Genomic DNA, 63,191 nt, shown 5'->3' on the forward strand with positions numbered 1-63,191 from the left:
AATTTCCTTAGGCAACATTGTTTGCCCTTCCTATATGCACCCTTGTGCATAATATGAGATCATTTGAACAAACTATGCATCTTCATATATGATAACTCGGTTCCGAGAACACTTGGCTTAAAAGCCATTGATCTTCATACATGATAACTTGGTTCCGAGAACAGTTTTTAAGACATTTACTGTAGTCAATGTTTATTATTTTTCGTGTAACCTAGGTCAGATATAATCCCACATTGCGAAAGTTTTTTTTGTTTTTTTGAATTTCTTTCAAAATGTTGTCAAAACGGCGGGTATGACTACGAGTCTTCGGTCACCGGGAAGGTGACGACGACGAACTCCTCGCTCGCGACCACCTCCTCGATGCCCTGCTCTTCTACGTGCTGAGGTCCTTGCTGGCAGCCTTGCCAGATAAAAATCCAGAGCTTCTTTATTCAGTATTGGCGCCCCCGCCCCCGCCCCCGATCGCCACCTAAAGCTAAAATGATCCACACACGCGGGATCTGACGACCCTCCTCACCGCCGATGACCAAGAGGTCACTGGCGGAGGGGAACCGCCGAAAGACGGCGCCAAAAGAGTCGGTTCTCTTAGCCAAAGAGATCTGCACTTTATTTTCAGCCGGTTACGACCTACTTAGATGGTCATGGACGTCGCACACATGTACTCTATTTTGATTGGTTCAGAGGCATGTCACGCGGATCATGGATCGAGCACCGTCCGATCCACCCGGATCCAACGGCAGCGCTCCCTCCTCACCTTCTCACCCCACCTAGCCCAACAACCCACTGGCCACAGCCCGCACTCCTCCCTCGTCCCCCGCGAACCCTAGCGCTCCCCGATCCCTCCCACCTCCCCTCCCCTCGCCGCCACCCACCCCTCCCCTTGCTCTCCTCCCTCCCTCCCTCCCCTCCGGCAAGATCCAGCGCGCTCCAAGATCCCCATGCTCTGCTCCTTCCTCCCTCCCCTCCGGCAAGATCCAGCGCGCGGCCTCCCTCTCCTCGATCCAGATCGAGGCAGATGCTCCCCATATCCGTCTTGATCCACCTCCCCCTCGACTCTAGCCGCCTCCCTCGGTGCCACCCTCCCCGCCACCGCCGCCGCATCCGCCAAGCCCAAGCCCGCGCCCAAGGTGCCGATCCGACGTCCCTTCTCCTCCCCCGGCACCGATCTTTAAATTACTTGCTTGTCTAATCCACTTTTTTGGGTTGGATTTGCACCGGAAGGCGAGGTCCACGGACGACATCGATGACGACGACGATGAGGAGGAGGAGGACGACCAGGACATGCGCGACCCCACCCTCGAGCCCGACGAGCTAGACGAGGAGATCGTCGAGTCCGACCTCGAGCTCGACAACGACGGCGTCGTCCACCCCGACCACGACAACGCGCCATAGAAGGTCCTTCCCCTACTCACCCCTATCTCTGTTACCTTGTTTCCATCGCTGCTCCGCTCTGCTCTGCTAGTGTAGATCCGCAGCCAAACTCCCATCGTAGCAAGCGGCCCCGTCGTGGGATCACAGTGGGCTGACCGGATGCAGGAAATGTGCCAATTTCTGTTGGACCTTATACAACACATGATGCTCTTTTCTTTTTTCCTTTATTAGTTCCTCAAGCTTAACTGCCATGTTACTGTTCTAGGAGTAGTCTTAGTTGATGCTCAAAATTTAGTTGATGCTCAAAATTCTTCACAGTACTATATGCGCGCGCATGCGCCTCTCACTTTGACCGGCGCGCCAAGGCATGGCGCCGCTGCATGGCATGGCAGCATGGCTGTTTTTGTTTCTTTGCATTTGTAGTACCACGACCACAACAATGGCCCTTTTATTACGTTGGCCAGTACCCAGTAGGTAGTAGAATATGAGCCTGTTGGTTGCATATATATATAAAGCAGCTTGCGCCCGTCAAGATTTGCACTTGTTTTTTACACTCCTATAACCTATTGCATGAGGGGTAGTTTTATATGCAAGTGGGAACTGCACCGCATGCTAGTTATCAATAAAATGTTGAGATGCATGCGCATCAAGATCGTGTGGCTGATGGCGAGATCCACCACACATATGTATGATGTATTATCGTTTGTTGCCTGACATGACAATGACAATGACGCTGGATTGGAATGGATGCAGGTGGGTGGCCGAGGAGGACCACATCGTCGACTTCCCCACCGTGCGCCTCAAGGGAGGCATGCCCATCAGGGTCACCGCCAAAGACTAGCTGTCTGTCAATCGGACCACCGTCCTTGATCAACTCCCCGCGGCAGTCAAGCCAGCCATGCATATACATGATGCTGCTGCTACAAGTATGGTATCTTCCATAGCAAGGTTGAAAGGATCCTTAAAACAACCTAGCTAGGCAACATCTGATCTGAGAGTACATAGTTATGGGCATGCATGTATAAGTGCTGCAGGGAAGGGTTAATTAGCCATGGAGTAGTTGCCAGTAACCTCTTTCTGTTTATGGAGTGTAAACAAAATAAGAGCCCACATACACTTGCATCTTTTCTGAACATTCAGCCCGTCCTGTTTAGTCGAACGAAGAAAAAATGCAAGGACACCAAAAGGTGTGTAGATACACAGATAAAAAATATGTTGTTCCATACTAGTTGGAACACTTTTCGCTTAAATGATGTGCATGACAGATTTGTCCAGCCGCTGCACTTTACTGAACAGTTGTTTCCTAGACATGTTGGGTTTTTCAAACCTTCTCTTGGGAGTAATTATACTTGTTAACTACTGTCCTTTTGCAAGAAAAAGAAAAGCTGCTGTCCTGAATGAATGTAAAAATACTATAACAAGCCCTTCTTTGTTGCATTTAGGGGCATTGCAAGGCACTGCAATTACCTCGGAGATCTACTCTTGGCGCTGATTAACTACAGAACCAGAAGGCCATGCTGTATTGTTATTGTAGACCGTGATGATCATGCAGAACTAAATGGCAAGTTCTTCTGTACATTGTTCTTTGATATCCAGTTTTGAATTGAAGTTGCATCGATCTCTAGCTTTGACGCCGCGTTGTGATCTAATCTGGTGCGTGCAGGCGCTCCAGGCCAAGGACCTAAACGAGATGTTCCCGGTGGTGGACGCAGAGGCGGCGCCCATGGAGGACGCCCTCCACCACTGCTCCGACGCCATCCAGGTCTTCTTACCTTCAGTTTCTTCTTCTTCCCTTACCCTCCATTCCTTTGACTGAGATGTGATGTGGTTTCCTGCCATGAATGAGCAGTTGTCGCTGGATGGATGTAGGACGACCGACCATGGATGAGCAGCAGCAGCACCCCCATGGTGAGCCCCTCGACCCAATTGTTCCCCTCTGCTTTCTATGATGCTAGAGTTTGGCCTCGGTTCCATGGCTGATTGCTTGTTGTACGCTACGTCGAGGACCGAGTGTTTGAGCTGATTTGTGTTGTTGGTGGTCATCTAGCTACTGATTTTCTGCTGCAAGATAGAATGCCTACTGTTCTGTGCTGTAGAAGACTACTAAATTATCTAGTTTGCATCCCTTTGATGTCATGTATGCTACTGATTTGTTGCCGGTAATTAGAATGATGTAGGTTCAGTACTAACATGGCATAATCCATTGGAATAAATTAGATGGGAATATATCTAGTTTGTTAGTATAAATCTGATTAGTATGTTTGCTGCCGTTTTGTATAAATTAGATGGGAATAAATTAGATGGGCATAATCTATAACAAGCCCTAATTGAACGAATCAATCTGATTAGTATGTTTGCTGCCATTTTGTTAGTCTGCAGAAGCATATCTAGTTTGTTAGTCAGCCACTTTTTTGCTAGAACCATAAATCCTGATGCATGCTGATTATGGTCTGGTCTGTTAAATCTGTTCTGCTGTTGCTTAAAATTTGACTGGATTCTGAATGTGTATCTGCTGGTGTGTATCTGTTGTTGCCTGGATTCTGAATGAACATGTCAGTATACTATACCCAAAAAACATGCTTACAGTTCTTTCATTCTATGATCAATTAGTTAGAGTTGCACATGTCAGTATACTATATACCAAAAAAGAATCCTAGCTAGTGAGAACATTTGTCACTCCATGAACACATACTGGTTAGTGTTAGTCATACTATTTATCTACATGGCATTTGATGTCAATTCTTGCTTATAAGTTATTGGATCACTCCATGAACACATTCTTATTCTTATATTTTCATTCTTATACTTTGCACAGGTGAAGTGTGAATCCAAGGCCGAAGCTGTGAGTCATATCAACAAAGAGGAGCATATTATGTGTTGTAATTGTACGCATATCTGGGTTGTAGTACACTGAATTGTAATAGACTAATGTAGTCTTGTTTTGGACGAATTTCATTTGCTCTCTAGTCTGTTCAAAACAATGATTGTGTATGTGATTTGAATACCCGTGAAATGGAAACCTGACAAGAGGGTCCAAGTTATAATGGTTGTTTGACAAATTTCGAAATTTCTAACATGTGGGACATATTTTGAGATAAGAATGACATGTGGGGCTGGCTTACTAGTGGTACCCCAATGTATAATGGCTGAAACTAGAAAAATCAATGGACTAAAAAGGCTACGGCCCAAAAATAAAATGGCTTAAATGTTGGGCCTGGCCCATGTAGTTGACCAAAATTAATCAAGAAAAAATATATAAAAAGGCCAAATTGTTGGACTAGGCCCATGTAGAAAACCGAATTAGACCGGGCTGAATCTTGTGCCACATCAGCTTGCCACGCTGGATGCCTACGTGGCCTGGGGAGGTTGCTAGTGACCAAAACGCCACAGTAGACGTATTTTGGTCATAAACGTCTTCGACCATTCCAGAAGAAAGGTCCCTATAGTCAGTTTATGACCGCCAGCTTTTGACCTTCTGTTTTTGGTCACAAAAAAGTCGCAAATGAAAAACCATGACCTTTCAGTGACCAATAGTGGTGGTCACAAGTTGACATATTTCTTGTAGTGGAAGTTGTTGGTGTAGATTGCGGTGATGATGATGGCCCCGGCGGCGTTACGGAGCCACCGGAAGCGAGGGGGAGAGAGCCCCCACTACTGGAATTAGCTAATTTGCCGTCTGCCAAGTCTTTGCCATCCGCTAGCTGACGGCAAAGAAGGTCTTTGTTGTCCGCTTGCAAAAAAAGGACGGCAATGAACTGGCTGATGGCGAAGAACAGTCTTTGCCATCTGCCTACTCTTTGCCGTCAGCTAGCGGACGACAAAGAATCTTTGCCTTCAGCTAGCAGACGGCAAAGAGGGTGGTGGTCCCCACTAACGAGTTGATTAATCCAAACTTAACGGCCCCCCTCTTTGCCATCAGCTAACGGATGGCAAAGAGGAAAAAAAGCTGACGGCAAAGGTTTGGCAGACGGCAAAGACCTAACCTACCTAACGGCGAGACCCACCCCGCCCTATATCCATCTCTCTTTCTCTCCTCTCTCCTCCCCGAGCCACCACACCGCCGCCCCCGCCGCTGCCCCCACCCCCTGCCGCCGCCCCCGCCACCCGCCGCTGCCCCCACCCCGTGCCGCCGCCCCCGCCACTGATACATCTCCAACGTATCTATAATTTTTGATTGTTCCATGCTATTATATTATCAACTTTGGATGTTTATGGGCTTTATTATGCACTTTTATATCATTTTTTGAGACTAACCTATTAACCCAGAGCCTAGTGCCAGTTTCGGGTTTTTGCCTATTTTAGGGTTTCAAAGAAAAGGAAAATCAAACGAAGTCCAAATGACCTGAAACTTCACGGAACCTATTTTTGGATCAGAAGAAGCCGAGAAGACTTGGAGTCTACGTAAGGGAAGCTTCGAGGAGGCCACGAGGTAGGGGGGCGCGCCCACCCCCCTAGGGCACGCCCTCCACCCTCGTGGGCCCCTCGTGCCCCCCTGACGTTCTTCTTCTGCCTATATATCTCCATATACCCTAAAAACGTCCGGGAGCACAATAGATCAGGAGTTCCACCGCTAGAAGCCTCAGTAGCCACCGAAAGCCAATCTAGACCCATTCCGGCACCCTGTCGGAGGGGGAATCCTTCTCCGGTGGCCATCTTCATCATCCCGGTGCTCTCCATGACGAGGAGGGAGTAGTTCTCCCCCGGGGCTGAGGGTATGTACCAGTAGCTATGTGTTTGATCTCTCTCTCTCTCTCATGTTCTTGAGGTGATACGATCTTGATGTATCGCGAGCTTTGCTATTATATTTGGATCCTATGATTGTCTCCCCCCTCTACTCTCTTGTAATGGATTGAGTTTCCCCTTTGAGGTTATCTTATCGGATTGAGTCTTTGAAGATTTGAGAACACTTGATGTATGTCTTGCCGTGCGTATCTGTGGTGACAATGGGATACCACGTGATTCACTTGATGTATGTTTTGGTGACCAACTTGCGGGTTCCGCCCATGAACCTATGCATAGGGATTGGCACACGTTTTCGTCGTGATTCTCCGGTAGAAACTTTGGGGCACTCTTTGAGGTTCTATGTGTTGGTTGAATAGATGAATCTGAGATTGTGTGATGCATATCGTATAATCATACCCACGGATACTTGAGGTGACATTGGAGTATCTAGGTGACATTAGGGTTTTGGTTGATTTGTGTCTTAAGGTGTTATTCTAGTACGAACTCTAGGGCTGTTTGTGACACTTATAGGAATAGCCCAACGGATTGATTGGAAAGAATAACTTTGAGGTGGTTTCGTACCCTACCATAATCTCTTTGTTCGTTCTCCGCTATTAGTGACTTTGGAGTGACTCTTTGTTGCATGTTGAGGGATAGTTATGTGATCCAATTATGTTATTATTGTTGAGGGAACTTACACTAGCGAAAGTATGAACCCTAGGCCTTGTTTCCTATCATTGCAATACCGTTTGTGCTCACTTTTATCATTAGTTACCTTGCTGTTTTATATTTTCATATTACAAAAACTATTATCTACTATCTATATACCACTTGTATCACCATCTCTTCGCTGAACTAGTGCACCTATACAATTTACCATTGTATTGGGTGTGTTGGGGACACAAGAGACTCTTTGTTATTTGGTTGCAGGGTTGTTTGAGAGAGACCATCTTCATCCAATGCCTCCTACGGATTGATAAACCTTAGGTCATCCACTTGAGGGAAATTTTCTACTGTCCTACAAACCTCTGCACTTGGAGGCCCAACAACGTCCACAAGAAGAAGGTTGTGTAGTAGACATCAGCCACCCGCCGCCACCCCTACCAGCCGCCCCCACCACCTACCGCCGCCCCGCCACCCACCAGCCGTCCCTGCCACCCGCCATCACCCCACCACCCTCCGCCCCCGCCGCCCGCCGCCGCCCCCACCCCATGCCGTCGCCCCACCACCCCACCGCCCCGCCGCCCCACCACCCTGGCGTCACCACCGCCCCCGCCACCCGCCACCGCGGTCCGGTGAGTTATGTTTTTTCTTTCTTTTTGCTATTTAATTGTTAGTGTTAGGTTTAGTGCTAGATATATATGTTTTAGTGTTAGATTTAGTGCATGGGTTTTAAATAATTAGTCATATAATTAAAAGAAGTAGAAAAAAGATGAAAAAAGAAGAAGAAGAAGAAGAAGAAGAAGAAGAAGAAGAAGAAGAAGAAGAAGAAGAAGAAGAAGAAGAAGAAGAAGAAGAAGAAGAAGAAGAAGAAGAAGAAGAAGAAGAAGAAGAAGAAGAAGAAGAAGAAGAAGAAGAAGAAGAAGAAGAAGAAGAAGAAGAGAAAATAAGAATATGTTGAAGGGGAAGAAGAATAAGAAGAAGAAGAAGAAGAGGGGAGAAGAAGAAGAGAGAAGAAGAAGAAGAAGAAGAAGAAGAAGAAGAAGAAGAAGAAGAAGAAGAAGAAGAAGAAGAAGAAGAAGAAGAAGAAGAAGAAGAAGAAGAAGAAGAAGAAGAAGAAGAAGAAGAAGAATAAGAATATGTTGAAGGGGAAGAAGAATAAGAAGAAGAAGAACAAGAGGGGAGAAGAAGAAGAAGAAGAAGAAGAAAGTGTAGGAGAAGAAGAGCAGGGGAGAAGAAGAAGAAGAAAGTGTAGGTGTAGGAGAAGAAGAGGAGGAGAAGAAGAAGAAGAAGAAGAAGAAGAAGAAGAAGAAGAAGAAGAAGAAGAAGAAGAAGAAGAAGAAGAAGAAGAAGAAGAAGAAGAAGAAGAAGAAGAGGAAGAGGAAGAAGAAGAAGAGGAAGAAGAATAAGAAGAAGAAGAAGAGGAAGAAGAATAAGAAGAAGAAGAAGAAGAATATGTAGAAGGTGCTCTTTGGCCTTCCAGAGGCCAGCGGGGTCACATATTTGTGAATTATGAGTTAGATCGTATATTTTTCGATTTTGTTATGCAAAACATCATACATATTTGTGTTTATCAACTGGATTCAAATGTGCAGTTGTTTCGTCGCTGCGAGGGTGTGGTGTTTGACGACCTCCCCGTGCGTTCGACGAGCTCCGCCTCTGCGTTCGTTGGTGAGCACAAATGACATCTCCTCCCCCTTCATTTGCTCTGTTCCGGTCTTCATGCCGATGAAACTTGCTAGCTATAGGTGTCAATCATCAGTATGCGTAACCACTATGCGTCTCCCGTTCGAAAGGGTTACATCTATAAATATGCATGCATTTGCATATTTATAACCGTGGTTCTTTCGAATTGTCTAACACTATCCATGGGACAGCCCGAGTATGTGTAGATTGGGTTCGTTTTCCCATATGCTTTGCTCCGGATCCGACGCATAAATTTCGTCAGTGTCTACCCTGTTGTTCTCCGGGTACACACCCTCTCTGTTTATTGTAGAGACGTGTATCAGGAGAACAGTGGGGAGGTGCTGCCGAAATTTTGCGCCGGATCCGGAGCATAGCATGGGAAAAGGAATCCAATCTACACATACTCTGGTGGGATTAGGACCTATCATTACCTATTAGAGTGTAGGTTGCATGGACGTAATAAAATTGACAAACTAGATCAATTGATGAATATATACATGGTGAATTATATATATATATATATATATATATATATATATATATATATTTGTTGTGTGCCCAGTAGCTCTGAAAGTCAAGATGAGTGATCGTGCGTGGATGTACACCGGTCACACTGGTCAGGACAAATGGAGCACTGAATGGTTCAAAAAAACCAAGGCGTTTGTCCAAGCCGCATTTGCAAATGGCCAGAGGAAAACCTGGTGCCCCTGTTCCCGGTGCGACAATTGGGAAAAGAGGACAGAGGCTGAAATGGGCAAACACCTGCAGAAGAGTGGTTTTACGCCCAATTATACGGTATGGACATTTCATGGTGAGTCTTCCCAACGTGACCAAGCTGAGGTGGTTCGTCCTCGCACCGACGAGCATGGTATCGGGATGGAAAACATGGTGCAAGACTTAGATGATGCTCGGGGTTCGGACGAGGAGATGGAGGAATCTGCAAAGGCCTTCAATGAAATGTTGGAGTCTTCAAAACGTCCGCTCCATGAGCACACTGAGCTTTGTCAATTGGATGCCATCTCACAAGTAATGGCTCTGAAGGCTCAGTTCAACTTGGGCAGAGAATGCTACGACGCAATTATGACAGTATTTGGACGCTTTCTACCCAAAGGCCATGTAATGCCTGCAAACCTGTACCAGTCGGACAAAATCCTCCATGCACTTAAGATGCCATATGAGAAGATACATGCATGTGAGAAAGGATGTGCCTTATTTAGGTTTGAATATGTGGACTTGAACTATTGTCCCATTTGCAAGTCTTCCAGGTATGTTGTGGTAGACAACGGTATGGGTGAGAAGACGCAGACCAAAATCCCCGTTAGTGTTCTTTGGTATATGCCAATTGTACCAAGACTTCAACGTCTTTTCATGGTTGAAGAGACGGCCAGACAGATGACATGGCACAAAACGGTCAAAAGAACCGAACTAGATGCAGATGGGAATCTGATGATGGTACACACATCGGATGGTGTTGCATGGAAGAAGTTTGATGAATTACATGATGACAAAGCGGCAGATCCGAGGCATCCTCGAGTCAGCATAAGCACAGATGGGTTCAGTGTGTTTGGTCTGACGGCAACCCAATACAGTTGTTGCACCGTATTTGTCTTTCCACTCAATCTCCCCCTCGGACAGATTATGCAAAGAAAGAACATTTTCCTGACGTTGATAATTCCAGGGCCCAACTATCCGGGGGAAAATATGAATGTGTACATGCAGCCACCTAAGGACGAATTGCAAGAAGCCTGGGATAATGGGTTCAAGACATACGACGCCTATAGAAAACGGAACTTCATATTCATTGGCTGGTGTGTGCATGGAAGGTTCCCGTGCCCCACATGCAAGGGAGCTCTTGAGTTTCATTGGCTTCAGGCCGGTCGCAGGTTTTCTTGATTCGACATGCATAGACAGTTCCTGGATCCTCGCCATAAGTTCAGGAAGACAAGAAGAACTTCATCAGAGGTAGAGTTGTCAAAACTACACCTCGTGACAGGCCAAGACCCTGGATCAGTTAAACGCTCTCGAGCCAGATCCAGAGCGTCCAGGGTACTTCAAGGGGTATAATTCTAAACATGCCTGGACTCACAAGACATGCTTATGGGATCTGCCTTACTTCAAAGACCTCCTTTGCCCACACAACATCAACGTGATGCACACTGAGAAGAATATCGCAGAGGCACTTTTTGGTACATTTTTCGGCATAGATGGGTAGTCAAAGGATAATACTAAGGCTAGAGTCAATCTGGAGGCGCTATGTGATAGGCCGTTACAAAACATGAAAGAACCGAAAGGAAAGAAGAACTGGACGAAGCCAAAGGCATGGTTCAATCTTGGAAGGCCAGCTATGAGGAAAATTATCTTGTGGGTGCAACAGCAGTTGATGTTCCCCGATGGGTATGCAGCGAATCTAAAGAGGGGAGCAGATCTTGATAAATTGAAGATATTTGATCTCGAGAGTCATGATTGGCACATATGGATTGAGCGGGTAATGTCGGTGATGTTGCGTGGCTTCATCTCTAAGGATGAATGGCTAGTACTGGCAGAACTCAGCTATTTCTTCCGTGTTCTTTGTGCGACAGAACTATCGCCTGGCGTGCTAGAAGAAACGGAAGAGTTGGCGCCAGAGTTGATCTGCAAGTTAGAGAAGATCTTTCCACCGGGCTTCTTTAATCCAATGCAGCATTTGATTTTGCATCTCCCAACCGAGGCAAGATTGGGGGGCCCGTGCAAAATCGTTGGTGCTACCTAACTGAGAGGATGCAGAAGACGCTTCGATAAAAATGTAAAAATAAACATAGAATTGAAGCATCGATGGATGAGGGATTCATCACTGAGGAGGCGGCAAACTCCGTGACAGCACACTATGAAGCCAAAAATCGTATTTGCATAATCCGAAGCCTTGGTACAATGCTGACGAACCTCAAAAGGGTGGATCCAACCTCGGCCTATTCAAAGGGAATCTCGCACCAGCCAGTGGTTCGAAACCAGTATCTTTGGATAAAGAAGAATGGCGGACCATTACGTTGTATATCTTCAACAACCTGACAGAAGTGTGGACATACATCAAGTAACTTCTCGGTACATTGTTTCGCAACTTCTATTTCCTTTGAACTGCTCTTATTCCTGGATATTTCATACAGTCGATACGTCGCCATATTCTCGTATGGAGCGGTAATCCAAAAGGATTCCATCGAAGAGTATGAGCTTCTCGCAAAGCAAGGAGGCGGCTATCCCGGTTTCATCTCTTGGTTCAAACAAACGGTAATTTCTATTAGACCATTTCATTTCATTCGCTAATTTCTGCCTAATGCAACAATCCTTTCGTATTAAACTTGTAGGCTAATTCAGATTCTATGGACGCCGAATTGAGACAAGTCGCTAATGGTTTTGACTATAAGGTCCGTTCATTTGACAAATACGACATCAACGGGTATCACTTTCGTACCTATGGAAAAGAGCTATCTATGGCCGACCGAAAGTCTACAAATTGTTGTGTATCTGCTATCGGCAAAGGAGGTACCGAGTATTGTGGGAGAGTTGAAGCAATTTATGAACTTCTATTCTATGGTGACAACCCACCGAATGTCGTACTCTTCAAATGTTATTGGTTTCAGCCGAAGGAGACTAGAACGACTCATGAACATATAGGGCTAGTTGAAATCAAACAAATCACCCATTTAGATGTTCCTGATGTCTATATTACGGCTCAACAGGCGACCCAAGTATTCTATCTATCGTGGGCCTGCCAAACTAATCCAAATCTGAAAGGTTGGGATGTCGTTTATGAAGTGCCGCCACGTGCTAGACTATCTCCCCCAAAGGAAGAGGACTATGAACCTCACATTAACCCAGACACATATGAAGGAGAATTCTTCCAAGAGACACGTCTTTCCAAAAAAACGTTTCAAGAACCGATATACTTCACCCCAAAACATTGAAGTAGACAGCGACCGTGAATTCGGCATCACCCCAGAGGAGGAACAAGAAGCCGGAACAAGAAGAGGTTACTGTTGTAGATGACCTATCAATGCTTGACCGATTACGTCAAGGTGGTCTTCCACATTTTGATGCCGCTGAACCCTATGAGCACGTCATTGATGATAGTGATGATGATGATTATGCATTTATTGATGATAGTGATCGAGATTATTAGTAGCCCGCTCCTACACCTCCATGATCACGGTAAGTTTCTCTAGTATTTTGCTTAACAAATTCATAAAGACCTAGACTTAGCTTTATTTCCTGCAAAATGACTTAATAAGCTTACTGACCTCCAAAACCATCCATTTTACCGAAGTTAGCTTACTTATGACAAAAATGACATAATTAGCTTAGTTAGCTCATAAACGATCCATTTTACCCAAGTTAGCTCTAAAATGACCCATTTTACCTAGGTTAGCTCCAAAATGACCCATCTTAACTAGGTTAGCTCTAAAATGATGCATCTTACCTAGGTTAGCTCATAAACGATCCATTTCAACTAAGTTAGCTCATAAATGATCCATTTCACCTTAGTTAGCTCATAAACGATCCATTTCACCTTAGTTAGCTCATAAACGATCCATTTCACCTTAGTTAGCTCATAAACGATCCATTTCACCTTAGTTAGCTCATAAACGATCCATTTCACCTTAGTTAGCTCATAAACGATCCATTTCACCTAAGTTAGCTCATAAATGATCCATTTCACCTAAGTTAGCTCATAAACGATCCATTTCACCTAGGTTAGCTCTAAAATGATCCATTTCACCTTAGTTAGCTTATAAACGTTCCATTTCACCTTAGTTAGCTCATAAATGATCCATTTCACCTTATTTAGCTCATAAACGATCCATTTCACCTTAGTTAGCTCATAAACGATCCATTTCACCTTAGTTAGATCATAAATGATCCATTTCATCTAAGTTAGCTCTAAAATGGTCCACTTCACCTTAGTTAGCTCATAAACGATCCATTTCACCTAGCTTAGCTCTAAAATGATCCATTTCACCGTAGTTAGCTCATAAACGATCCATTTCACCTTACTTAGCTCATAAACGATCCATTTCACCTAAGTTAGCTCATAAATGATCCATTTCACCTAAGTTAGCTCATAAATGACATATACTTCTTCTTCTAGTCACCTTTTTCTAACTTTCTTATTTGCCATTTTGCAGATCTCATTCACTTCACGGAAGCCAGCTTGCTATGGAGTGCTTGTTTTTTCTTTCATTCTCTTCTAGTATTCTTAGCTTGCCATGATGGAACAATGTGTATGTGCAACTTGCTATGTATGAATGGATGGAACTATATATGTATGTACGATGAAACTTATGTGCTGGATATGTCATATGTTTGCTGTGAAATAGCCCTGTGAAATATATCTATATATGTCATATATATTTTGCTGTGAAAGTTGTTGGATTTAAAAAACTGAAAAAAGAGCCAATGCAGGCTCTTTGCCGTCAGCCACCGACGGCAATGGGCTCTTTGCCATCCGCAACAGACGGCAAAGAAGCCACGTGGCAGCCAACTGTGCTTCCTGGGAGCTGACCCATTTGGTCAGTTTGCCTACAGTGGCGGACGGCAAAGCCTTTGGCTACAGCAGCGGACGGCAAAGACTTGCTGGTAAGTGACGTCCAACTGACGTCATCAGGCGGACGGCAAAGGCCTAATGATATTTGCCGTCAGCCGCGGACCACAAACACTGCCGTTAGCCACCCAACGAACTAACGGCGAATTTATTGCCGTCGGGTTTCTTTGCCGTTCCCGCGGATGGCAAAGGCCCCTTTGCCGTCCGCTTCCGAAAGCAGACGGCAAAGAAGCTCTTTAACGATCCTTTCTTTGCCGGTGCATTTTGCCGTCCACAACAGATGGCAAAGGCCTTTGCCGTCCGTGCCTTTGCCATCTGCCTCGGCGGACGTTAAATTAGCTGATTCCTGTAGTGCCCCCTCCTTCTTGTTCTTCCTTGACCTTCTCCCTAGATGGGAGAAGGGTTTCCCCTCTGGTCCATGGTCTCCATGGCGTGGGAGGGGCGATAGACCCTCCGAGATTGTATTTGTCTCTCTATCTCTCTCTGTTTCTGCGTTCCCTAATTCTGCCCTTTTCACCGTTTCTTATATTCCTGGAGATCCATAACTCCGATTGGACTGAATTTTGGACACAGTCTCTATCCGGATATTAGCTTTCTTGCGGCGAACGAAGGGAACCAACCACCATACGGGGTGGACACGAGGGCCCAGGGTGCACCTGACCCCCTGGGGTGCGCCCCCTGCCTCGTGGCCACCTCGGGCACCGTCTCGCGCTGATTCTTCTTCCCAAAAATCACATATATTGCAAAAAAATCTCCGTCAATTTTTATCCCGTTTGGACTTCGTTTGATATGGATTTTCTGCGAAACAAAAAACATGCAACAAACAAAAACTGGCACTGGGCACTGGATCAATATGTTAGTCCCAAAGATAGTATAAAAAGTTGCCAAAAGTATATGAAAGTTGTATAATATTGGCATGGAACAATAAAAAATTGTAGATACGACGGAGACATATCAGCATCCCCAAGCCTAATTCCTGCTCGTCCTCGAGTAGGTAAGTGATAAAAAAGATTATTTTTGATGTGGAATTCTACCTAGCATAATCTTGATCATATAATCTAATCATGGCATGAATATTAAGACACGAGTGATTCAAAGCAATAGTCTATCATTTGACATTAAGATAATAATACTTCAATCATACTAATAAAGCAATCATGTCTTTTCAAAATAACATGGCCAAAGAAAGTTATCCCTAGAAAATCATATATTCTGGCTATGCTCCATCTTCACCACACAAAATATTCAAATCATGCACAACCCCGATGACAAGCCAAGCAATTGTTTCATACTTTTGACGTTCCCAAACCTTTTCAACTTTCACGCAATACATGAGCGTGAGCCATGGACATAGCACTATAGGTGGAATAGAATATGATGGTGAAGGTTGTGTGGAGAAGACAAAAAGGAGAAAGTCTCGCATCGACACAGCTAATCAATGGGCTATGGAGATGCCCATCAATTGATGTCAATGTGAGCAGTAGGGATTGTCATGCAACGGATGCACTAAGAGCTATAAGTGTATGAAAGCTCAAACTGGAAATTAAATGAGTGTGCATCCAACTTGCTTACTCATGAAGACCTCGGGCATTTGAGGAAGCCCATCATCGAAATATACAAGCCAAGTTCTATAATGAAAAATTCCCACTAGTATATGAAAATGATAACTCAAGAGACCCTCTATATGAAGAACATGGTGCTACTCTGAAGCACAAGTGTGGTAAAAGGATAGTAACATTGCCCCTTCTCTCTTTTTCTCTCATTTTTTTGTTTTTTTCTCTTTCTTTTGGTGGGCTTCTTTGGCCTCTCTTTTTTATTTGGGCTTCTTTGGCCTCTTTTTTTTTGATAACTTCACATGGGAAAATTCTCTAATAATGATGATCATCACACTTTTATTTACTTACAACTCAATATTACAACTCGATACTAGAACAAAAATATGACTCTATATGAATGCCTCCGGCGATGTACCGGGATGTGCAATGATCTAGCGTAGCAATGATATCAAAAAACGGACAAGCCATGAAAACATCATGTTAGCTGTCTTACGATCATGCAAAGCAATATGACGATAAATGCTCAAGTCATGTATATGATGATGACGGAAGTTGCATGGCAATATATCTCGGAATGGCTATGAAAATGCCATAATAGGTAGGTATGGTGGCTGTTTTGAGGAAGATATAAGGAGGCTTATGTGTGATAGAGTGTATCATATCATGGGGTTGGGATGCACCGGCGAAGTTTGCACCAACTCTCGAGGTGAGAAAGGGCAATGCACGGTCCCGAAGAGGCTAGTAATGATGGAAGGGTGAGAGTGCGTATAATCCATGGACTCAACATTAGTCATAAAGAACTCACATACTTATTGCAAAAATCTATTAGTCATCGAAACAAAGTACTACGCGCATGCTCCTAGGGGGATAGATTGGTAGGAAAAGACCATCGCTCGTCCCCGGCCGCCACTCATAAGGAAGACAATCAATAAATAAATCATGCTCCGACTTCATCACATAATGGTTCACCATGCGTGCATATGCTACGGGAATCATAAACTTCAACACAAGTATTTCTACAATCCAAAACTACCCACTAGCATGACTCTAATATCACCATCTTTATATCGCAAAACTATTGCAAGGAATCAAACATACCATATTCAGTGATCTACAAGTTTTATGTAGGATTTTATGACTAACCAAGTGAATGACCAATTCCTGTCATCTCTCTAAATAGATATAACTGATGCAAGAGAGTTTAATTCTTTCTACAAAAGATATGCCCACGCTCTAATAAATATAAGTGAAGCAAAAGAGCATTCTACAAATGGCAGTTTTCTATGTGAAGAGAAACGTGCAATCCAAACTTCAATAGATATAAGTGAAGCACATGAAGCATTCTATAAAGCCATACTCAAAAGATATAAGTGAAGTGCAATGAGCATTCTATAAATCAACCATGGACTATCTCATACCAGCATGGTGCATAAAAGAAAAATGAAAACTAAATGCAAAAGACGCTCCAAGATTTGCACATATCGCATGAACGAAACGAATCCGAAAACATACCGATACTTGTTGAAGAAAGATGGGATGCCTTCCCGGGCATCCCCAAGCTTAGACGCTCGACTCTCCTTGAATATTTACTTGGGGTGCCTTGGGCATCCCCAAGCTTGAGCTCTTGCCTCTCCTCCTTCTCACATCGAGACCTCCTCGATCTTTGAACACTTCATCCACACAAAACTCAACAGAAAACTCGGTAAGATCCGTTAGTGTAATAAATCAAATCACTACTCTAAGTACTGTTGCAAACCAATTTATATTTTGTTTTTGCATTGTAGCTACTATAATATAACTTTTCCATGGCTTAATCCACTGATAGAAATCGACAGTTTCATCAAAACAAGCAAATTATGCATCAAAAACAGAATCTGCCTTAAATAGGACAGTCTGTAATAATTTGAACATTCACCATACCTCTGGTACTCCAAAAATTCTAAAATAATTAGGAAAAAAATTTGTATAGAAAGACATTGCAAAAAGTTTCAGAACCGTTTGACGTTCCAGTAAAAAAATGTAAAATCGCGCACTACAGCCAAAGTTTCTGTCCTGCACCGCACAAACCAACAAGCAATGTAAACATCCTAAAGGCAAATCTTGGCACATTATTTTTATAATACAATGGAATTTTACAAGGGAATAATTATTTTTGTTGAAAAGTTTCTGTAATCAAGATTCACAAAGTTTCCGTGAGCATGATCAAAGTTCAAGGAGCTCCCCCACTTCAACAATGCTTGTCTCTCTCACTTTCACTTTCCTTTTTTAAAAAGTCTTAGGTTCCCCTCTTTATTTTATTTTTAAACTATATAAAAGCACTCAACAGAAATAAATGACTCTCTAAAACTTTCGGGTTGTCTCCCTGGCAGCGCTTTCTTTAAAGACATTAAGCTAGGCATATAGTGCTCAAGTAATGGATCCACCCGGATCCCAAGGTATATCAAAGCCAAATATTCTCCGCAAAACGTTTGGGGCATCATCAGGATATTTTTGTGCAAATAAGATTAACCTAGCTAGGCACATGAGCGTACAAACCAACTTAGTGTAGACTTACAATGTGACACATATAGTAAGTAATCCAAACCATTCAAGAAAAAAAACTACTTATGATAGACTATGAGAATCACGTTGTTCCATCTAAGACCAATAATAGGTTTCAAAAGAAAAATCTAAGGCCAATAAAACCGAATAAAATATAATAAATTTGAGGGGAAATAAAACTGAATAAATAATAAATGCCATTTCAAACTGGGTAGGGAAAGAGGAAGACACTACCCGAGTACGGCGTTTTGGTGCCTGGGCTCATCTGCACTCGGTTAGGAAAAAATCGTAAATAATACTAGAAAAATTCAAAAAATACCAAAAAAGTTTTGGCCGGTAGAAAATTCGATGCATGAGGCATGCTCCAAATTTCAAATCATTTGGACATCTAAGAAGCTCTCAGAAAAAAAAGACAAATCAAGCCAAAACGGTACATGAATAGTAAACTTCTTTACAGACCCGCAATTTGTCTTTTTTGGTCGAGAGATGCTCAGATATTCAAATGATATGAAAATGGAGCGGACCTCACGTATCATATTGTCTACCGCACAAAAAAAAGATTTTTTTTGTATTTTTCTATTATTATTATTTTTGCTTTTTTCCGTCAACGTGGGTGCAGATGAGCTCGGGTGCAGAAATGGATTTTCGAAACTACCCTTCTATCCCATCCTGCTCTTCCGGCATCGGAAGTAGAGGCCCACATAGATAACCCATTGTGAGGATAGGCAAATCATTTGATTTTGTGGGCTATTGCTAAAAAAATGTGGGCACGCGTGATGGAGATCCATCTCCTACATGTATATATGTGGCCCTCTGCCCGCTGCTACTTGTCCCATCTTGTATGCTTCTGATCGCAACACGATCTATCCAGCTCGACGACGATCTGATGAGGCAACCTTCTGGTAAATTTTTATTCTACATAAAAACAAGCGGTGAGGGGAACACCACACGTCCACACATGCATTGGATCAGCATGCATTCTGGTAAATTATTATTCTAACAAAATCAGCATTTGCACATGCATAATGCATTGGATTGGTGGAGGTTACGGCTCATGTATCTGCTCCGTTCCTCGTGCATTTACTCCATCATTGAACACTAGATTTCTGCAGCCTGACATCGGATTATGGAAATACTACGTATCTAAAAATGACCAGCACTACTGAAAAAAACTACATGCCGTTGCAGAGACCCAAGTAAAAGGAACTCGGCAACCGTGCCGTATGTCGAGAGCTAAGCACTAATAACACGACAATTACGTGCCACCTGGCAAGTCCGTCCGTGGTTGACGGCACCCGTCTCTGCCGAGCAGCCTGACAAGTCTCTTGCTATAGCTCAGGTATTTCCCCTGGTAGTAAAGAATTTCATAAGTTCCATTTGGACGCAGTCACATGAGGGACAGATGAGTTTTACCAATTACACGAGGAAATTAAGGTCATTATGCGTGAGCCTTTTAATTATTTGTGGCTCTTTGAACTAAAATGTTAGAAATTGATTCACCTTGTGCTACATTGATTTTCCTGGCAGGCCAGCGAAAAGATTGGTTCGGACAGCTCAAAGGTAACAGGCCACATGCATAGCTTGACTGACAATCCCGGTGGCCCCAACATGTTCAAATATATTGTCCGCCTCTCTCCGTTAGTTCGGATTTTTGGATGAGTTGGCTGGAACATGAATTCAATACAATATGCATTAATTTTATTTATTTTCTTGCCGAGTTCAGTACACCAACCCAATGAACTGCTCGTTGGTAGTCTCTTTACTAGAGTTCTTTTTTCTGGCACTAAACAAAAACTTAGTAGATTTGAGTGATTTACCACCAATTTACTCTTTGAGGATTGTCCAATGTTTCATATTAAGTTCTCGTAGTGTTTGCTTTTTTATGGATTGATGATATCTAATCTTGTGATCCTCCATGTGCTACGTTTAAGTTTCACAATTTAGCATTGCAGCCCTTATTGTTTTGAGATGCTAGGTTGCAGTTTTGTTTCCACCACAAAGTTTTTTCTTGATTCTATGAGCCTGTTGTGGTGGAAAGGGTCTTCGTTTCGTGTGCACATTCAGTTGATGTCTTCGCTCAAGTTTTAGGTAAGTGTAAAATACGTAGTTCTACATTTAGAGCTGAATAGGATACCTGATTCAGATTTAGATGAGCGACAATATTCATCGCAGAAGGAATGGACTGTAATAGCATATCATGTGCGTCCTTAGGCCTGATTGAAGGATAGTGCTCCTCCTTTTTTCGAAATAAAATTTATTATCGTGTGTCACTCCAAATATTGTCCGCAAAACATGTGGGGAATCACTAGGATATTTTTGTGCAAATAAGATTAACCTAGCTAGCCACATGAACGTACAAACCAATTTACTGTAGACTTACCACGTGACAGATATAGTAAGCAATCCAAACCATTCAAGAACCAGAACTACTTAAAGTAGACTTTATGAGAATCACGCTGTTCCATCTAAGACCAATAAAATAAAGAGAAAAGTATACTTTTCATCCCTCAATTTTTGGCGGAGTCTAGATTTGGTCCCTCAACTCCAAAATCGGACAACTTGCACCCTTAACTTCTCAAACCGGACAAGATTCATCCGTGGTCACTGTTTTGACCGGTTTTGCTGCTGTCCCACCCTGGTTTTGATCGTTCCGACTCAAATTTGCCTACCTTTTCCAAGTCTACGTACTGTTTTCAAATTCGATTACTTTTTTTAAATACGTGAACCTTTTTAAAATGTGTGTACTTTTTTTAAATCGGTGTAATTTTTTCCAAGTTCATGTACTTTTTCAAATATGCATATTTTTTAAAGTTCATTTATTTTTTAAGTTCATCTAATTTTTTTAAATTGATGCACCTTTCATATTCGAGTACATTTTTTCTGAAAGAGTTCATGAATTTGAAAATTTAATGCGAACTTGAAAAAATTACGCGGATATGCACTTCTTTTGCGCAAAAATATGTGGATTTCAAAAATTATTTCAACTTGAAACAAGTACGTGAATTTCATACAAAGTTCATGGATTATAAAAGCAACACGGATTTGAAAAAAAATGCAGACTGCGGAAAGCATGTGGATTTGAAGTAAGTATGCGAATTTCAGAAACAATTCATGGCTTTGAAAAAATACTTGGATTTGATAAAATTACACAAACTTGGGAAAATACGGGGATTTGGAAAAAGTACGTAAATGTTAAAAAATCATGGATTTGAAAAAGTACGCGAATTTCAGAATAGTTCGCTGATTTGAAAAAAGGTATGTTTATTTTTTTTTTAAATACGCGACCTTGAAAAAACTACGCGGAGTTGAAAAGTGTATGTGAATTTCAAAAAGTTCACGGATATAAAAAAATTACAGGAATATGAATGAGCACCGGTCAAAACCGGGGTGAGTCAACACCAAAAACCGGTCAAAACCGAGTCCAGGGACGAACCTTGTCCGGTTTCGGTAGTTAGGGGTGCAAGTTGTCCGGTTTTGAAGTTGAGGGACCAAATCTAGACTTCACCAAGAGTTGAGGGACGAAAAGTATACTTTTCTCTAAAATAAAATAAAATTTGAGGGGAAATAAAACAGAATAAATAATAAATGCCACTACAAACTGGGAAAGGGAAAAATAGAGGCCCATACAGATAACCCGTTGTGAGGATAGGCAGATTATTTGATTGTATGGGCACACGTGATAGAGATCCATCTCCTACATGTATATATGTGGCTCTCTGCCCGCTGCTACTTGTCGCATCTTGTATGCTTCTGATCGCAAAACGATCTATCCAGCTCGACGATGATCTGATGAGGCGCCCTTCTGGTAAATTATTATTCTACAAAAAAGCAAGCGGTGAGGGAAACACCACACGTCCACACATGGATTGGATCAGCATGCATTCTAGTAAATTGTTATTCTAACAAAATCAGCATATGCTCATGCATAATGTATTGGATTGGTGGAGATTACGGCTCAAGTATCCGCTCCGTCTCTCGTGCATTTACTCCACTGTTGAACACGAGATTTCTGTAGCCTGACATTGGATTATGGAAATACTGTCTAAAAATGACCACCACTACTGGAAAAACTGTCTACACTGAAAGCCAAAGCACGGACTCTCAACAACGACGGTCTAAGCCAAGAAGGGCACGGCAAAGGCACGCCGTTGCAGAGACCCAAGTAAAAGGAACTTGGCAACCGTGCCGTATGTCGAGAGCTAAGCACTAAGAACTCGACAATTAGGTGCCACCAGGCAAGTCCGTCCGTGGTTGGCGGCACCCGTGACGCCGGAATTACTTTTGCCGAGAACTGTCCATCTATGTCTCTACATACTGTTTCAAAAATTCATTTTCTTCATGCAGAAAAAGTTTGCAGAGCGGCCTAACAAGTCTCTTAGTATAGCTCATCCATTTCCCCAGGTAGTAAAGAATTTCATAAATTCCATTTCTATGCAGTCACATGAGGGACAGAAGAGTTTTACCAATTACACGAGGATATTAAGGTGATTATGCCTGAGCCTTTTAATTATTTGTGGCTCTTTGCATTTCACCTAGTGCTATATTGATTTTAGTGGTAGGCCATGGAAAACATGGGTTTGGACAGCCCATAGGTAAGAGGCCACTGCATAGCTTGACGACATCTCCGATGGCCTCAACATGCATTTATATTAATGATTTTCTTACCGACATTCAGTACACGAACCCAATGAACTGCTCGTCGGTAGTCTCTTTTCTAGAATTCCTCTTTCTGGCATTAAACAAAAACTTGGTAGATTCGAGTGATTTGCCACCAATTTAATCTTTGAGGGTAGTCCAATGTTTAAAATTAAGTTCCCGTAGTGTTTGCTTTTTTATGGATTGATGATGTCTAATCTTGTGATGCTCCACATGTGCTACGTTTAAGTTTCACAATTTAGCATGGGCTTTGGAAGAGATACGGAAATATTTTACAGAGGAATACAGACGGGCTGGCGTGTGCAGATTTAACTGGTAGTTAGATGGGAGCTGGGCCCACCCTGAAAATGGGGGCGGGGGGGGGGAGATTAGTTGTGGGGAGGAGAGGGATCTGTAGAACTCCCATAATTATCTGTACGTCTAGCATTTTTGATTTAGCATTGCTGCCCTGTTGTTTTGAGATGATAAGCTGCAGTTTTGTTTCCACCACAAAGTTTTTTTCTTGATTCTATGAACCTGTTGTGCTGGAAAGTGTCTTTGTTTCGTATCCACATTCAGTTGATTTCTTGGCTTAAGTTTTACGTAATAGTAAAATACATATTTCTTCAGTTAGAGTTGAGTAGGGTACCTCATTCAGATTTATACGAGCGACAGTATTCTTTTCAAAAAGAAAGGATTGTAATAGCATATCATGTGCATCCTTAGGACCGACCGGCAAAAACGTCACAGTAATATTTCTCGGACTTTCCTAATTGAAGGATAGTGCACCTCCCATTTTCTCAAAATAAGATTTATTATCGTGTGTCACTCCAAATATTCTCCGCAAATCATGTGGGGGCATCACTAGGATATTTTTGTGCAAATAAGATTAGCCTAGCTAGGCACATGAACGTACAAACCAAGTTAATGTACACTTACCACATGACACATATAGTAAGCAATCCAAACCATTAAAAAACAAAAACTACTTATGGTAGACTTTATGAGAATCACGTTGTTCCATCTAAGACCGATAAAAGGTTTCAAAAAGAAGCTAAGACCAATAAAACAAAATAAAATAAAATAAAATTTGAGAGGAAATAATACTGAATAAATAATAAATGTTACATCAAACTAGGTAGGGAAAAAATAGAGGCCCACACAGATAAGCCATTGTGAGGATAGGCAAATCATTTGATTCCGTGGGCACACGTGATGGAGATCCATCTCCTACATGTATATATGTGGCCATCTGCCCGCTGCCACTTGTCGCATCTCATATGCTTCTGATCGCAAAACGATCTATCCAGCTCGACGAAGATCTGATGAGGAACCCTTCTGGTAAATTATTATTCTACAAAAAAGCAAGCAGCGAGGGAAACGCCACACGTCCACACATGCATTGGATTGCATTCTGGTAAATTATTACTCTAACAAAATCAGCATATGCACATGCAAAATGCATTGTATCCGCTCCGTCCCTTGTGCATTTACTCCATTGTTGAACACTAGTAGATTTCTGCAGCCTGACATGGGATTATGGAAATACTATCTGAAAATGACCAGCACTACTGGAAAAAACTGTCTACACCGAAAGCCAAAGCGCGGGTTCTCAATAACGACGGTCTAAGCCGAGAAGGGCACGACAAAGACATGCCGTTGAAGAGACCCAAGTAAAAGGAGCTCGGCAACCGTGTCGTATGTCGAGAACTAACCACTAAGAACACGACAATTAGGTGCCACCTGGCAAGTCCGTCCGTGGTTGATGGCACCCGTGACGCCGGAGTTACTTTTGCTGAGAGTGTCCATCTATGTCTTTACATACTGTTTCAAAAATTCATTTTCTTCATGCAGAAAAACTTTGCCGAGCGGCCTGACAAGTCTTGTGGTATAGCTCCGCCCCAGTTAGTAAAGAAATACATAAACTCCATTTTGATGCAGTCACGTGAGGGACAGAAGAGTTTTGCCAATTACACGAGGAAATTAAGGTGATTATGCGTGAGCCTATTAATTATTTGTGGCTCTTCGAACCAAAGTGTTACAAATTGACTGACCTTTGTGCTACATTGATTTTCGTGGTAAGCCAGGGAAAACATGGGTTTGGACAGCTCTCAGAGGTAAGAGGCGACATGCATAGATTGACTGACAACCCCGGTGGCCTCAACACACATTGATTTTAAATGTTTTCCTTGCTGACATTCAGTACACCAACAAATGAACTGCTCGTCGGTAGTTTCTTTTCTGGAGTTTTTTTTTCTGGCATTATACAAAAACTTGGTAGATTCGAGTGATTTGCCACCAATTTAATCTTCAAGTATAGTCCAATGTTCCATATTAAGTTCTCGTAGTATTTGCTTTTTTATGGACTAGCTAAAATGCCCGTGCGTTGCAACGGGAGAAAATACCAGTTTTTATGAAGTATGATTGTCTGAGTTGAGGAACTTTGTCACCGTGTAACGGTCACCGATGACTAAACAAAAGATGTATCATTGGTGGATCACGGCGTGAAGGTTAGGACATGTGGTATGAATTCTGAGTAATTGATCTGATTGACAATGTTTTTTTATTGAAAACCTTTCAGTCTATTTATCAAACATCATGGCGGTATAATGAACACTTGAACAGCCGAAGTAATAAAAATTATATCAATATCGTACGTGTTGCAACTGGATAAAAATTCATCGCACTCAAACAATCCTAATCTATCTTTAAAAAAAAGAATAAGTATGCACTGTGCACATGCGTTACAATGGGAAAGACAAATTCTCGCATGCCCATGGCGATCCATCTATGATGACCCTAGGGACTCATATATATTGTCACTAATTAGAATTTACATACTATGCAGACTAATTACATACGGAGACATGCTATCATTGTTAATGTTATTGGTTACCCTTTGATATATAATGAAACATAATCTGCATAGTATGTAATAGAATTGTTACCTTCGAAAGAGGTTTCGATGTTACATACTATGCATAGTATGTTACCTTTGAAAGAAGTTTCATTAAAGGGATTATTCCAATACCAAATATAGTGCAATATAATAGTTACATTATATGGAAAACAAACAAAAAATTCTAACAATTTCAATCTCCAAATTCCAATGAAAACATTTTATATAAAGAGAATCTATACTTCTTAATGTTGGCCGGACATGTATATTAGTAAAACATGTGATAATTAGGGCCGTGAATGAATCCTTAAGATTAACTTGTTAGGTACACAATTCACAAAAAACATAGAAAGGATGTAATTACTTTTAGTTAAGTTGAAATTTCTCAAAAGCTCTGACCCTGTATGCATTACAATACTACAATGAGTTGTTAGTTGCCCATCAGGTTGAGAAATCGTATAAAGTTTCACCTGCATCTCTTTTAAAGGTAATCACATGTTGATAATCGAACAATTATATGCTGACGATGTGCACCGTCAAAATTATACGCTCCATGCTGCAGTGCATAGACAATTAGTAATTGCAATATTACATTGGAGCTCGAAAGGGAGTGTGCTTATTCAAAGGAACTCGGACAGGCTGTGCTTATTACCAGCTGGCTGATACATGTAGATCCAAAATCAAGATAGCCGATTCAAAAACATACAGGAGTTGTTTAACTCATGTCTTCTCCACGCGGGAGAGCAGCAGCATGAACGGCGTTCATGCTGAGGGCCCTCGTCGCACCACGTGAACTAATTTTGTAGGAACGGCATGGAGACACGAAGAGTGCAAGCACGGTAGCGAGAGGTGCTCGTCGGCGGCGGCAGTGATGCTAGAACTACACTTTGCGACGTGACAACAGTTGGTGTCTAAGAAGATTGAACCGATGGGGAGAACGAAGCTGGCAAGGAAGGCGACCTAAGATGGGGGCCGCACGCATCAATCCTCCGCCCCCTGTCTCCTTTCATATTCTGTTAAATTAAGAAGTCGTTGACACCTTTCCGTCAAATTAGCAAGCCGTAGACTGCTTTCCTGATATTTCCATGTCACAATTCATTACCTTCCAAATTCCATCAAATTAGCAGGCGTGTATTTCTTTCCTTATATTTCCCTATCGTAATTCCTTTACTTCTATATTCCGTCACATTAGTAGGCCTTTTCCTTATATTTCCATGTCTCAATTCCTTTCCATTCATATTCCTCTCTCCACACATCAGTTGCATGTTGCAACGTTCAAATCGTTTCTAAATTGGAAACTCAGTTTCACCCTTCACTTATTGATTTTTGATATTGCTCGAAAAGTCAAAAACATATATAAACAGGGAGGTTTGGATGTGAGGGGGCGATGTGGGACTATTTAAAAGTTCAACTTCCCTTCTAACAAAACACTCGGCTAGTTTAGTTGGTAGGCACAATACTTGCACAACTCCAAGGTTGTGAGTTTGAATCCATGCACATGCAAAATATATTTTTGCCCCGGCCCATTCCCCCTTAAGTGGGCCGCCATTTGGCTGGCGTGGCTGCGGCTAAAAAACATATTGGCCGTCCCTTTTTCTAAAATATGGGCCTGTTTCGTTCACAAAAAATAGTACCACCTTGGATAATTAAAAAAATTATATAGGTGAACGGATGAAAAAAATCGGGAAACACACCTTACTTTATTAGTATAGGTATATATATATATAGATATAGATTGATGATTATAATCTCGTGATCCTTCATGTGCTCGTCGGTAGTCTCTTTTCTGGAGTTTATTTTTCTGGCATCAAACAAAAACTTGGTCGATTCGAGTGATTTGCCCCCAATTTTATTTTCGAGGGTAGTCCAATGTTTAATATTAAGTTCCCGTAGTGTTTGCTTTTTTATGGATTGATGATGTCTAATCTTGTGATCCTCCACATGTGCTACGTTTAAGTTTCACAATTTAGCATTGCTGCCCTTTTGTTTTGAGATGCTAAGCTGCAGTTTTGTTTCCACCGCAAAGTTTTTTCTTGATTCTATTAGCCTGTTGTGGTGGAAAGGGTCTTCCGTTTGTATCCACATTCAGTTGATGTCTGGCTTAAGTACATAGTTCTTCATTTAGAGTTGAATAGGGTACCTGATTTAGATTTACATGAGCCACAATATTCATCACAAAAAGAAAGGATTGTAATAGCATATCATGTGCTCGACTGGCAAAAACATCATAGTGGTTTTCTGATATTTTCATAATTGAAGGATAGTTTTTAAAGGAGGGTGTACCCCTGCCCTCTGCATCTGGATGGTGTATGCAGCCATTTTATTAATTATTTGTAAAGCCCTTATAAGGTAATACATCGGTAAGCCTGAAGCCACCATCTTGGTAACACCTGTCGCTACTCCTATCCTGGGATGAAGGGGTGGCGAATGTCTAAGCCGAATACTAAACAGACATCTCACCAAAACCTAACATCTAATGCCGGATGCCCCATCCAAGCCACAATACCTGTACTCGGTTACACATCGGTCCGACGGACTTTCAGCGCATCACATGTGCATGCTGCAAAAGCCGTCACCTCCTTCATCCATCGATCCAACCTCAGATTAGATACTGGCGCATCGACCTTGCCAAGCCTCTCTGCCATCGACACCACCACGACACCACACAGGGTCGTCCTCCCGCACGAGTTCATCGCCACTCATCGGACACCGAGTCTCCACTGCGCCATGCGGCCAAGATCGCTGTCATCAATGTGTAGGATGAAGCACCGCTCCACCACCTACCAATGACCAACCACCAAGCCGTCCACATGTCCGTCTAGCTGATGAATGTCTCCAAAGATGATGCCCCCACGGGGATGATGACGAAGATGTCGTCATCATCTGATCCAGGTGGTCCCTCAACGCCTCCAACAAGGGCTACGACACCCACGGGCGCCGCCGTCAATGGTAGCCTCCTCCAAATATGAGGTTTCCCCCGAAAACAATGGAACGAGGGACACTCCCACCATCGCCTCCAGCAAGGAAAACGACACTCACGGGCGCCACCGACGATGGTGGCTTCCTCACCCAATTCAGCAGCTAGGCCAACATCTCCTCCTCCACTTGATCTGCCGCCGTGAAGCCACCGCGAGGCAACACCCACCGACCAGATCCCTTTGGACCGATGATTAAGACAGCCAAAGGTAGAGGAGGTCACATCGCTACGTGACAGGTGTCATGACTACACACATGTCGTCCCGAGATGCCCGCTCAAGATCCGCCGTCACAGCCACGCCTCCAAGCCGCGATTGAGGGATGCCGCGCCACCGCCATCATCCCCCCCCCCCCCCCCGCATGGACTTTGCCCTGCCGGGATGCGGCAGCGGCGGCGGGAGGGAAGGAAGAGGGGAGGGGAGGCGGACGGGAGGGGTATAGAGGGGAGGGGAGGGGAGGCAGCTGGGAGGGATCTAGAGGGGAGCGGAGCGAGGCAAGGGCTGAGCGGCGGTGCGAGACGGGATGGGAGCGGAGCGATCTGGCGCTCTTGTTTTCCTTAGTTCTAGTGCTCCTTCCGTTTTCTCGAAATAAGATTTATTATCGTGTGTCACTCCCAATATTCTCCGCAAAGCATGTTGGACATCACTTGGATATTGTTGTGCAAATAAGCTTAACCTAGCTAGGCACATGAAGGTACAAAACAACTTACTATAGACTTACCATGTGACACATATAGTAAGCAATCCAAACCATTCAAGAACCAAAACTACTTATGGTAGACTTTATGAGAATCACCCTGTTCCAACTAAGACCAATAAAAGGTTTAAAAAATCTAAGACCAATAAAACTGAATAAAATAAAATAAAATTTGATGGGAAATAAAACTGAATAAATAATAAATGCCACTTCAAACTGGGTAGGGAAAAGAATAGAGGCCCACATAGATAACCCATTGTGAGGATAGGCAAATCATTTGATTTTGTGGGCAAACGTGATGGATATCCATCTGCTACATGTATATATGTGGCCCTCTGCCCGCTGCTGCTTGTCGGATCTCGTATGCTTCTGATTGCAAAACGATCTCGACGACAATCTGATGAGGCACCCTTCTGGTAAATTATTATTCTACAAAAAAAGCAAGCGGTGAAGGAAACACCAGACGTCCACACATGCATTGGATCAGCATGCATTCTGGTAAATTATTATTCTAGCAGAATCCGCATATGCAGATGCATAATGCATTGGATTGGTGGAGATTACGGCTCTTGTATCCGCTCCGCGTCGTGCATTTACTCCATTGTTCACTACTCCCTCTGTCCGGTCAAGAGCGTATGTTTAGGTTTAAAATTTGTCCACAAAAAAGTGTACTTCTATCTTCTCAATGCATTTTAAAGTATTTTTCTTTCATCACACGGTAATCAAGACCAATAGCACTCTATACATAATCTTTTTAATTTCTACATGTACTTAACTCATTGATGGTTGGGTAATTAAAAAAAGAGAGGGATGATGGCTTTCATCTTCCCAATGCATTTTTTACTTCATTCCATAATTTGTCTTAAAATTTCTAAATGTATACTTTTCACCGGACGGAGAGAGTACTAGATTACTGTAGCCTGAAATTTGATTATGGAAATAGTATCTAAAAATGACCAGCACTAATGGAAAAACTGTCTACACCAAAAGCCAAAGTGCGGGCTCTCAACAACGACGGTCTAAGCCGAGAAGGGCATGCCAAAGACACGCCGCTGCAGAGATCCAAGTAAAAATAACTCGGCAACCATGCTGTATGTCGAGAGCTAAGCACGCCACCTGGCATGTCCGTCCGTGGTTGACGGCAACCGTGACACCGGGGTTACTTTTGCCGAGAGCTGTCCATCCATGTCTCTACATATTGTTTCAAAATTTTATTTTCTTCATGCAGGAAAACTTTGCTGAGCGGCCTGACAAGTCTCTTTGTATGGTTCAGCCATTTTCCGAGGTATTGCCATGTGGGCATTTTCACCGAGAGCCTTAAGTCTCGGCAAAGAGATGAAAAATGCGTCAAACACGAGATGATTAGCTCTGCGCTTAGTCAGAAAGAACGAAGCTCGTGATTGATTTCTTGAAGGGATCCATGCGTGCCGAAGCAAGCATGCTCGTCTTTCCGTTGATGACTGATGCGCGCCGCCGGTTGAGGGCCGCGGTGTCACGAGCTAGTTGATGGCCGCCGCTTTCTCTGCATCTTTGGATGCCCCGGGAGACGCGCCGTAGTAGCCGCGACGCCGGGATGAGCGTGCTGGGCGTTGCCGCTGGAGCGTCACAGAAAACTATGTCGCGCCAGGAGGGCGTCCATTGTTACTATGTTATACTCCAGATTCTAGTATAAAGAGAAAGGCTAATTTCTGACGAGCGAGCGGAGCGAGGCCAGTCGTCGGTAGGCTTCGGCCGAAGCGGAGCGTGGCCCGTCACGGGTATGGATCAGTATTGACCTAGGTCACATGTATTATATATACCTCTTATAAGCTGTCGTACGGGATAAGTCGATCAGTTGTAAATCCTCGATATTTGTAACATCCCTCGATGTAGTGAAGTTTGGCTGGCTAGCGGCCGTGGTTTTTCCCCCTTCATGTTGGAGGGGTTTTTCACGTTAAATCTTGTGTCCACGACTTGTTTTCGTTCTTCGTTGAGTTGATTTGCCTGTCGTATCTCTAACATCCATGATTGTTGGTCGCTCCGTTGTGCTATCGCTCGATGCACCGGCCTGGGCCATGCACCGTGCCTGGCCGTGTGGGTACTTGCAGCCGCACACCATTGTGTCGTCCGCCCGTCTTTCTTTTCTTTTTGTTTGCTCGTGCTCTTGGATGCTCTCGGTTAGAGCGTGCTAATAACGTGTTAGATTAAGACTAATCACAACGAGAGTAACTTGACTAGTAACATCACACATTTCAATACAAAATTGCTTATGTGACTGTGACAGCTAATTAATGAGGAGAGAGAGGTTTGTGATAATTTAGCTAGTTACTGTAACATCACACATTTCAAGACATAATGAGTCTATAGCCTAATAAATGAACTCTTTCATGATACTACTCATAAGTTACTACCCACTATGGAGGTAGTAACGTAGAGTAGTAACATCAGCAAGTTACTACTCTATGTTACTCTCCACTGTGAGCAGTCTAATACGAGATTTTTGTGTGTCCTGATTTCTATTAATTCCTGTTTGGAGAAAAGAGGTGCCTGTTGGGAGGCCTGTTGACAATAAAGAGAAAAGGGATATGACTCTTTGGGGTTGGACACACCCATTGCTAATAACGGTTTGTTAATTAGTATGTGTTAAATAACAATAGACATGTGCTAATTAATCCACTAATTAATTCCTAACAGAAACGACTATGTTTTTCCAAAGATATTATGCCCGGCCGGAGGCTTACAACTTAAACTGGCTGCCTCGGACGGCAACGATCTTGACAATGCATGGACTAGAACCTCTAAATAACAAAAACAAATTAGCATGACATAAGCATATCTGAAACTGGAGTTGACACAATGGATGCATGGACAACCATGGTCCATACCCTATGCTGCCTCGGCTAACCTTAAAGGCAAAGGGGGACGTGATGAGTCGTTGGGGAGCATAACGAAAGGAACGTGCCATAGGAAAAAAAACACAACCATCACAATCATTACAAATTAAAATTAACCAATACCGCGCTGAGGTCCGGGACGTTGCGGACCCATTCCGGCGCCATGTCCGTCTTGGCGAACGCGGAGCGGTGACTAGCATTGCGCCAGTCATACCTTTTCGCCTACTACCGTGCCTCACGCTCGGCCTCGGATACCATGGCCCGAGAGCCGGCGGCACCGCCGAAACGACCGCCTCCGAGGAAGTGAAGGACACAGCCACGCCCCTAGGCAATCGTAGGCGGCAGCTCCTCCTTCGTTTGCCGGTGGTGGCGACCAGTGCCCGTCGACCCACGCATAGCGGCTTCGCGACGGGGGCAGCGCCGGCTCGTCCTTCATGCAGCAGAGGCACTGGGGGGATGCCGGATCCTGCTTCACGTGGCCGCCATTGTGGAGGCCATGGTTGTGCGGATTGTACGCCAGCTCGTCATTCACCTGCCCGTATGGGGATGCTGGCTCCCACCTAACGCAGAGCCGCGATGGGGATGGTGGCTCCTCCTTCACGCACACCAACGACGGTGGCAGCGGAACCATCTGATGGAGCGAACGCACCACCATGGTCTCCATCTGACGGATAAATTCTTCGTCCGTCAAAGCCTCCTCTGAGAAGAGATGGGACCGCTACTGTGGATGCTCCTCCTCGTCGCCGAAGGAGATGACTATCTCATCCTTGTCGGAGGTGCCTGCCACCATGGATGCGAATGGTCTAGGTGAGCGAGGGCGGTGACGCCACAATCCGCCTAACGAGGAACTTCCACCCTTGCAGCCTACCGGCACGGACAACCAAGACTTCGACATCGATCACTAGTGGGTTTGAAGAGGATAAAGGGCTCGGCGAATGGGAGGAGGAAGGTGCGGTGCTCCTGATGGTGCGGTTCTAGACGGTGCCTGAGTGCGGCTGAAATAGCCGCAGCCAAGCCAGGCGGAGGGGCAGTCAGCCCGCTTCAATGCGCCGCAGCGGACGGAGTGGATTTCTCAGGATGCGGCGTCCGCACTGAAGCGGCAGCGACGCCCGAAAAGTCGCGTCCGTCTACGCCACCTTGCCGTCCGGTCGTATCACGGAATCAGTGACAGCTGCTGCATGCTGGGCTGGTGTGAATGCGGCACGGGAAGCGGCGTGGCGCATGGGTGGAAATCGTGGGCAGGGCGGGTGGTTGGTTTGCGTGGAACATGGCAGTCAGAAGAGCCCCCCCCCCAAAGCTTTTCTCTCTAGTTTGCGGGGGAAATCGCATCTGGACCGCGCCGCAGACCGATACAGACCCGCGTTGGATGGCTTCCACTGTCCGGACAGAGCGTTCCAGACACATGCGAGAGATTTGTGGGTCAGTGTTGGAGATGCCCTAACATCACACACATCTAAGCCAAAGAGATAATGTGGTATGTAATTAATGAGAAAAGAGAGGCATGTGATGACATATTATATTACTCACACTATGAGTAACACATTTCACTAATTTCACTCTGATTGCAGTCGTTTCAATAGCAGATTTCACTCATTTCACTCATTTCAATAACAGATTTTACTCATTTAAAATATTCAAACTAGTTGAAATATATCCAATGGTCTTATTCCAAAGGTCTTTGCATCAGAATTTCAAATATATATTTTTTGAAATTAAAATATTAGTTTAAATGATTTAAGTTAGGAAAGGTAAAAGGGGTGGATTTGTGAGCAAGAAAGGATAAAGAGTGGACATGCAATTATGACACCATGTGTACTAGCTGATGTGACATACATAGCGATGTGTACTAGAGATTCAAGTTGTGCGTACAATGAGGAAGGTTGGCCATATTCGCATTGGGGCCACACTTGTAGGATCCTAGCCAGCCAGCCAGCCAGCCTATAAATACGCTTCGAACAGAAGAGAGCGACGCATCACTAGTATCCCGGAGCATAAAACTTGAGACATATCTTCCTTTCTCGTATCCCAACATGCTTCCTATCCTACTAGGTAAAGTCGGCAACATGAGCTTAGCCACAATACAAACGCGTAGCATGACGTCTTGTTCAGGTCTAAGTCTTGCTACGCTGGTTATGATGGCCACCTTGCTGTTATTTTTCTTGAAGAAAAATAAAAATGCGGTGCCACAGACAGGCCAATTCCCCCCTGGGCCGGCCACGCTACCCTTCGTCGGTAATATGCACCAGATGATTTGGAACAAACCGGCGGTGTTCCGGTGGATCCATCGTCTGCTCAAGGAGATGAACACAGACATCCTGTGCCTTCGTCTTGGAGCGACCCATGTCATTGCTGTGACAAGCCCGGAGATCGCATGCGAGGTATTGCGAAAGAATGATGAGGTTTTCGCCTCCCGTCCCATCACCTTTGCCTCTGGCTCATTTAGCTACGGGTACAAGGGCTCTATCTTGTCACCACACGGAGAGCAATGGAAGAAGATGAGGCGGGTCCTCGCCTCTGAGGTCCTCGCCCCGTCCATGGAGCAAAAGGTCCAGCACATCCGAGAGGAGGAGTATGACCATCTTGTAAGGTACATTAACAAAACTTCTTGCTGCAGCTCCGAGGCCATTGTCGACGTGCGGCATGTATCACGACATTTCTGTGGTGACATGATAAGGAGGCTTGTCTTCGGCAAGCGATACTTCAGCAACCTACCAGCTTCCGCGACCAGCGGTCCTGGGCATGATGAGCTGGCACATGTTGCCGCGCTTTTCACTCTCCTCAACCATGTATACAGCTTCTGTGTATCGGACTATTTTCCTGCCCTGCAAGGCCTCGACTTGGAGGGCCATGAGATGGTTTCCAGGGATGTAATGAGAACAATCAATCGGTTGCATGATCCCATCATAGAGGACAGGATTCGTGAAAGGTCCAATTCCATTCAGAGCCGTGCTGAAAAGAAAGAGGCCAGAGACTTTTTGGACGTCCTGGTTTACCTTGAAGATGCACAAGGACAGCCATTGTTGTCCCGAGAAGATATAAGAGCACAAACAACGGTTAGTAGTTTGCCTCAACCTCTCCAGAAAACAACCCTGGCTAAATGTTTCTCTTTTGTCGATATGATACAAGACTGATTGCAATTTTTCTACCAATGACTATTTGTAGGAAATTATGTTTGCAATAATTGACAACCCATCCAACGCTGTTGAGTGGGCACTCGCTGAGATGATCAACAGGCCGGAGGTCATGCAAAAAGCAATTAATGAACTCGACATGGTCGTCGGTAAAGAGAGACTAGTCCAGGAGTCTGACATTTCTCAGCTAAACTATCTCAAATCATGTATCCGGGAGGCCTTCCGCATGCATCCATACCATCCTTTTAACCCACCACATGTTGCCATGGCGGACACCACGGTGGCAGGCTACACCATACCTAAGGGTAGCCATGTCATATTAAGCCGGTTTGGACTTGGTCGCAACCCCAAGATCTGGGTCGAACCACTGGAGTTTCGGCCAGAGAGGCATCTCAATGCGGCAAATGTACTTCTCACTGAACCAGGCCTACGTTTCATTTCATTTAGCACTGGGAGGAGGGGTTGTCCAGGGATCTCACTTGGTACCTCGGTAACAATGATGTTGATTGCAAGGATGCTGCAGGGATTCACTTGGACGAAGCCTCCTGGCGTTCACAGTATCGATCTCCAGGAGAGCAAAATTGGCCTTGCTCTAGCTGAACCCCTTGTTTTGCGAGCCAAACCACGTCTGCCTGCACATCTCTATGGGCCAATAGAGTGTATGTAATACATTTTTTGGCAGGGTAATGTATGTAATATGTTTTTTCAATTATCCGTAATCCGTACCCGGATGAATCTTACATGCTGTATGTCGTGTAATGTGGTGTGCAAATAAAGCAACAATGTTGTTGTAATGTAATGTGCGAACTATCCATTGATATTATATAAATTTGAAGTTTGTCGTGTTTAGATGTTTTTGTGTACAAAGAGAACAGCAATATGAGCTATGCAACTTAGCCATGAATCCTATATAACTAAACTATATGCAACGAATCGTTGAGCTTATCCTACTATGCATTCGGTTGCAAAAATATAGTGCATACATCAGCCATATCTTACTGAAACATGGATTCCATACAAATACTATACTCCCTCTATAAGGAAATATAAGACGTTTTTTTTGGTGTAGTTGGCTACCAAAAAACGTCCTACATTTTCTTACCGAGGGAGTACTTACTATTTCATGGATTGTCCACACACACACATATATATAGGAGGATTTAGCCCTTCGTAGAGTTGCATGTTCACTAATTTGAACTATCAAAACAATGGTTGTTTACTTGTGTTCTTTCTGGAAATTTACCAAAATCTATCTATTTAACACGAGAGAATGAATGGTTGAGTTTTAAAGGCAGAAGAAGAACGACTGGGATTTGATGTCTTCAAATCTTCACCTCGTAGTTAAAAGCCTTGAGGCAAATAGTGTTGAAGAGACTTAATAGGATTGTAAATAGGGAAAGCCTCGAAACGTCTCACACTTGGTAGTATTCTAGAAAAAAAACATGTACAATGAGATAACACCCAAGTACTAGGCATAAATATTTAGATCTATGTAAGGTTTCGACGACGTCAAGGTCTAACTGAGCCAGTCATGGGCATATCCAACTTGTGATAAGCGACGCCAGCAGAAGCAGAGGTTGGGCTCTTATATATTTTCTGAGATACGAGTGTAGACTATGAGTTCAGAGTCCAATTCCATTGTATATCTTGTTTGAATTGACCGGTCAATCCATCAAATTTACAGGTCATGTCCTCTCCTTGAACTAACATGCTGGCTAGCTAAAAGATTGGCGGAAGGTGTAAAATTGAGCACGAAATGAAAGAGAGAGTAACTTATTTCCGGTAAGAAATTATTCCCCTTGTTCGGCAATATGATATAAGATATTATTACAATGAAAATATATGAGTTAGTAGCTTGTAATAACATACTCCCTCCGATCCATAATAAGTCCCACAGTTTTGAGCGAAGGTTGAATTAATCTTAGTTTAAAACTGCAAAACTTATTTTGGATCGGAGGAAGTATTATATTATATGACGGTGGGGTAAAATTCTAGTCAGACAATTACATATGAAACAAGGACATTGGCTTCTCGAAGATGGTGCCATAGGGGGTTAACAAAAGAAATGACTTCTTTTTTTTTTGAGGGAAAGAAATGACTTCCATACGTGTCCACTGGGAGCGCTCGCGCACGTTGCCGGCCTATTGGGGCCGATTGCCCCAGCGGCAGCCCCAACATCCTCTCCAAATACATTATTGCCCTTTTTGGCACATATAACTATATTTCTACGAAATCATATTACATAATTTTAGACACGTAAAATAGTTCCATAGTAATTGAAACATAGAAATAAAATAGTTCATATAACAATTAAAATAAATTGAAAATCCGAGAACTTCAACTAGATCATGGCTCAGTTTTCATTTACTTTGAGTGGATACAAATGCTGAACTAGATCATTTTGTAGTTGTCCATGACCAACTTTGTCGCGGATTTCTGGAAGCATGGAAAGGAAATCAGCAAACTCGCCCGACATCATGTGATCAACATCGGCAAGAGGCCCTGTATCTCATAAGGATGATCAGTAATCATTGGAGGGGCATGCTCACTCTTGATGATCATTTTGTGCATGATAACACAAGCATTCTTGACCTCTCACAAGAGATCTCTCGACAAAGTAAGAGCATGGCACCAGACAATAGAGAAACGAACTTGGAACACACCAAATGCAAGCTCGACATCCTTCCTAGCACAAAGCAACCAAGATTCTTTCTATCCTAAAGGACTGGAGATTGTCTTCACAAACGTCGATCATTTTGGAAAGATTCCATCGGCCAAGTCTGTCATCATAGGATTTAATATTTGCACGCAAGATGTCTTTAGAGAACAAAAATTAATTGAGTAAATAAAATAGAAAGATGCACTACAACAAGTTGTGGGCTCCAGCGAGGGAGGAACGATGAAGGTGGCGCGCCTTCGGCTCATTTCAGTGCTTGTTGTCGTCGCTATTATTTCTATTATTTCTGGGTTTCGATGTACTGCTGATTGAAAATGAATAGATTGAAAGTTTTCTGAAAAATAAATAAAGAAAGAAAGAATGAAGCGGATATGCATTCTATCATATTTAAGGACTATAATAATGATGCATTTAATTTAATGATCTTCCAAAATATAAGGTAAGTGTGATTATTTTATTATATATATAGAAAAAAATACATTCTACAATCTAGTGGTAGCTACCTCCATTCGGCAGCCATCCCATCTCTTCCCAAGTGTGGCCTTTGGAAGAGATGCCTTCTCCGCCGATGTGGACGTAACACCACCATCATCACGTATCAGTCACTCACGAACAAACCACGCACTCGGCCACTCGGCCGCCCCCACCGCAGAGGCGCCGCCTGGAAGGGAGCTCATATGATGAAGGTTTGGGTCGATCCATGTTGTTATTATGGAGTAGTTCTTTGATCTCACACTACATGTGCTAATTTAGTTTTTTGATATACCTAATTTGTTGATTTTAGCCTGAGATTTTGTGGGCGCCCAGATTCTTCATCCTGCTCGACGATGCCGCTAATCTATCTTCCCCGGTGGAAAGTGCCGAGCGGATTTCCCTAGGCGACCTGACCTACATCAATACCAATTCCCTTTGTTAATTTTTAAAACCAAGGCATGAACGCCAACCTGTTCCTCTGCATGTGGACAAGATTGCCAGTGAATGAAGACGTGTGGATCTAGAGATCGAAATCTAGCTGTTGTAGAACAGTCAGATCTAGTGGAGCATGTAACGGGCAGTATGGTGGCAGCCGCCGACGCTTTCCTTGGAAGGAAAAGTAGTACTGCACCCACCTTTGATGCGCCCACGCAGAGAACAGAAAAATTCGAAAAAAATATTAAAAAAACAAAAAAAAACTCTGAAACTAGGTGGGTGTGAGTATGAGGAAATGTTTTAGAAGCTTGCAAAGTTTGATCATCAAAAAAAAAATGATCTCCATACAAAACGAAATACAAATGATGCTCTGCACCCACGTTACAGGACAAATGTTGTTCATTTTGTACAGATTTCCTCTTATGTTATTTCGCCACCAAATTTTGCAAACCCCTAAAACATTTATTCATAACCACTTCCACAAAGTTTCAGATTTTTTGAAATGTTTTGCTGAGTTTTTTATCATGGGTGCATCGGGGGTGCAATGTGTGTGGGTGCACAAAAAACCACTCTCCGAGGACGAATACACTTCAGCGTCGGCTCAAGATGTATTGACACACATTGATGCATGTTGTTTCCTCTGATGCCTGAATGGCTGACATAATGGATGCATCATGTATTACCGAACGCACCAGCTCGAAATATAAACAAACTCTGTTAGCAATGATATTCTCCATACTCTATTCAGTATAACGTGTATATACTTTATACATTCTTTCAGAAAATATTATATTCTACGTAGTTTAAACCAAAAATAAAGCAATCCATACTCTCCCACGTCAGCATATATTACATCTAGCACTACATGATTTCTGAATGAAGTATATAATTGTTCCTGTTTTCTGTAAGCATATACTGACATACACCATACACCATACTACCTTGCGTATTATTATACTCCATACTATTCCTCAACAAAATATTATACTCTACACTACCTTCTGTCATACTCTTTTCTTCTATTAACACACTCTTTTCTTTCACTCTACATACTAGCTGCATACTACATTTTTTTGTGAGGAATACTACATGTGCAGCCATCGTCAGGTGCTTGAGAAATTAGATGGAAATCACCCACATATACTAATATATAATTAAATAGTCTTATTTAATTCCATTGACATACTCCTTCTCTTGATACTCATGCAGTCATGCCTGTTAATTAGTACATCCTTCATGTGGCATGCCTCCATCCACTGTATTGGACATAATATACTCTTCATACTCTACACGACTCTGGAGTATATATTCTATGATTATTTTGGAGTATATAGTATGTATGGTATCATTAGGGGGGATATACCATATACTTTCAAAAGAATGGAGTATACCAAGACATTTTAGGGAAAACAAAATAGATAATCTGATTTATTTGGAAACATGAAGTACATATACCACGGAATATATATATTTTTTATCCTTTGCCCGTAGACGAATCTAGCTAGGTGAATTTATCCAGCATGCAAACAAGATAAATCTTATCCATGCAATCAGAGGTGGTGCATGTGGCTTGGATAATAGTAGGTTGTCTAATTAAGTGCATGTACAATGTTTGATAAGATAGTTTTATCTTAAGTGTTGCATGTAATTTAGAGATTACAAAAAAGTATGTCTACAATGAGTTGTATCTTAGCCTTATCTTCAATAACTAGCTATTTCAAAAAACATGGTGAGACATATTGTGCTAAGGGATCATCTCTTAAATAAGAGAAGACAAGCCTTCTTGATTTCTCTCACCTCCACCTCAACATTTATCCTACGTGGCACTCATAAGATAGCACCGTTGTACATGTCCTAACTCTACGGAATCAATTAGTCCGAATGTTAACGGATTTTTCCACCCACTAACCCGTTATGCATGGTAGTCTGAGATGACACTTGGCATGCAGAGAGTTAAGAGGATACTACCACTGCTTGTATCAAAAAAAAAATATATATATATATATACAGTATATAAACATATACTATATTTAAAATTTAGAAAATACCATCATATTTGTATGTACAAACTATTATATTAAAACAAATTGTGTACAAACTATTATATTAAAACAAATTATATCAAAAGAAATTTATATACTACATACCACACGTACATTCTCTCGGTTTTGACAGATACTACATATAACATACAAAACTCGCGTGAGGTTAACTAACATGCTTGCATGAAAAGGTAAAACATTAATTAGTTTGAAAAAACAGGTGAGACTTGAAGTGGACTGCCCAATCTATATACTACTTCCTCCGTTTCATAATGTAGTGCATATTTTTTTAAGTCAAACCTCACAAACTTTTATTAGATTTGTGAAGAAAAATATTTAAATCTAGAATGCCAAACATATATTATTAGATTCATCATAAAATATACTGCCGTATTTTATATGTTTGGGGTTGTAAATATAAATAGTTTTCTCTATAAACTAAGTCAACTTTTGTAAAGTTTGACATTTTAAAAAATCTATAAGCACTACATTATGATGAATCTAACGATATATGTTTATTATATATATACATCAAAGTCTGTCCATCAATTTGAAAAAAAAAACAAGTGGGACTAGAGTCTGTCTATCAATTTGAAAAAGGAAAAAAAAACAGGTGGGACTTAAGTCTTATATAATTTGGGAAAGAGGAAGCACATAGTAGGAGTATATATATATATATATATAAGCAGTAAGGGGTCCTCAAGAGCGCACGATCTGTCGAGGTCGAGAAAACATGGAGATGAAGAAGCCTCACGCGGTGATCGTGCCGTTGCCGACGCAGGGGCACGTCACGCCCATGCTGAAGCTGGCCAAGCTTCTTCACTGCAAGGGCTTCCACATCACCTTCGTCAACACCGAGTACAACCACCGGCGCCTGGTCCGCTCCCGCGGCGACGCAGCCGTGGAGGGCCTCCCGGACTTCCGCTTCGCCACCATCCCCGACGGCCTGCCGCCATCGGACGCGGATGCCACGCAGGACATACCCTCCCTGTGCTACTCCACGATGACCACCTGCCTTCCCCCCTTGAAGAGGCTGCTCGGGGAGCTCAACAGGGTTGGGCCGCCGGTGACGTGCGTGGTGGCGGACAACGTGATGAGCTTCAGCGTGGACGCGGCGGCGGAGATCAGGGTGCCGTGCGTCCTCTTCTGGACCGCCAGCGCCTGCGGCTACATTGGCTACCGCAACTTCCGGTTCCTCATGCAAGAGGGCATCGCTCCCCTCAAAGGTACGTAGAGCGTACCTCACCTCTCCAGTACTGCAGTATATACGTACGTGGTAACTGCTAATATATGCTAGTCGTGGTGGTCGTGGACGTGGAGCAGATGAAGCGCAGCTGAGCAACGGGTACCTGGACACGCCGGTGGCGCAGGCTCCCGGGATGAGCCGGCACATGCGCCTCCGGGACTTCCCTTCCTTCATCTGCACCACCGACCGCGACGACGTGATGCTCAACTTCTTGCTGCACCACTCGGAGCAGGCGGGCCGCGCGGCCGCCGTCATCGTCAACACCCTGGACGAGCTTGAGCAGCCGGCGCTGGACGCCATGCGCGCCATGCTCCCGCGCGTCTACACCATTGGCCCGCTCAACCTCCTCGCGGACAAGGGCGAAGCCGGCCCGCTCGCCCGGATACGCGCCAGCCTCTGGAGGGAGGACCGCTCCTGCCTAGAGTGGCTCGACGGCAGGGAGCCCCGGTCGGTGGTGTACGTCAACTTCGGGAGCATCACCACCATGTCCAGCGAGGAGCTGGTGGAGTTCGCGTGGGGCCTGGCCAACTGCGGCCACCCCTTCCTGTGGATCGTGAGGAATGACCTGCTGGCCAAGGGCGCCGCCGTGCGGCTGCCTCCCGAGTTCCTGGAGGCCACCAAGGGGAGGTGCCTCCTGGCGAGCTGGTGCGAGCAGGAGGCGGTGTTGCGGCACCAGGCCGTCGGCGTCTTCCTCACCCACAGCGGGTGGAACTCGGCCCTGGTGTCCATCAGCGCCGGGGTGCCCATGCTCTGCTGGCCCTTCTTCGCCGAGCAGCAGACCAACGCCCGCTACGCGTGTGTCGAGTGGGGCGTCGGCATGGAGGTCGGCGACGACGTGCGCCGCGATGAGGTGGAGGCCAGGATAAGGGAGGTGATGGGAGGCGAGGGAGCTGGGAGGGAGATGAAGCGCAGGGCGGCCGAGTGGGAGGAGATGTGTGTCCGTGCAACCGCGCAGCCGGGTGGCAGGTCCATGGCCAACCTTGACAGCCTCATCAAGGATGTGCTGCTCACCGCAACACCAACAAACTAAAACACTTTGATTCATGAGTAGTATCCAAGTGTTTGTTTTCAGAATAAATAACCATGTTTGAATTTTAGTTCATCCATGAATTAATGCGCTTTCCTATGCCTGTAATCCATCATTTTAATTAATAAATAAAAACTCCAGTTTCATCCAATTTTGGACCAGATATACAGTTTCCTTCTGCATGCATGAATGAATGTACTACGTACACGCGTACGTACTTATACTTAAAGCAATACTCCGACCATTTGCAAAAAAAAGGAAAAAAAATAAGCAATACTCCGACCGGTCCTCGCTCAGTGGTGGAGCTTGAGCATAATCCAAGTGAGGGCCATTTGGTGAAGGGAGACAAATTAATAGGGAAGGAGGGGTTAATCTCTAATTTACACACTAGTTAGGCGTAAAATAAAGCATATTCTTTAATGGTTGTAAAAGTTAAGGGGGGGGGGGGGGGCATTGCCCCCGTTGGTCTATACACGAAGCTCCGCCACTGCCTACGCCTTTGGCATGTCAAGCTTAAGTGCCCCAAGGACTACAATGGTCACCTCCCTGCTCCTAGCAGTGGCAGAGCTAGCGAATTTCCAAAGCCTCGGCACATCTCGAGAACGTATCCTGTGAAACAAACGAACCTGTGCACCCGATGCACCACACCATTTTGGACTTATAGATTAAAAGACGATGGCCATGATTGAGGCAAACCCGGGGCTGTGAACATATTTTGCAAACAAAACACTTTATTTTTGCAAAATCAACCTAGTTCAACTCTCGCTGCGATTTCCATACAGTGGGTTGATTTCGATGGAACATAAGTGGTTTATTGACAACGGCCCAGACAACTGGGTAGTGTGCGGGTTGATTTCAACAAAATACAAGGCCGTTTTTGCAAATGCGCCAATAACTCATCTGTAGTCAGACATTGTCCCTTGGTTTTCCATCCAAAGGCCCAAAATTGCACGGTGCACTCGGTGCACACATTCGTCCATTTCACCTGATACATTCTCGGCACATCATAAGCTAAAAGTCTGCTTTGGTCTAATAAACACCACAAGTATCATATTTGGATAAACGTCATGTAACATATGCACTATAGTTTTATATATCATAAAAGTAAATAAAAACATCAGACACAATGATACCAAATAATTCCCTAACACCTGGCGACGTTTATACGAGAAAAGTCCAATCTGCAATGTTTATGTTAATGTTCATTCTGTTGATGTAGGCTTTGCTGCGATTCCACTTGTGAATTCTTTTAGTTAAACAAAAAATATGTTCAATTCTATAGAATTTAAACAAGTGTAATTTGAATCTGGCACAATCTACGTTGAACTGCACAATTTGTCATAAATTATATAGAACAACTCACCAAAGCAGCAGTGGCGGAGCTTGCGCAAAACTGTTGGGCGGGCCAGGCTATTAAGATTGCTACTACCTGGTATTTTGTGGCTTCTTGGCTGGCTATAATAGGAAGACAGGTTCCAGAGCTGGGCGGGCCATGACCCATTTGGCCTTTCCTAAGCTCCTCAGTGCAGAGCATGAGTGTAACTCTCGCGGAGGAGTCGCCGCTTTGGCCCACGCGCATGCGCTTTTGATCACATCTGTCACCGGACAGAGTCAAGGCCCCACCGCTCGCCATATATCTTGTCGGCCTATCGTCGGCTCTCCGCACTCCGTCGGCGGCCAATACACATCCGAGATCGAGGGGTGGCGAGGGCAGTGTGCGTGCCGCCAAGCATCAGTTCCATTCCATCTAGAAAAATCGCAAGTCGGGCATCGCTATGTCTCGCGTTCAGCGAGTCGAGGCTTCCGACTCGCTGAAGTGTGCGACCATATGGGCTGGCCCAGGTTCGTGTGTACTACACTGCCTTGATTTCTTTTCTTTTTTTCACGTTTTTATTTTGTTTACACTTTCAAATAGTCTAAACATATATATTACAAATATATACTTTACATAATATTTAGAAATATGTTAATCATACATTTGAAACAATCTTTAACAAGTATTTAAAAAATGTTGAATAAGTATTTGAAAAATATTCAAAACGTATTTGAAAAATATTAAACAAGTATTTGAAAAAAATGTTGATCATGTATACACAAATGTTGAACAAGTATTTGAAAACTTTTGAACAAGTATTTGAAAAAAATTTGATCATGTATATAAAAATATTGAACAAGTATTTGAAAAAATGTTGAACAAGCATTTGAAAAAATGCCGGTCGTGTATATAAAATGTTAAACAAGTGTTTTAAAACTATTGAGCAAGTATTTGAAAAATTGTTAAACAAGTATTTCAAAAATTGTTAATCATGTACTATATGAGAATGTAGAATGAAAAAAAACAAGAAAAAACAAAAAATGTAAACCAAAAAAGAAAAAAATGAAGAAGAAAAAGAAAAACAAAGAATGGAGAAGAAAAGGAAATAAGAAATGAAGAAACAAAATGCAAAAAGGAAAATAAACAAAATAAAACAAAAATGAAAAAATCCTGAAGAAAACCGCTCGAGTAGCATCAAGTACGATGCGCCCCTAGTTATTACCACGAAACGAACTTTGGTGGGGTCGTTAGCACAGCGCGATCTCGTCGAGACCAGGGTTTGACTCCTCCTTCTAGCATTTCTTTTTATTACGACTATGCGCACGTGAATGGGCCGGGCCAATAAGACGCAAGGCGCAAAAGCTTCAGCTAGAGCTGTCACTTGGATCACCTAATGCGATAAATAGTCCCGGCGTCACAAGTCCCTCGTCTAACAAGATGGGCTTCCTCAATCGATCGATTCGTATGGGGGAGCCAGTAGTTAACCAGCGCTCCTTCGGGAGCCTCGAAACGATCAGCGTTACTTGGCGCGCTCCCAGCCGTTCGCCACGTGTCGCGCTCTAGGCACTCCCTCCGTTTTTTCTATTTTTTCGCACGCGTTTAAATATTTTTTTCCGGTTTTTTCGACGTTTTGGTTTTTCACCGATTTTCCTTAGCTTTTCGACAAAAAAATCGATTTTTTGCGTGAAAAAATGTGTTTTCTTTTTTTTAATGAGAGTCACGGTTTTGCTTTCGCGAGACTCACGGCCGTGCCTCTCGAAAACGAAAAAAATGCATTTTCTATTTTTTTTTCGAAAATGTTAACGCCCACACGTGTGGGCGTTCACCATCCTAACCACACGCAAGCATCTCCGTTGGCAACTTTGTGCATGAATCTTGGAACAAACCGGCCGGTTTTCTGCGCCACGTAGGACGAGGCGCGTGTGCGGTGTGCGAGTCAGTTCGCCCGCACGTTGGTTGCCATCCCGCGGTCAGCGGTTGCCACTCGGAGGCGTGCGGTGGAACTGCTATGCGCCCGCACGCCACGCTCCGATTGCGGTTGAGTCAAACACGTCGCACACCTCTGCCCCCTCTCCCTCACGGTTCCATTTACTCACCCGCACCGCAGTTACTGGCACAACCCACTCGCATTTCAAACCATTGGAGGAGAAGGCGAGGGGAGAAGGCGACGGCGGAGGCGGAAGAATCGACGGTGTTCGCGGCCGTCGGTGGTGCTCGCCGGAACGGAGCGGCTTCGCCGGAGCGCCTGCGGGTTGAAGGTAATGCTCGCTACAACTCTCGCAATCCCTTCCTGCATTTTCCCCCTTCCCTCCCTGTTCGATTCCTCGATCGAGATTCGTAGAGATTCAGGCGATTCGGCGATGCGTCGGCGTTCCCGCCGGCGCCGAAGTCGTCTGCTAGCCGTTTTTGGTGGCACTGGGCAGTTTCGTCGCGGCCGCGGCGCGGCATCGTCGGTGTGGTTATGCCTGTTCGGAGGCACGCACTAGTCTTGCCTATGGATTGGGCAGGTGTCTCCCGGTTTGTTTGATGCGCATTGGTTCGAATTTGTGTTTGCAGTCAGTTCGTGGGAGAATTTTGAGGGTGAATTTGAAGTCGCGGTAGTTGCCATTGAACCCTAGATCTAGTTAGTTGGGTTTTGAAACTGTAGTATGAGGCGAACTTGATAGTTTCATTAACTATCATGATTGTGTGGCAACTAACTCCCTGAACAAATGTGATAGTTGCCACAAACGTGTTTCCCCTTGCGGCAACAAATTACTGAAATGACTGTGTTAGTTGCCACATATAAGCTTTCGCATGGGGCAACTATTTTTATTGAATGACTGTGATAGTTGCCACACACACGCTCTTCCATGTGGCAACTAAATTTGCTGAATTACTGTGATAGTAGCCACAAACATGCTTTTTCATTGTGGCATCTAATTTTTCTGAATGATTTGTGATAGTTACCACACTGTGATAGTTGCCAAAATCGGTAGTCAATGCAGTTTCAGGAGCCAACTGCACTGGACGGCAACTAATGTGCACATCAAGTGTGCCTGTTGCCACTTGGATAGTATATTCATGTGGCGAATAGAATGTGAACACACTGTTTGTTGCCATTCTGCAGATAAGACAGTGTGGCAAATTGGCTGCATAATGTGGCAACCAAATTTGCATATCAATTGTGTCAGATGCCATACATATGCTTTGCATGTGGCAAGTTTTTGGCTGACCACATCATGTCTGTTGCCATGCCGCAGTCAGTACAATATGGCAAATTCATTGTACTGTAGGCGCAATTTTTTTTGTTTTGCCACAACGACTTTGTGATATCTGATCACACTGTGGCAATTTTTCAGGTTCTTGAATTAGATGTGGTTTCATCGATTTGTTGTAGTATGTGTTGCATTTCAGCACGGCAATTTCACCCTAGCACATTTCTGCCGCTGAACAAGTGGCATTTGATTGGTGTATTTTTAGGACAGTGTGTGAGCTGCCACATCTTAGTTTTTCTGATGTGGAGGATTCTGTGACTTTCTATCGTACTATCTTGGGCTAACATGGCAACTTCAACATTTTTTGTTTTCAAGTGCATTTACCATATGTACACTTTTTTTACTTGATAATGCAACCAACGTGCTTACTTGCCACGTTTATGTTTCCGACAATCATAGGAGGGGTGCGTGTGTGTTCATGTTATTTTTTCTGCATTCACTAGTTGACATTTTCTGTTAGGTGGCAACTGCTTACCTCTTGCATTTACATTTCCACCATGACAATTTGGTCTGTTCCTATCTCAGCAGAATGGCTCGTGGCGATCATCAAAACGATGATGATGATTTCATGGATCCACCACAGCGTAATCGGGCAACTGGACGGAGAAAAGAGGGTGATGAGGTAAATGTTCACACATCCCCCCTTCCTCCTGCTTTATGTTACTGGTTGACACCTCGAGCTTGCAGTCGTCTGACACGAACTAAAATTTCATGACATTGCAAAACATGGCAACAACTGATCACTTTTTGCAAAAACATGGCAACAACTGATCACTTTTTGTCTGTTTTTTGCAGAAGAAGAAACGTATTCGCAACAGAGCCTCCCAAGAACGACTGACTGCGTTGACTGACAAATTCACCGACGATCAGAAGGGGGCTGCTGCTGAGATGGGTATGCAGTCTATGATGGATGTCCGGTGCACGAACCTTGTCAACCCTGTATGCGACTGGCTTGGTGAGATCTACGACCCCGCCTCCAGGGAATTCGTGATTCCGGGACGTGGAAGACTACCGTTGAACGAGGAATCCGTGTTCTGCACTTTGGGTGTGCCTCGTGGACATATGAAAGTCCCGTACGAGGTCAACAATGAGATCGAGGAAGCGCTGTTCCCCCGTTTGTTTCCTGGGTCTGAATCCATGCCGAACACGTCTGCAGTGGCAGATTCGCTGCAGGCCATGACGACGCATGGAGATGTTTTCAAGATGAAGCTACTCATGTACCTCATCTCAGCTGTTTTCGCGCCGACCACCTCTCTTCGCCCAAGCAACAAATGCTTCCCCATCCTGGTGAATGATCCATCTTTACTACTTTATTTTCCTTTGATCTTTTTGGCTCCGATGTCATGTGTAAAGCTAGTGACTGCCAGCGTTTTCCGATGTTTTTTCCATTTGATTTCTGATGCGGCAACCTTTTTTGTCCTGAAATTTTGTGTGGTGCAGGCGGATCTGGGAAATGTGAAGAACATGAATTGGTGTAAGTTTATTGCCGACTTCCTGCACGATGCATTCTCAAGCAAGATGTACCAAAAGGGTTGTCGACTGCATTTAATGGTATTTTTTTACCAGTTCTTTCTGTGAACACTGTTTTTTAACACACTTTTATTCATGCATGGCAACCTGATCATAACAAGATGGCAACCTGATCATATCAAGATGGCAACTGCCATAATGACAATATGGCAACTGGCATAATGACAATATGGCAACTCCCATCATATTAGTATGGCAACTGTCATCATACTATGATGGCAACTGCCATCATAACAACATGGCAACTGCTATCACACTATGATGGCAATTAGCACATGTAGATGGCATCTTCTTCTTTTTCTTCTCTTCTTTCATGCACCTCAACTTGATTATCATGGGAACATATATTATCCTGTTTTCCTCCACACAGTACCCATGATGGCAACTGATATTTATTTCTTTTTAAAATTGTTTTGCATCAGCTCATGTACGTCGACTGTCTTGACCTGTCCACCGTGGATTTCACTGGGACAGGAGGCCCGCCGCCTGCGCACAAGTTTGCTGTTTCTGCATGGACTATCAACGCTGTCAAGGCTGTGCTTGCCGCAGACAAGGCTACTGACACCACATATGGAAAACTGCAGGTTAGTTCTGGTTTCTTTGCCCACACGGCATGCCTACAAATTGGCATGAGGCAACCGTCTGTGGGTCATAAGAGATGACTACCTTTGTTATCCATGGCTGTCTGAGTACTGTATCCATGTCTCATTCCACATGGCAACTCTTTTCATTCGTGCTTAAACTTACATTCTCTCTCTTACGTCCTAGCTTTTTTTCGTTTTTTGTTCTTTCCAGCTGATGGCCAAGCATGCTATAGACTACAGCGTGTTTGGGGGGCCTCAAAACTTTGGAAAGTGGATGGACGTGCACTCAGCTCCGTCTTGCCCTGCCGAGGTAATCAAAAGATCTACATCTATGGTTTGCCGTGGAGTATTTTTTGATGTCGTGCAAGTGATTGCAATACGGGTGGTCATTGATGCTTCTTTGTTTCATGCACAGGCGAGGGCACCTGTTGAGCATCTAATAGGGCAGTTTGCATCTGGAATGACCGGCTTGCTCGGGAAGTTGGTTGAGGGGTGGACGTCCCTCAGTGGCTCTGACAGCGACGCGGTTGCGAGGCAGTTCACTTCATTTGTCCCAGAACGTACACACCGGCCAACCGGTTGCCGTGGCCGGTATGACTACAACAGTTCCCAAGAGCCTGCTGACACACAAGATGAACTAGGTGGAGATGCTGGTCTCAGCAAGGATGACGACGATGTCATGGAGAATGTGCAAGAGGACACCGATGATGATGATCATGCTGAAGTTCGCGCAGGTGGTAACAAGGGCAAGGATGCAACAGATGTCCCCCAACCGGAGAAAGTCAAACAACACACGGCTGCGAGAGGCGAGGGGGTTTTGCCATCAAAGAGGGGGAGGGCTCCAGAGGGTGTTGGGCAGGGTTCTGCTGGCAAGAGGTCTAGGACCGACCCCGTAGCTGCCAGGAAGAGGTTCGACTTTTATTTTAGTTTTTTGCTTTGTCTATTTTCTTCGAACAGACTCATCCTTTTTTTGCACTTGTTTTTGTCAAGCGCGGCAACGAGTTTGCTGTCTGACAATTGCCACCTTTTTTTCCTCCATCTCATACGTGCAGCGAGCCGACAGCTGGTGGACGAGCAGTTACGAAGAAACAGGCGCCAACGCCAACCCGTGTTTCTGCTCGGTTGAACAAAGGCGCCCCCATTGCCGGTGACACCCCTTCCACCAGGTCATCTCCTCGCACGACGACGACCAACACCGGGGATCCTGTCGTGTTGCCAGACATGAGGAAGGCAGTCAAGAAGTAGGTTTTTTCATCCGCTTTCATTGACATAGCGCTATATTTTCTTGATTTTCCAATGCATCCGTTTAGCTTGTCACGTTGTCTTCTGTCATCGCCCCCCACGTGGCAACTGCTGTTCTCCAAATGATTTTTTCCTTCCTTTTTAAGTGTATGGCAACTCCTATTGTTTTTTACATGGCAACTGGAATCTAGGCCAAATGGTAACTTTAATGTACCTAATGGCAACTGCCATCTTTACCGTTGGCTTGTGAGCTCATCCCACACCTAGGTTTGAAATTGCATTCATGGCAGATCAGACATTTTTATCATTCTTCAATTTGGCTAACATGGCAACTGCTGCTGGATGGCAACTGCTAATTATGACACATGGCAACTCACGTTCCCCTTACATGGCAACTACCAGCTTTTCCACTTGTTTTTCATTTTTTTAAGATTTCTACCAAGGAAAACATATTTTTGTTCATTTTTAATACCTTTTTCATGTGCTTTATTTTTTTGCAGGGTGAAGAAGACTACTACGCGCGGGGCCAAGCATATCAGTAAGGACCCGCTCGAACGCCTGCATTCAAAGTTGTCAACAGGGGGCAACTCAGATGTACATGAGGCACCAGGCGACAATACTGCTGCTGCACCGTTGACCGCTCCCACCAACTCTGATGCAAGTGGCCGACCATCTCCGCCGGCTGCAGATGTGCAGGCTAGAACAACAGGCATCCGTACATCGGGGAGTGACGAGTCGGTATCTGCCAGGACAGCTGAAATATTGCCAACTCTTCTGGCAATGAAGGATGCTGCTGTGAGCCATGCCACCCCATCAGCAAGCGTTGAAGTGGACGCTCCCGAGACGAACCTAAGCAAGGAAGATTCCCGCTCATCTGACACTGATTCCAAGCGCGTGCGTGGTGGCACTCCTGTGTCCACGACAGAAGCGGCTGAGGCGGCAGTTCACAAGGATATGCCATCTACAGGTGAGAGTCCTGGCACAACAGCTCCAGCTCCTGTCGGTGCAGATACTGCTAAGGCGACTGTTTCGCGTGCTGGTCTTCCACCTAGGCGTCGTAGCCCCCGCAAGCAACCAACAGACATACCCAACGCACCGGCTGTAGCTAGGAGCAGGAGAGACGAGTCTGGTTATGTTCCTGCGTCCACACTGTTCCCGCCACCTGCCAAAAGCAATGTGATGGAGAAACCGGAAGACCGGAGCACAACTGATGCAGGTGTCAAGCCGGGCACGAGTGACGCAGGTGAAAAACCGGAGCAGACTGCGCCTTTACCCGCAGTGGAAATCCCCAGCATAAATCTGCGCACTTCCAGGCTCCCAGTCAATGTCGGTGTCCCCTACAGCCCAAACAAGAAGATTGTCATGAAAGCTGCGGCTGATACCGCTGACAACACGCCCCGCCCTGCAAATAAGGCCGATCATTCTGTAGCGGCCGATTCAGATATGTTTGTCGATCTTTCACCCTTGGATTCTGCCCCGCAAGTCGTTCGTGGTCCGGCCAGTAGGAATGAGAGGCACCCAATGGCCTTTACCCCACCGAGCTTCAGCCTTGGCATCAGTCAAGATCAACCGGTGGTGCAAGATCCTATGCCAGTTGCCTTTGCTTTCCCAGGAGGCATGCCCGCAATGATGGCGCAGCCAATGGTCGAGGGCAGGAAGGCTGTCAAGTTCGCAGAGCCGATTGTGCAAGGTACACTTGTCATGTCCTTATGATTTTTCTTGTATACATCTTTGTAGTTTGACTTTTGTCCCAATCATATATTTTGGGGGTTCTCACTTGTGATGGCAACTGACATGTGATGACATGGCAACTGGATTTGATGCACCATGTCACCTACATTTTTTTGCTGCCATGCTGCATTTGACATTTGGGCAACCACGTGGCAACTGAAGTTGATTCAACATGGCAACTGTAGTTGCTGTCACATGGCAAATACAGTGCATTACACATGGCAACTGGATTTGCCACACCATGTCGCCTGCATTTTTTGTTTCCATGCTGCATTTTTTCATACGGCAATCACATGGCAAGTGGAGTTGACACAACATGGCAAATGTAGTTGCTGTGACATGGCAACTACAGTCCAACTAGATGGCAACTACAGTGCAACTACATGGCAATTGTAGTTGCTATGACATGGCCACTGTAGTTGGACCACACATGGCAACTGCCCCACTTTTTCTACCTACATCTCACATCATGCACCCTATCTTCTCACAATCCATCTGTTTTTGATTTTCTAGGTATCCTAACCCACTTTTTTTATCATTGCAGCCACCCCTGAGGAGATTTCACCGTCACTTGACGAAGCTTACCGCATGATTGAGGAGGCAGCATTGCAGAGGAGGTCCTCACGAGGGCAAGGGCAATCAAGTTCCAACGTGCCTGCAGATACGGTATCTGAGGATACCATTAGGAGTGCCACTCCTGGTTCTGTGAGGCAGCAGAGGGTAGTTCACCCACCTCCCGCGGAAGACTACGAGCCCGAATTCAGGGCCACTAAGGAACAGACCCAGCTGTACGATATCGTCAAGCGGTTTGGAAATGCGAGGGCCAGCAGCAAGCACATGAAGGAGCTGAAAGCGTAAATGACCACACCCCATAATCTCTCATTTTGCTTTGCTCCTTTTTTACCATTCATCTTCTTCGTACTTTCTATACACGATCCGCTTACGTTTTAGTTCTTTCATATATTTTTTTACTTAGTAGGCATGATTATTCCATGTCATATCGTTTTCATACAGCTTATGTTTGGACAGAACCAAAGTCATTCAATGCGGAGCGACGTACGTCGAGCTGGGTGATCTTGCCGAGTCCGTGAGGCCAAACGGTAAAATGTCGACGAATGTAGTTGCATGCGGGATCGACTACATCAACAATCACACCGATGTGTGTGCCGACAAGATAATCATGCATTACAGTGTGACCTGCAAAATATGGGATGGTGACTTCCACCACAAAATCCTGAGGAAGAATTTTGCTCAACACGGTGAATTCAAGCTCACACTGAAGAAATATGTGAGTACTCCTTCCCTGTCTGCAATGTTTTTTCACATGGTGTGGTTTTTTGCCATCATCTGCACTTGTGTTTATGTGGCAGATGTTTTCATGTGGCAACAGCTGCCGTGCACACTGACTTCTTGATTTTTGCATCCCGTGCAAACTATGTGGCAACTTGATAGTAAAATACACGGCACATTTTGTTCATACATGGACGGCAACTTTCTTTCAACTACCCCCACCCATAACCAAACATTCTACGTGATTCTAATTTTTTTGTCCCTCTGTTGTTCTTTATGTGAACTCTGCTTCTCATTTCTTCACTTTTAAATGCAGGTCATGTTCCCCATGTTCCAGGAGCTTGCACCACATGACCCACACGACAAGTGTGGTCACCACTATGCGATCTGTCTTGACCTGAAGAACCAACGTTTTGAGGTGCTTGATTCAATCCGTTCGGAAGCTGATGCAGACCTTACTACGCATGCCGAATTCTTCATTAACAACCTCAAAGAGACATGGAACCGTCACTACGAACATTCAAAGGTCCAGATCAGGCATTTCCCGACTGAGTATGTGGCGACTGCGAAGCAAGGGAACACGTAATTTCTTCCTTCCTTCATGTGCCATTTACATCAATCCAACCCCTCTTTTGTTGTCACATCTGAATTGAAGTCTATCTTTGTTACGACTGTCCTTTTTGCGTGTTCACCTGACTCTTTTCCTCGTGCAGGACGGACTGTGGCTTTCACGCGCTGGAATACTTTGCAAAGTGGGAAGGCAGAATTGTCCCCCCTATCACAGCTGCAACGGTCGTTGAGCTCCGGAAAATCTACACATGGAACTGGTTGACGAATGAAGATTTCAACAAGCGGTCCGGAGCACGCGAGTTCGTGGAGGAAGCTGTCAAGAAAGTCATCAAGAAGTACAAGTGATCACGTGGCGTTACACACCGGACGCATACCTTACATTCTGTTGCCGAGGAATGTAAGGTACTATCTCTTTGTTTCTCGTTGAAAACTATGTTTGTGTGCTATGTTATGACTGCAACCCCGCGTAGCCTAACTATGTAGTGGTGGTGTGTGAGCGACATTTGAATAGTTTCTGTAATATATGTGTGGACGTGAACCTATTTTAGGCGTTACAGCAGATATGTTTTTATGTTTATCATTATTACAATGGTTTCATCGTTTCTAGCACCGGTTTGCTGTTTCGAATGCGTCTATGATGTTTTAAAAAAGATGGCAAATGTAGTTCATCAGACATGGGTAGTGAAAGTCATCGTCGTTTTTCATTTTGGCTGTTTTGCTTCTTCTTTTTCATCGCTAACTGCACCGGCTAGCATGGGTAGGTTGATCATGTAGCCACAACCTTTGCTGCGGTTTATGCACGTTACGCTTTTTCCAACTTGTTTCCCATACATTTGCACACAGCACACTATGTGTCTCTAAACCGCGTCGTATTGTCATGGAAATATATGCCATGCAGAGTCATTACAAATACCATGGCATATTTTCAGTACAGCTAACATGGCAGATACAGTACAAACAACATGGCAGATCCAGCATAATTAACATGGCAGATACATTACAACTAACATGGCAGATCCAGTACAACTAAAATGGCAGATCCAGTACAACTAGCATGGCATATTTAGTATAAAATAGCATGTCATATTTAGTATAAAATAGCATGGCATATTTAGTATAAAATAGCATGGCAGACCAACTACACATAACATGGCAGATTAACTACACATAACATGGCAGATTAAGTACCCATAACATGGCAACTGCATTTATTCATTCAATGAATTTTTCTTTCACTTCTGATGCCCCTCAAGAGTCATTCTCCCATTTTTTTTTAAAAAAATTCTCATCATCTTGGGTACAAAACAAAATGTCCACAAGGACCATGTCACATCGCCCCAATTTTTGCTCATGGATTGCCCGCCCCTTTCTTCGTTTTCTTGTGTTTTGCTTGGATCTCCAATCCCGACTTGTACCTTATCTCTCTTGGACGACCCTTTGTGATAGAACGGGGTGGGTTCCTGACCTGGGTCTGTGTGCTTGCTGTTCCAGATCCTATCTCCGAGTTTTCAGATGATGGCCCCGTGGATGAAGGCACACTTGATGTGCGGGGGAACCGGTGTAAGGCTTCCTCAGCTTTCCTCTTCTTGATCTCATCAAGCTCTCTTTCAGTGCCTTCCTGTGTTTTTCTGCGACTCTCGCTGTCTCATCACTCTTGCACGCTTCATCAATTAGCTCAGCATAGTTCTTTGTCAGCACAACGTGCCTCACGGCTTCCATGGTTGACTCAGGTCTCTCGTCATGCACAGCCAGAACTGCGTGTGTTGTCTGCGGCGCCAATGCGTCGTCAGCGTCCCAAGTCCATCGCCGCCTTATGAAATGGCGGGGCATCCGTGTCACAGCGTTCATGTCCATTACTTTTAGTATGTGACAGCACACAATGTCGTCCCGTTCGAACTTGCAGCATTGGCAGTAGTACTCGCCTTCGCCTATCGAGGCTTTGACGAAGTAGTTCCTTCCTTTGTCCGGGTCTTCAGGTTCTGAATCTGACATGCCCAAAATAGAACACACCTTGAACGTATGTTCGTCCACCTGGAAAGCCGTGAACATGTTGGCACGCTTTATTTCTTCCTGGAATCTGCAAGTTTTGTGTGTTTTCTGTTAAACTATCGTGCACTCTTTTCTTGTACCACCTTATGTTGTCATGGAAATAGAAATACATTTTGTTTGAAGATGGCAAACATAGTTCATTGAACATGGCAAATATAGTACGTTGAACATGGCAAATGCAGTACACTAGACATGGCAAATGCAGTACACTAGACATGGCAACTGTAGTACATTTTCAACTGGACATCGTCATTTTTCCACACCAATATTCCCCAATGGAAGCACATTGCATAAAACATGGCAACTGCCCTTTTATTTAAACATGGCATCTACAGTTGAGTAAACATGTCAATTGCATTTCAACAAACATGGCAGATGCATTTTATTAAACATGGCAACTGCATTTCGGCATATGTGTCGCCAATATAACATTTTTTCCAGTTGACATTGGCATTTGCATGCCAACATGCCCCAATGGAAGCACAGTGCATTAAACATGGCAACTGAACTTCATTCAACAAGGAAAATGCACCCGAGCAAGCATGGCAAAACAGAATTTTCATTGAACATGGCAACATGCAGCTGAGTAAGCATGGCAAACAGTATTTCATTAAACATGGCAACTGCACATCATGGCAACTGCATTGCACTCTATAAGGCACCTACTGACTTGGTGCTTTTTCTGCAAATAAGACTGTAACGCAACTGACTTACTTGTTAAAGATCTTGTTGGTGTATATCTTGCTCATTTGCCTCTCTATCGGTAAATACGTTAGCAATTTTGGCTGCTTTAGTGCCGTGGTCGCTTCTTGCTGTAGCTCAGATCCCAGAATTTTTTGTTGCAAAGCTGTGTACTGCTTGGCAAACTGTAGCAATGAGTTGCCAGGGCTGACGTACCGCTTCAAAACAGCATTGAACCCCTCGCTGCGCTGCGTAGTCTGCAGAAAGGGGAAGAAGCACTGCATGAAGTAGGCCGGCACCCAGTACATTCGCTTCTCCCACAGGCTAACAAGAGTCTCGTTGTCTTGGACTTGATGTGTTTCAGTCATGGCCATCCAGCTCCTTTCAAACTCCTCCATCGTCAAGCTGTGGTCCACGCACAGCTCGAATGCCTTGTGCAGCTCTGGACGGTCAGCAAAGAACGGTCCTAGCGTCTCCTCAGCCTTCTTTATAATGTGCCACCTGCAGTGCCTGTGCACTGCCAATGGAAAGACCTCCTCTATGCCTGCACGCATGCTGAAATCTTGGTCTGTTATTATGTTCATCGGAGCAAGTCCATCCATGCACTCCAAGAAGGTCTTGAACAGCCAAACGTACCCATCCATGTCTTCATTCCGGACGAGCCCGCAGCCGAACTGCAACGACTGATTGTGGTTATTTATTCCTATGAATGAAGCGCATGACATCTTGTACATATTGGTGAGGTACGTCGCGTCGAATGAAATGCAATTTCGGAAATGTTTGTAGGCTCTCCTTGCAGCACCATCCACCCAATACATGTTCCTGACACGGTCCTCATCGTCCAACCTTATCCTGTAGAAGAAATCTGGATCTTCCTTCGCTTTTTCATCGAAGTAGGCCATTGTGGCCTCTATGTCTGCCAACTTGCTCTCTCTACGGTACTTGGCCTATAGGTTTGTGACGTCAGCTGGTATGTACGGCATGCTACTCAGAGTCTCCTTTTTGCTGTGGATGAGAGATAGTATCTGTACCATTCTTGATGGACCGACGTTACAATCATGTAGCAGCTTTACGAATTGCCTTTCAACGGGGGTGAACCCTCTGTGGGCGGTCAGAAATTTTACCAGGTCGAACTTCTTTATGAGTTGGTGGTTGTGCTCGTCAAAATATTCATTGACCACCCACTGTTCTCCATCTACGTTTAGCTTACACCGGACAGGGCACTCAGTCTTGAGAATGATACCTCTCTTTCGTTCTGGAACGACAGGCGCAACGCCTTTCCCCTTCTTGTTCCTCCGTGCCTTGTGGCACCTCATCTCACCTCTGCTGTACTAATTAGTTTTCTTAATTTTCCTATGGTACTCGGTGTTGACCGCAAATCCATGGAACTTTGCATATGTCTGGTAGTATTCCTTTGCTTGTTCTAACAATTCAAATCTCTGCCCAATGTACGGTGGCTGACGTACCACTATCTCTGATTGCCCACCATCTTCATCCCCTTGTGCGTCGTCGTCAGTTTCATCATTCACTTCAGTATCGGCGGCAGTTCCATCTACTTGAGTGTTGCCAGTGCTTGTGTTCAAAGGGGTGCTTGTCGGCATTGCTGGAATGATTGCCATTCCCGACTCTGACTCGAAATTGTTTGTGGCATGATTGTCTGCTGGCTGGTGGAACGCGTCTGTCGTGCGCTTAGAGCTCCCCGCCGTAGATGTCCCCGCGCCACTGTTCAGTGTAGTTGTAGGCCCTGTAATAAAAAAACAGGTACGAGAGTAAGATTTTTGTTTGGATAACATGTGTATCGCAACGGATCACACCATCTTCGAGTGATTTGGCATGACATCATTTCAAACAGTAAGCCGTGAGTCTACGCGTGGACATGTATGGCAGCTATAGCTGTCCAGTCATGACAGCTACTGTTCAACAAACATGGCAACTATTTGTTTTGCCTACAAATAACTACAAATAACAAATGTAGCGTTGTTCTTTGTGGTTCAGTTTTTTTCCTTACCTTATTGTGCTGCATTTGACCATCTTGTGTGGTCTGTGACACCATAATGACGTGCTCCACCTGCAATTTGTGAAGCTTGCCACGAGACATTTGCCGGGTTACCACCAGCGTAATAACCTGTAAGCATAGTAGTGGTTGGTCAATTCATGGCAAATTCAGTTTTGTGTTAGCACGGCAACTGCAGTTGCCCCTGATGTGGCAACTGCAGTTTTACTGGCATGGCAACTATAGTTGCATCGGTATGGCAACCGCAGTTGTTCCTTCATGGCAACTGCAGTTGCCATGGCATGGCAAATGTAGTTGCACTGGCATGGCAACTGCAGTTGTTCCTCCATGGCAACTGCAGGTGTCCAGGGATGGCAACAACAACTGTCCAGGGATGAGAAGTGTAGTTTTTAATTCATGGCAACTATAGATGTCCAGTCATGGCAATTGTAGTTGTCAACTATGCTCCTTCTGCTAATTGAGCATCCGCAACTTCACTTTTTTTATGGACTCACCTGTGTATGACGTCGATGGCAGGTACATGGGTGCTGCCTGATGCCACGTGCTGCATGAAGGCTCTGCATTTTCACCCGTGATAACTCGTGAGTCCTTTTGCCAGTTTTTTTGCATGTTCATTTTTCATGTCCACAGCAGTATGTGCTCTTTTTTCGTTTTGCATTACCTTGATTAGCCATACTAGCTAGTTGAAGTTGGCTGCCCGTACATTTGTCAGTGTTAGCGCCTTGTGACTAAACTTGCCACGGGGGCCCCCTATGAGTGTTTTGGTCATAAGAACCTGCGAAAAAATGACAGTGTATGACATAAGTAGAATGTCATCTTCATCATTGCGAAGATGGCAACTGTTCTCTTCTTTTGTTATCACGCATCATACCTACGCCTGCATACTGTTCTAGTAGTGGCAGCAACGGCCCTGCAGAGATGAGTTGACTGTACTCTGATGCATTCCAAGGGGGCGTTTCTGGCCTTTGAGAACCCCAAGCATCAGCGCCATCTTCGTGATCCATTCTTTCCGTGTCTCGCTTCTTTCCGATGTGTTCTCAATCACTGGATGAACAAGAAGGCATCAACAATCCACAAGAATTGTATTCTTCTGCTGCTTGCACATAGAAGATAGGATGGCAAGCAACAGGTCAAAATAGGTGGCAGCTACTGACAATGAAAGGTGGCAACTGTCGTTATACACAAGTGGCAATTAATTTTTCCCACCCCTTCATTCCAAAAATTGTCCTTCCTGCCCTTTTTTAGGGATTCCTACTCATCCATTTCATACCCAACTACTTGCGCCAATTAAACTATGAATTTAAATTAATCTCAAATGTAGTACATGGCAGATCTGGTGTATTCTGCCTGGCAATTGCGAATATACACTGAACCATGCAGTGTTCTATCCCTATAGCATGGACCCAGTACAAGATCAGGAGATTTTCAGCCTTAAGGATGAGAAGGATGAGATCGGGAGATTTCACCTGGTTTTAGATGATTGTCTCTGGAGGGCTGGGTTGGAGTGGGGGGCTGGGGGTGGGGAGGGTTGGGGTGTGGTTTGCGGTGGGAGCGCCCTACAGATCTGCCCTGGTTGCCATGGCAACCAGAGATGGCCGGCAACAGAGGTCGGGGTTCGAGAGATCGGGGACGATGGCGGCAGACGAGAGAGGGGATGGATCGGATTCCGGGAACGGCTGGGTCGTGCGGGCAGCGGGTCGTCTGGCCCGGAAGGGGCAGTGCGGGCGGGGTTGCCACACACCGGACGTGCGGGCCGTGCTTTTGTGCACGAGGACGTGGTCGTGCGAGCCGGTTCCCGTCCATGCCACACGAGGCATGCGGGCGGGTTCCCGTCCATGCCACACGTGTGGCAGTTCTTCGGACCCTTTTTTTCCTTTTGCGAGAGTCACGGTTTTGCTTCCGCAGGAGGCACAGTGCCTCTCGGAAACGAAAACACATTTTATTTTTTTCTATTTCATGAGAGTCACGGTTTTGCTTCCGCGAGAGGCACAGGTGTGTTTTCGCGAGAGTTACGGCCGTACCTCCTCGAAAATGAAAAAACGTGTTTTCTCTTCTTTTTTTCCTTCCGCGAGAGTCACAGTTTTGCTTCCGCGAGAGGCACGGTTGTGATTTCGTAAGAGGCACGGGTGTGCCTCTTTTGGAAAGGGAAAAAACCCGTGCTCCTGGTTCGGTTTTTTCATCCGATTTATTTCGTGAAAAAAAAGTTTGTTAAAACCTATCAACATGGGATTTAGTTTTGAAGATCTCGACGCGAGGAATCTAACGGTGAAAACGGTTTCAGATATGGGCGCACGGGTTTGAGAGATAATTTTTTTTGAATAAACAGATATATGAAAAAAGGGAAAACTCTCAGGTTGCGACAAATGACACGCTGCATGTGCGCCACTTTATCGCAACCTGTGAAGTTGAAGTGATCTTTGCAACGAGTACTCTTCAATTAATGATTTCGTGCTTATGGAGAGCTGGCTTTTCTTATGGTTGCTGCAAGCATAGCCCATAACCAATGTTACGAAACATGAGAATGGGCCTAAGGCTCTGGTTGTAGCGAGAAAGGCTTAGTAAGCAATGAAATGATCAAGCTGGCCCATGTAGTTCTGTTCGCTTGTTTGCAAAACATTATTTCGCAATTTTCCAACGTATTTTAACATGTTTAACGATTCTGGTGGCTTGGATGATGGCTTACTAGATTTCATCTAAATGGCGCCGTCGAGCCCGGGCACGTGCCCAGGGTGCCCGTACGGTAAAATCGCCCCGGTCTCCTGATCGCAAACATCTCAGTACCTTTGAAAAAAAAGTGTCGGAAAGCCATCCGGGCCGGTGCTTTTTTTGGAACATCTGAACAAATGCTTTTTTTACGGCTCTCCCCAAAAGCGGCAAAAATGAATCAACATCAACTATGTCACCTTGGTAGGAACAACATCCAAGACAAGTTCCTTCACCACACGCTCTTACCAATACATGTCCTGACAGAAAAATCGATGCAAGCCAGCCAATCTCTTGTTCATTTTCGGTCGTTGTGCCATGTGGGTGTAGAAAAATTGTTTTTTCTCCTTCCTTTTGTTGCTTGTAGAAAATTTCTTTTTTTTGTTTTTCTTCCTTTTTCTTCCTTATCAGTGTTTTTGCCTCCCTCCCGCAATAATTGTATGTGCAATCTTTGCCTTCACATCTTACATTTTTAAGAAGTTGATCCCCACTACTATTAATTCTTTCAACATGCGCATCATCCACATCAACGTCATGCCACATCAGCATCCATTACCCTATTCCACGTGTCCACCCGAGATGTACAGCCAGATCGTCGGTATTTAGTACCTAGGATTCAACTTTTTGTTTCATCTCCCCGTTAGATTTCATTCGTTGCCTGGGCGTATGACCTTCCTATGCCCTCGGCCCATCTAATTATTTTAGCCAACGTTCCAATTCATCTTCTTCTGCGCCAATCACCTTCTCCACCGAGAAGTCGTCTGCACCTTTTATTCAATGAGTAGTTTCGGTGCATGCAAGTATTGACATACCTTGTTCACTGAGTAGGAAATATCAGGACGTGAGAGTTAAATATTGCAAGACACCTACAACACTCCTATAGTTTGTTGCATCCGCTGGTGCAAGAGCATCTCCACATTCTACTGTGAGCATTCCTGAGGTAGAAATTGGTGTACTAACCGGCTTGCAATATTCCAAACCCACTCTTCTGAGAATATCAATGGTG

General features: G+C 44.3%; 2 protein-coding genes across 2 annotated transcripts; both read left to right on the forward strand.

Moving 5' to 3' along the window:
* The first annotated feature begins 34,177 nt into the window (after positions 1–34,177).
* Positions 34,178–36,161, forward strand: LOC123089799 (tyrosine N-monooxygenase-like). The gene is made up of 2 exons (XM_044511376.1): positions 34,178–35,240; positions 35,350–36,161. Exons 1-2 carry the CDS (start codon positions 34,218–34,220, stop codon positions 35,983–35,985), a joined length of 1,659 nt encoding a protein of 552 aa, XP_044367311.1. The 5' UTR covers positions 34,178–34,217; the 3' UTR covers positions 35,986–36,161.
* A 5,473-nt stretch (positions 36,162–41,634) lies between these two features.
* Positions 41,635–43,370, forward strand: LOC123094027 (7-deoxyloganetin glucosyltransferase). Its single transcript, XM_044516105.1, has 2 exons — positions 41,635–42,172; positions 42,270–43,370. Exons 1-2 carry the CDS (start codon positions 41,680–41,682, stop codon positions 43,220–43,222), a joined length of 1,446 nt encoding a protein of 481 aa, XP_044372040.1. The 5' UTR covers positions 41,635–41,679; the 3' UTR covers positions 43,223–43,370.
* The last annotated feature ends 19,821 nt before the right edge of the window (positions 43,371–63,191 follow it).

The sequence above is a fragment of the Triticum aestivum genome, chromosome 4B (assembly GCF_018294505.1).
Source record: "Triticum aestivum cultivar Chinese Spring chromosome 4B, IWGSC CS RefSeq v2.1, whole genome shotgun sequence".
In the NCBI taxonomy this organism is placed as follows: domain Eukaryota; kingdom Viridiplantae; phylum Streptophyta; class Magnoliopsida; order Poales; family Poaceae; genus Triticum; species Triticum aestivum.

Coding starts and splice junctions, on each gene's coding strand:
- LOC123089799 (XM_044511376.1), top strand. CDS start 34,218: ATGCTTCCTATCCTACTAGGTAAAGTCGGCAACATGAGCTTAGCCACA. Junction 35,241..35,349: donor ATATAAGAGCACAAACAACG/GTTAGTAGTTTG, acceptor GACTATTTGTAG/GAAATTATGTTTGCAATAAT.
- LOC123094027 (XM_044516105.1), top strand. CDS start 41,680: ATGGAGATGAAGAAGCCTCACGCGGTGATCGTGCCGTTGCCGACGCAG. Junction 42,173..42,269: donor GGGCATCGCTCCCCTCAAAG/GTACGTAGAGCG, acceptor GACGTGGAGCAG/ATGAAGCGCAGCTGAGCAAC.